At 45.5% G+C, this 72,089-nt stretch overlaps 1 protein-coding gene across 2 annotated transcripts; it reads right to left on the minus strand.

Moving 5' to 3' along the window:
* Positions 1–4,661: 4,661 nt before the first annotated feature.
* LOC137561549 (serine protease inhibitor Kazal-type 6-like) lies at positions 4,662–60,634 on the minus strand. 2 transcript variants are annotated; one of them, XR_011030045.1, is made up of 5 exons: positions 60,562–60,634; positions 60,434–60,462; positions 47,162–47,283; positions 30,959–31,074; positions 4,662–4,840 (listed from the first exon to the last, which is right to left on the minus strand). XR_011030045.1 is itself a non-coding variant. In XM_068272865.1 (4 exons), the coding sequence occupies exons 1-4, from the start codon at positions 60,617–60,619 to the stop codon at positions 4,795–4,797; spliced, it is 249 nt and encodes an 82-aa protein (XP_068128966.1). In that variant the 5' UTR covers positions 60,620–60,634; the 3' UTR covers positions 4,662–4,794. The 2 variants fall into 2 exon arrangements, 1 of the variants encoding a protein (XP_068128966.1); XM_068272865.1 differs by lacking the exon at positions 47,162–47,283.
* Between the last annotated feature and the right edge of the window lie 11,455 nt (positions 60,635–72,089).

The following is a 72,089-nucleotide window of genomic DNA, read 5'->3' on the forward strand; positions in this document are numbered from 1 at the left end:
GTAAAAAAGATCTCCCATGATGGTCTACAAACTTCATATAAACATTGTAAAACATATTTATGTGATTAACAGACTAAAAATGGCAACAGCTGCTTTATGCAACATTTTTGTATTTAGTCTGGGAATGTGTTTGGGCCACTTTAACGCTACCACTTGACCCATACAGGTTGTTTTCCATATGTGGACCAAAGCAATTTTTATATTTCAGCACTCCGCCCATTCATTTGCCAAAAACATTATCATATTTAAATATTATTGTATTATAAATATTATATTATTTTTTAAGACAAAGTAAGCTTTTTGTGGGCTATATTTTTCTTTTTTAGCAAATTGCTTTGTTTTCTATGCATTTTAAAGGGGAAAAACAAGGGGAAAAAAAACCCGCACTATTTCCCAGCACCGTTTATTTGTTTGCATAGCCCAAGAGTAAAGGGGCCCATACACCTAACGATTTTCCCGCCAAAATACGGCCGTTTCGATCACAGTGATCGAAACGGCCGTGAAATCGCCGCGCACACCGCTGACAGAACGATGGATTTCCGTCCGAAATCCATCGTTCCCGTCGACTTATGTCGATCCATCCGTGCGGAAGATTTTTCTCGGGTCGGGAGTGCGTCGATAGCGGCGTTTGAATGCCCAACGACCCACGCAATACAGCAGAGATACATTACCTGCTCCGCCGGCGCGAGTCCTCGCTGTCACCTCCCGGGTGGCATCTTTTCCGCATCACGGCATCCGGCATAACTTCCTGTGTCACTGCAGTGACAGCAGAAGTACAAATAGAGGGCGCTCTATTTGAACTTCCGCTGTCACTGGAGTGACAGAAAGTTATATGCAGATGCCGGATGTGGGATGCGGAAGGTGATGGGAGAAGATGCGAGCCGGGAGCCGATGCGGAGAAGATGCCGGGACCAGGCGGAGAAGAAGACAGTGGTGGATCAGGGGACTTGCGCCGGCCGGAACAGGTAATGTATGCAGGAAGGGGGGGGGGGCGGCAGCTCCTCCACAGATTGTGATCGGTTTTAGGCTGAAATCGATTCACAATCTGTTTGCAGAAGGTGGCCATACGATCCCTCTCTGATCAGATTCGATAAGAGAGGGATCTATCTTTTGGCCGAATCTGATGGCAAATCGACCAGTGTATGGCCACCTTAAATGACATCAGAAAAGGGCCTCAAATGTCACCATTATGGAAAGCTAACAATCAGAGCTATTTAAAAGTGGGTGATTTGTAAACTTATGTAGTTTTGCTCAAATATTCCCAAGCTTGATCATAAGATGCCATAGATGGGTTAATACTTCGGAAACCACAATTCCTAATTTAGATATTAAAGAGACTCTGTAACAACATTTTCAGCCTTATTTCTTCTATCCTATAAGTTCCTATACCTGTTCTAATGTGGTCTGTCTTACTGCAGCCTTTCCTAGTTGCACAGTGGCTGTATTATCTCTGTTATCTAATCAAATCTTCTTTCCTTTGTCAGCTTTGTCAGCTGAGGTAGGAATGTGCTGTTCTACTGTGATAGGCAGAAGCTATACACATCCTCTCCATGCCCCCTGCAGGCTCTGTATGAGTCACAGACTGAGCTTCTCTGAACCTGTCACATGCTGGTTAGCAGCCATGTGTTTTGTTTGTAAACACTGCCCAAAACTGGCAATTACAAGCCAGGATCTCAGCAGGGAGTGGCAGAAACCGCACAGAGGGGCCCAGGACAGGGGCGTAACTAGAAATCACTGGGCCCCCCTGCGAATATTTGGATGCCCCCCCCCCCCCCCATAGGTGCCAAATAATCGTAATGGGGCAGCGTTTCACTGTAAATTAATTGTAAAGTGGGCAGCATTTTACCAGACAATCGTAATGTGGGCCAGAAAATCGTAATGTGGGCAGAGTTCACCAGAAAATCGTAATGTGGGCCTTTAGAAAATCATAATGTGGGCAGAGTTCACCAGAAAATCGTAATGTGGGCACCAGTCACCAGAAAATTGTAACGTGGACAGCATTCACCAGACAATCGTAATGTGGGCAGCGTTCACCAGAAAATCATAATGTGGGCAGAGTTCACCAGAAAATCATAATGTGGGCAGAGTTCACCAGAAAATCGTAATGTGGGCACCAGTCACCAGAAAATCGTAACGTGAGCAGCAGTCACCAGAAAATTGTAACGTGGACAGCATTCACCAGACAATTGTAATGTGGGCAGCGTTCACCAGAATATCGTAATGTGGGACAGAAAATCGTAATGTGGGCAGAGTTCACCAGAAAATCGCAATGTGGGCAGCAGTCACCTGAAAATCGCCATGTGGGCAGCAGTCACCAGAAAATCGCCATGTGGGCAGCAGTCACCAGAAAATCGCCATGTGGGCAGCAGACACCAGAAAATCGCAATGTGGGCAGCAGACACCTGAAAATCGTAATGTGGGCAGCAGACACCAGAAAATCGTAATGTGGGCAGCAGACACCAGAAAATCATAATATGGGCAGCAGACACCAGAAAATCATAATATGGGCAGCAGACACCAGAAAATCGTAATGTGGGCAGCAGACACCTGAAAATCGCAATGTGGGCAGCAGTGACCAGAAAATCGTAATGTGGCCAGCAGACACCTGAAAATCGTAATGTGGGCAGCAGACACCTGAAAATCGTAATGTGGGCAGCAGACACCTGAAAATCGTAATGTGGGCAGCAGACACCAGAAAATCGCAATGTGGGCAGCAGACACCTGAAAATCGTAATGTGGGCAGCAGACACCAGAAAATCGCAATGTGGGCAGCAGGCACCAGAGAATCACAATGTGGGCAGCAGACACCTGAAAATCGTAATGTGTGCAGCAGACACCTGAAAATCCCCCTGCAGAATTTCAGAGCGGGCCCCCTCCTCCCCCGGGGCCCGCTCGTGGCCGGTTTTTGGGGGCTGGAGGGGTGGCAGCATGAGGGGAAAGCCTTGCCCACAGTCGGCGGGGAGAGGGGAAGTTCCCCCCTCTCCCTCACCTCGGGGCTCTCCCCTCTGCTCTCCCCTCCAGCTAGTGAACCTGTGTGGGCAGCGGGCAGCAGCGGCGGCGGCGGGATACATACCTTCTTCCTTGCGTTCCATCGCCGCCTTCTCGCTCAAGCGGCTGACGTCACTTCCGCTTCCGGAAGTGACGTCAGCCGCTAGAGCGAGAAGGTGGCGATGGAACGTAAGGAAGAAGGTATGTATCTGCCGCTGCTGCCCGCTGCCCACAGACGGTAACTAGCTGGAGGGGAGCGCAGAGGGGAGAGCCCCGAGGTGAGGGAGAGGGGGGAACTTCCCCTCTCCCCGCCGACTGTGGGCAAGGCTTTCCCCTCATGCTGCCACCCCTCCAGCCCCCAAAAAACGGCCCCGAGCGGGCCCCAGGGGGAAGCCGGGCCCCCCCGCGGGCGCAGGCGCTGCAGGGCCTATTGCTACGCCCCTGGCCCAGGAGAACATAATGAATAGAATGGTATGCTTTTTATTGTAAGAATTTTAGAGTACAGATTCTCTTTAAAGAGACACTGAAGCGAAAAAAAATATACGGTAATGTAATGAATTGGTTGTGTAATACGGATATTTACTAGAACATTAGTAGCAAAGAAAATATTCTCCTATTTTTAATTTCAGTTATATAGTGATTTTTATAACATTGCATCATTCTGTAATAGTTGCAATTTACACACGACTCACCATTCTAAATGATTTTACAGAGCAGGCAAGTGAACTATTGACCTGTCCTCTGCAGAGAAAAAGAAAATACAGTGACCGTTGTGATAACAAGCTTCAGAAGACAGAGCTCTCTGCAACTTTAAAAGTTGTGGAGCTCAATGGCTCTTCTGCATAGATAACAACTGGAGTTTATTAACTCTTCCTGTACTGGAGACAATACTATACTTATGTCTCTGCTCCTAATGTTTTATTTCTTAGCTGTAGTACACATACAAACCATTATATCTTTTATTTACTTATTTGTTTGCTTCAGGGTCTCCTTAATGTAGTAGTACAAAATTTGCAATGATCTAACTGATGTATGATACTGGGATACTTGATCCCAACCTATGTGAGCTGCTACCCAAATGGTTTTGTGTTACTGTCTGTCATGAAGCCTGCTTCTCTTGATAAACATATCTGATGGACATCTGGCCCTGACTCATGTCATCATGTTTGCATTCTCACTGGATTGATGTATGGTTTAATTTTTTTGTTGCTATGTTTTGTTTGTTTCTGTTATTGAAGAAAATCAATAAAAAATCTTGTTAAAAAAGAATTAGGTCACTTCGACCTCATTTACTAACAAACTGGATGCCCAGTAATCCAAATTCAATATTCTTGAGGTGTACCTACTAGTGTTTTTGCACTAATTGTTACAGCACCATTCTTTTTTATTTTTTGCATTGCTGTTCCAGCATTGGGACCCTCTGACCATATTCAAAAATAGCATAGGAGCACTCAGAAGGTGGGACAGAGGACCAGGAGGGGGGCAGTAGGGGGGACAATGGAGGCACAGGGGGACAATGGTTTCCTGGAGGGGGGACAGTAATGACACTGGTGGAACAGATGGGGGCACAGTGGGACAGAGGGGGATACTTTGAGTACAGTGTTTGGACTAACAAACAAATTCAGGTTAAGAAAGAACCCACAGTCCCCATCTTCAACAGTCAACGACCAGTATATTATTTATTAGCTTACATGTGGAGAAATATACTTGAGCATTAGACAAACAAAATGCACAAACTGACTCTCCATATTTCATTGCAAATGACTCAAGATATAGGATGTTCTCTTTCCAAACCTATGCTTAGCTTCAATCCCAACATTTAGTTCTTGCCATGATGTACAATTCTTTGTTCCTACAGAAAAAAACAAAGACAAGAATATTTTAAACTTGTAATACAGATTGTGCGCATATTTTCAAAGGGAATGATTGGTTTCCAGGAGGTGTATTTTTTGTGTAGTCCAGGTAACACTGTTCAGTGCAAACACAAGGGCTCAACACGGAATGCTTTTAGTTTATATTTTAATGGTGCTGTTAAAAATTGAACTATTATGCCTTAAAGAGGAACTGTAAGCTCAAAATAATTTATTGCCAGCAGGTAGCCTATACCCAATTTATAGATGAAAACCCAGTATTTTCTGCTAGAAATCCAGAATTTTGCTGGAATCACACCTTTAAGTAGGAAGCCACGCCCCCTCATGAGGCTGCTCCGCGGCTGTATATTCATTAAGCTTGTGCGCACTGCCTTCTGGGTAGTGACATCATGGGTTGCTAAGGGGGGAAAAAACAGCAGTCCTCACTGTTATCAAGGTGGGACATGTGCACGAGGCAGAAGAAGTTTATCTTGCAGCCTCCGATGGGATGATTGATCATCCCTCTCTGCCCTGTGAAGCTGCCGCTGCCACTATCAGGTCAGCGACATGTGTTTAACTCTCCTCATCCCAGCTGGAATCCCTCTTGTCAGCTCTTCCTACAGCCTCCGATGATCTTATAGCTCTGCCTGCATGTCATGTGCATTCACCCGACATGCAGGCAGAGCTATAAGATCATCGGAGGCTGTAGGAAGAGCTGACAAGAGGGATTCGAGCTGGGATGAGGAGAGTTAAACACATGTCGCTGACCTGATAGTGGCAGCGGCAGCTTCACAGGGCAGAGAGGGATGATCAATCATCCCATCGGAGGCTGCAAGATAAACTTCTTCTGCCTCGTGCACATGTCCCACCTTGATAACAGTGAGGACTGCTGTTTTTTTCCCCCCTTAGCAACCCATGATGTCACTACCCAGAAGGCAGTGCGCACAAGCTTAATGAATATACAGCCGCGGAGCAGCCTCATGAGGGGGCGTGGCTTCCTACTTAAAGGTGTGATTCCAGCAAAATGCTGGATTTCTAGCAGAAAATACTGGGTTTTCATCTATAAATTGGGTATAGGCTACCTGCTGGCAATAAATTATTTTGAGCTTACAGTTCCTCTTTAAAGGTAACCAGAAGCAAAAGGAGTACATTGACTGCTATATTTATTCCCTCATAAACAATGCCAGTTATCCTCAGCATTTTATTTTGTTATTTTTGAGTCACGCACCTATAACAAGCATGCAGCCAGTGGCATCAGACCAGAGTCGAAAAATCTTATCTGTATGCTCATTCTGGGCCAGTGACTTCAAGTATCAAGGGCAGCGCATCACCACAAAGGTCAGACAACTGGCATTATTTATTAGAGAGTAAAGACAGCAGCGTTCGTATTCCTGTCACTCCAAGTCCCCTTTACAATGTATTCCTTACACTTTATATGTTCTATTCAAGTAAAGAACTTTTTTAAAGAATTGTTTAACACTATAAAAATATGTTAAAGCGGAATATAACCCTGCATTTCAACTTTGCTCTAAAACATTATTTACAGCATATTATATGCAAAAAGCATTTTTTTTTTACTAGACCAGCATTGGAAGGGTTAAACACAGAGGTTTTAAGTTCCGTGGAGAGATATGCAGAAGTTCAGATAGTTACATTCTATTTAGTTATATGTATATATTTAGAAATGTTACACACTCTTTGGCTGTCCTCCAACTCCTTCTCAGTGAGAGAGATGAGTCACATTCAACACTTAGATACATTTATGTAAACAAAATGTATGTCTCTCAAGTTCGGATGGTCTGCAGAAAAGAACTTTAACCTCCTTGCCGGTCTAAAAAATCCGGCAAGGAGGCAGCGCCGCACATTTTTTTTTTTTTTTAAATCATGTAGCGAGCCAAGGGCTCGCTACATGATAGCCGCTAAGCGGCGGCATCCCCCCACCCACTCCGATCGCCTTCGGCGATCAGAGTATGCAGGGAATCCCGTTGAGAACGGGATTTCCTGCAGGGCTTCCCCGGTCGCCATGGCGACCGGGCGGGATGACGTCACCGACGTCATGGACGTCGGGACGTCATAGGGAATCCCGATCCGCCCCTCAACGCTGCCTGGCACTGATTGGCCAGGCAGCGCAGGGCTCTGGGGCGGGGGGGAGCGACTCGGCGCGGCGGATTGCGGCGGATCGGCGGCGAGCGGCGGCGATCAGAAGTTACAAGCAGCTAGCAAAGTGCTAGCTGCTTGTAACAAAAAAAAAAATTATGCAAATCGGCCCAGCGGGGCCTGAGATATCCTCCTGCGCAGGTTACCCCGAGCTGAGCTTGGGATAACCGGCAAGGAGGTTAAAGCCCCGTGTAACCCTTCCAATGCTGATCTAGTAAAAAAAAATGCTGGTTGCATATAATATACTGTAAATAATGTTTTAGAGCAAAGTTGAAATGCAGGGTTATATTCCGCTTTAAGTAAATTTATAATATATAAAAAAATAATTTCATGGAACTGTGCCTAACTCTTCAGGTTAATAACTTGTTATTTTTATTTCATAAATTTCTTGGTGACTATTCAAACAATTACTTATAGGAGCATATTTATAAAGATGGCAGACAAAGTAAATGATCACAGAACAGCCAAGTTAAACAAGGCTCTGGTCCTTATGGGGCCAGAGCAGCGTGGTCCGTAATCAGTTAAAGTGTAGCTGAGATGGGGCCCCTTTAAAAATGTACACATACCTGGGGCTTCCTCCAGACCCTCCTGACCTGATTACTCCCTCGTCGTCCTCAGTCGCCTTCTCCTTCGCCCACAACTGGCCCCGGAAAAAACTCAATTCGGTGCAAGCACAATCCGGCAAGGCGCGCTGTTCTGCGCCTGCGTAGTAGTACTGCAGGCAATGTGAATGTGGCGGGAGCACAAACGCAGATGTGCAGATGGCCCTAGGCTGGAGGTCTTTCCAGGGCCAATTGCAGATGAATGGGGAGTCGGAAGAGGACAGTGTGAGGACGAGCAGGATGGAGAAGGCTGGAGGAAGCCCCAGGTATGTATATTTTGTCTTTATATACCCATCTCAGGTTCCTTTTAAATGGTCATTGCTTTTATAAGGTTTCTTTAATAAATATCCTGTGGTTAAGTAGGATTTTTAAATTTGCTCACCCTGCAGGAGGGTTAACAAATAACACGCTAAGGATGTTTTGCAGAAGCTACTGTCAAGCAACACTGACAACATGCCCCTCAACCCTACTTCCAGTGCTGGACAACCTGGACTTTGTACTGGGATGTGATAAGCGTGCATATAGTCAGTGGAGAGTACTGGGATTGGTCAGGGTGCAAGCTATGACTTGTGGAGGAGTATGGAGGCCCTTGGAAGAGGTGGCCACCCTGCTGCAAAAAGAGGCAATAATCAGTGGAGTTTGATACTATTTAGATCATTCCTATCGACTAAGGGAGATAAGTGAAATATGTCTAGAGAAAACATCCCCTTTGAGGAATTGTGTGATGGAAAAGGAAGTTTCAAGGGGGCATTACCACAAATATATAGCATAATAAACTCTAGGCTGGATTATACTTTGCATATAAGAAATAAATGGCAGAACTATCTAAAATAAAATGTCACAGATTTTCAGTGGTGAAAGATCGTGACCCTTACATAGAAATCCTCCATCTCTACCAGAATACAGGAATCAGAATTCAAAACATTAAGTAAATGGTTTTATACTCCAAGTAGAGGAGTGCTGGAGGTACCAAAAGGTGGAGGAACCCCTTATGCATGTTATCAGGCACTGCCAAAATATTGGTGACTTTATAAGGTTAAAGGATAATGTCCATGTTTCCCTATGACTCAATTGGGCGATATTACAGTTTAGGTGCTGACCAGGAAGCTGTTATGGGGTAATGGCCATTTTATAAATGGAGGATGGAGAATTCCATTGATCGCAGTGGAGAAATGGGACGCAGGAGAGGAGAGAGAGATTGAGGAGTAGACTACATGGGAGGTAAGTATGACCTGTGTATCGTTATTTTGACTTTTTATTTTCAGTACAGGTTCTTTTTAACCACTTAAGGACTGCAGTCATAAAACCCCTTAAAGAAAACCTGAACTGAAAATTAAAAGTGAAAATCAACATACACAAGTCATACGTACCTCCCATATAGTCTACTCCTCAATCTCTTTTTCCTCTCCTGCGTCCTGTTTGTTCACTGTGATCAAGGGAATTCTCTGTCCTCCATTTTGAAAATGGCCATTACACCGTAACAGCTTCCTGGTCAGCACACAGTTAAACTGTAACAACGCCCACTTGAGCCATAGGGAAACATGGACACATCAGCTCTCCTCTCAGCTGTAACTGACAGCAACTGATATATAACTGACAGCAACTGATATATTTCAGTTCTGACAAAATGTTGTCAGAACTGGAATGGATCACTGTAAGAAGAAAATGGTGAACTTCTGAGAGGAACGGATGGCAAGGTAACTATGTAATGTTCATTTGAAGTTACCTCATGTGTTTATTTAAAATAATTTTATTCAGTACAGGTTCTCTTTAAGGACCAGAGCCTTTTTTTCCATTCAGACCACTGCAGCTTTAACGGTTTATTGCTCGGTCATACAACCTACCATCTAAATGAATTTTACCTCCTTTTCTTGTCACTAATACAGCTTTCTTTTGGTGCTATTTGATTGCTGCTGCGATTTTTACTTTTTATTACATTAATCAAAAAAGACATGAATTTTGTCAAAAAAATGACTTTTTTTACTTTCTGTGCTGACATTTTTCAAATAAAGTAAAATTTCCCATACATTTGAGCGCGAAAGTTATTCTGCTACATGTCTTTGATTAAAAAAAAAAACATTCAGTGTATATTTATTGGTTTGGGTAAAAGTTATAGCGTTTACAAACTATGGTGCAAAAAGTGAATTTTCCCATTTTGAAGCATCTCCGACTTTTCTGACCACCTGTCATGTTTCATGAGGTGCTAAAATTCCAGGATAGTATAAATACCCCCTAAATGACCCCATTTTGGAAAGAAGACACCCCAAAGTATTCACTGAGAGGCATGGTGAGTTCATAGAAGATTTTATTTTTTGTCACAAGTTAGCTGAAAATGACACTTTGTGACAAAAAAAAAATGGAAAAAAAAGTTTCCATTACTTCTAACTAGGGATGGGACGAATCCACAATTTCTTCGAATCCGAATCCGGATCCGAATCTAAAAAGGTTCTCGAATATCTCGAACCTTTCGAATCCCGAATCTAACGAATCCTGCACATAAGAATTGTGCGATCCATGCAATAGTTGCCCGCACTATAGGTAGCTAGGTAAAGGTGTCTTCAATATAGCTAGCAAGGTATAGGGGCCTTCACTATAGGTTGCAAGGTATAGTGGCCTTCAGTATAGGCAGCAGGGTATAGTGGCCTTCATTATAGGCAGCCAGGTATAGTGGCCTTCAGTATAGGCAGCAGGGTATAGGGGTCTTCAGTATAGACAGCAGGGTATAGGGGTCTTCAGTATAGGCAGCAGGGTATAGGGGGCCTCAGTATAGGTAGCAGGGTATAGGGGCCTTCAGTATAGGCAGCAGGGTATAGGGGCCTTCAGTATAGGTAGCAGAGTATAGGGGGCTTCAGTATAGGTAGCAGGGTATAGGGGCCTTCAGTATAGGCAGCAGGGTATAGGGGCCTAGCCTTCAGTATAGGTAGCAGAGTATAGGGGCCTTCAGTATAGGTAGCAGGGTATAGGGGCCTTCAGTATAGGTAGCAGGGTATAGGGGCCTTCAGTATAGGTAGCAGGCTATGGGGGTGCTTCAGTATAGGTAACAGGCTATGGGGGGCTTCAGTATAGGTAGCAGGCTATGGGGGTGCTTCAGTATAGGTAACAGGCTATGGGGGGCTTCAGTATAGGTAGCAGGCTATGGGGGTGCTTCAGTATAGGTAACAGGCTATGGGGGGCTTCAGTATAGGTAGCAGGCTATGGGGGGCTTCAGTATAGGTAGCAGGCTATGGGGGGCTTCAGTATAGTTAGCAGGCTATGGGGGTGCTTCAGTATAGGTAACAGGCTACGGGGGGCTTCAGTATAGGTAGTAGGCTATGGGGGGGCTTCAGTATAGGTAGCAGGCTATGGGGGGGCTTCAGTATAGGTAACAGGCTATGGGGGGCTTCAGTATAGGTAGCAGGCTATGGGGGTGCTTCAGTATAGGTAACAGGCTATGGGGGGCTTCAGTATAGGTAGCAGGCTATGGGGGTGCTTCAGTATAGGTAACAGGCTATGGGGGGCTTCAGTATAGGTAGCAGGCTATGGGGGGCTTCAGTATAGTTAGCAGGCTATGGGGGTGCTTCAGTATAGGTAACAGGCTATGGGGGGCTTCAGTATAGGTAGCAGGCTATGGGGGGCTTCAGTATAGGTAGCAGGCTATGGGGGGCTTCAGTATAGTTAGCAGGCTATGGGGGTGCTTCAGTATAGGTAACAGGCTACGGGGGGCTTCAGTATAGGTAGCAGGCTATGGGGGGGCTTCAGTATAGGTAGCAGGCTATGGGGGGGCTTCAGTATAGGTAACAGACTATGGGGGGGCTTCAGTATAGGTAGCAGGCTATGGGGGTGCTTCAGTATAGGTAACAGGCTATGGGGGGCTTCAGTATAGGTAGCAGGCTATGGGGGTGCTTCAGTATAGGTAACAGGCTATGGGGGGCTTCAGTATAGGTAGCAGGCTATGGGGGGCTTCAGTATAGTTAGCAGGCTATGGGGGGCTTTAGTATAGGTAGCAGGCTATGGGGGGCTTCAGTATAGATAGCAGGCTATGAGGGGCTGCAGTATAGGTAGCTGGGTAATCCTCCTCCCTCCCCCCGCAGCCTCCTCCACTCGTCCCCCTGCATACATAAGGAGAAGCAGCCTCTCACCTCCAGCATCAGCGTGGAGCCCGGAGCAGCAGCCTTCTCCCTTCACTTCCTAGTTCCCCCTAGTGGCCACCTGACCGGCTCTTACTGATGACGCGTAGTAAGAGCCGGTCACTAGGGGGAATAAGGAAGTGTGCAGGAGGTCTGCCGCTCCGGGCTCCACGCTGGAGGTGAGAGGCTGCTTCATCTTTTTTATGCGGCGGGCGAGCGGAGGCGGCTGCGGGGAGCGGGAGGAGGACAATTGCGAGCGGGGGAAGCGGCGGATGCGCGGCGATGCAGAGTCGGGATTCGGCGAACGGAAAATGGCGTCGGGATTCGAGTCCACGAATCTCGAATATTTCCTAATATTCGAGGGATTCGTGGATTCGCCGGATTCGTCGTCCCATCCCTACTTCTAACTTGCGACAAAAATAATGAAATCTGCCACGGACTCACTATGCTCCTCTCTGAATACCTTGAAGTGTCTACTTTCCAAAATGGGGTCATTTGTGGGGTGCGTTTACTGTCCTGGCATTTTGGGGGGTGCTAAATTGTAAGCACCCCTGTAAAGCCTAAAGGTGCTCATTGGACTTAGGGCCCCTTAGCGCAGTTAGGCTGCAAAAAAGTGCCACACGTGGTATTGCCGTACTCAAGAGAAGTAGTATAATGTGTTTTGGGGTGTATTTTTACACATACCCATGCTGGGTGGGAGAAATATCTCTGTAAATGACAATTTTTTGTTTTTTTTTTACACACAATTTTCCATTTACAGAGATATTTCTACCACTCAGCATGGGTATGTGTAAAAATACACCCCAAAACACATTATACTACTTCTCCCGAGTACGGCAATACCACATGTGTGGCACTTTTTTGCACCCTAACTGCGCTAAGGGGCCCAAAGTCCAATGAGTACCTTTAGGATTTCACAGGTCATTTTGCGACATTTGGTTTCAAGACTCCTCCTCATGGTTTAGGGCCCCAAAAATGCCAGGGCAGTATAGGAACCCCACAAATGACCCCATTTTAGAAAGAAGACACCCTAAGGTATTCCGTTAGGAGTATGGTGAGTTCATAGAAGATTTTATTTTTTGTCACAAGTAAGCGGAAATTGATTTTTTTTTTTTTTTTCACAAAGTGTCATTTTCCGCTAACTTGTGACAAAAAATAAATTCTATGAACTCACCATACTCCTAACGGAATACCTTGTGGTGTCTTCTTTCTAAAATGGGGTCATTTGTGGGGGTTCCTATACTGCCCTGGCATTCTAGGGGCCCTAAACCATGAGGAGTAGTCTTGAAACCAAATGTCACAAAATGACCTGTGAAATCCTAAAGGTACTCATTGGACTTTAGGCCCCTTAGCGCAGTTAGGGTTCAAAAAAGTGCCACACATGTGGTACCGCTGTACTCAGGAGAAGTAGTATAATGTGTTTTGTGGTGTATTTTTACACATACCCATGCTGCGTGGGAGAAATATCTCTGTAAATGACATTTTTTTTTTTTACACACAATTGTCCATTTACAGAGAGATTTCTCCCACCCAGCATGGGTATGTGTAAAAATACACCCCAAAACACATTATACTACTTCTTCTGAGTACGGTAATACCACATGTGTGACACTTTTTTGCAACTTAGGTGCGCTAAGGGGCCTAACGTCCTATTCACAGGTCATTTTGAGGCATTTGGATTCTAGACTACTCCTCACGGTTTAGGGCCCCTAAAATGCCAGGGCAGTATAGGAACCCCACAAGTGACCCCATTTTAGAAAGAAGACACCCCAAGGTATTCTGTTAGAAGTATGGTGAGTTCATAGAATATTTTTTTTGTCACAAGTTAGCGGAAATTGACACTTTGTGAAAAAAAAAACAATACAAATCAATTTCCGCTAACTTGTGACAAAAAATAAAATCTTCTATGAACTCGTCATACACCTAACAGTATACCGTGGGGTGTCTTCTTTCTAAAATGGGGTCACTTGTGGGGTTCCTATACTGCCCTGGCATTTTAGGGGCCCTAAACCCGTAAAGAGTAGTCTTGAACCCAAATGTCGCAAAATGACCTGTGAAATCCTAAAGGTACTCATTGGACTTTGGGCCCCTTAGCCCAGTTAGGCTGCAAAAAAGTGCCACACATGTGGTACTGCCGTGCTCAGAAGAAGTAGTATAATGTGTTTTGCGGTGTATTTTTACATATACCTATGCTGGGTGGGAGAAATATCTCTGTAAATGACAATTTTTTTATTTTTTTTACACACAATTGTCCATTTACAGAGAGATTTCTCCCACCCAGCATGGGTATGTGTAAAAATACACCCCAAAACACATTATACTACTCCTGAGTAAGGCGATACAACATGTGTGACACTTTTATGCAGCCTAGGTGCGCTAAGGGGCCCAAAGTCCTATTCACAGGTCATTTTTAGGCATTTGTTTTCTAGACTACTCCTCACGGTTTAGGGCCCCTATAATGCCAGGGCAGTATAGGAACGCCACAAGTGACCCCATTTCAGAAAGAAGACACCCCAAGGTATTCCGTTAGGTGTATGGTGAGTTCATAGAAAATCTTATTTTTTTTCATTTCCGCTAACTTTTGACAAAAATAAAATCTTCTATGAACGCTTCATACACCTAACAGAATACCTTGGGGTGTCTTTTATTCTAAAAAGGGATCACTTGTGGAGTTCCTATACTGCCCTGGCATTTTACGGGCCCAAAACTGTGAGTAGTCTGGAAACCAAATGTCTCAAAATGACTGTTCAGGGGTATAAGCATCTGCAAATTTTGATGGCAGGTGGTCTATGAGGGGGCGAATTTTGTGGAACCGGTCATAAGCAGGGTGGCCTCTTACATGACAGGTTGTATTGGGCCTGATCTGATGGATAGGAGTGCTAGGGGGGTGACAGGAGGTGATTGATGGGTGTCTCAGGGGGTGGTTAGAGGGGAAAATAGATGCAATCAATGCACTGTGGAGGTGATCGGAAGGGGGTCTGAGGGGGATCTGAGGGTTTGGCCGAGTGATCAGGAGCCCACACGGGGCACATTAGGGCCTGATTTGATGGGTAAGTGTGTTAGGGGGTGACAGGTGGTGACAGGAGGTGATTGATGGGTGTCTCAAGGTGTGATTAGTGGGGGGAATAGATGCAAGCAATGCACTGGCAAGGTGATCAGGGCTGGGGTCTGCGGGCGTTCTGAGGGTGTGGGCGGGTGATTGGGTGCCCTAGGGGCAGATAGGGGTCTAATCTGATGGGTAGCAGTGACAGGTGGTGACAGGGGTTGATTGATGGGTAATTAGTGAATGTTTAGAGGAGAGAACAGATGTAAACAGTGCACTTGGGAGGTGATCTGACGTCGGGTCTGCAGGCGATTTAATGGTGTGGGTGGGTGATCAGATTGCCCGCAAGGGGCAGGTTAGGGGCTGATTGATGGGTGGCAGTGACAGGGGGTGATTGATGGGTGGCAGTGACGGGGGGTGATTGATGGGTGATTGACAGGTGATCAGTGGGTTATTACAGGGAAGAACAGATGTAAATAATGCACTGGCGAATTGATAAGGGGGGGGGGGGTCTGAGGGCAATCTGAGCGTGTGGGCAGATGTTTGGGTGCCCGCAAGGGGCAGATTAGGGTCTAATCTGATGGGTAACAGTGACAGGTGGTGATAGGGGGTGATTGATGGGTAATTAGTGGGTGTTTAGAGGAGAGAACAGATGTAAACAGTGCACTTGGGAGGTGATCTAATGGTGTAAGTGGGTGATCAGATTGCCCGCAAGGGGCAGGTTAGGGTCTGATTGATGGGTGGCAGTGCCAGGGGGTGATTGATGGGTGGCAGTGACAGAGGGTGATTGATAGGTGATTGACAGGTGATCAGTGGGTTATTACAGGGAAGAACAGATGTAAATAATGCACTGGCGAATTGATAAGGGGGGATCTGAGGGAAATCTGAGCGTGTGGGCGGGTGATTGGGTGCCCGCAAGGGGCAGATTAGGGTCTAATCTGATGGGTAACAGTGACAGGTGGTGATAGGGGGTGATTGATGGGTAATTAGTGGGTGTTTAGAGGAGAGAACAGATGTAAACAGTGCACTTGGGAGGTGATCTGACGTCGGGTCTGCAGGCGATCTAATGGTGTGGGTGGGTGATCAGATTGCCCGCAAGGGGCAGGTTAGGGGCTGATTGATGGGTGGCAGTGACAGGGGGTGATTGATGGGTGATTGACAGGTGATTGACAGGTGATCAGGGGGGATAGATGCATACAGTACACGGGGGGGGGGGGTCTGGGGGGGGTCTGTGGAGAATCTGAGGGGTGGGGGGGTGATCAGGAGTCCCCAGGGGGCAGTTTAGGGACTAAAAAAAAATAGCGTTGACAGATAGTGACAGGGAGTGATTGATGGGTGATTAGGGGGGTGATTGGGTGCAAACAGTGGTCTGGGGGGTGGGCAGGGGGGGGTCTGAGGGGTGCTGTGGGCGATCAGGGGGCAGGGGGGGCAGATCAGTGTGTTTGGGTGCAGACTAGGGTGGCTGCAGCCTGCCCTGGTGGTCCCTCGGACACTGGGACCACCAGGACAGGAGGCAGCCTGTATAATACACTTTGTAAACATTACAAAGCGTATTATACGCTTCCTATGCGGCCATCGTCGGGTTAACAACCCGCCGGCGCTTCCGATTGGCCGGTGGGTTGACGTCGCGGGTGGGCGGAGCCTATTGCCGGCGGATGTGCGCGCATCCCAGCGTGCGATCCCCGGCAAAACAGTGCCCCAGGACCCGACGCCATTCTGCGTTACGTGGTCCTGGGGCTGCCACTTTGCCGCCGCCAATATGCAGTAGGCGGTCGGCAAGTGGTTAAAGGACACCCGAGGTGAAAAAAACCGATTGAAATAAAAAACCTTATCTATCATCTTTCTCCTAAAGATATTTTTTTAAGATATTCCACAGTTTTATTTTATATTTAAATTTACTTTTTAAGTTTTTACAGTTTTATTGTATTCGCTCAATGACACATTCATTGACGTATGCCAGAGCTAAAATCTATGAACTATTGAACCTTTTTATCTCTTCCCTGCTCTCAGAAGCCATTTTCTGCCAGGAAAGTGTTTTATAGTTGTAATTTCCTATCAGTGAGGGTCACACTGTAGTCTACATACCTGATGTTTAACTCTTTAAGGCAGAGAAAGAAAAAAAGGAACACAGCATAGTTATTTGTGTGCTAGGCATCATGTCACATGTTACCTCGGGTATCATTTAAAAGTAAATAATTATGGCAGCCTCCATCTCCCTCTCACTACAGTTGTCCTTTAAGGGCATATTCACAGTGGGACGTTGCGTTTTAATGCAATGTTAAAGTCGCAACGCATCTACTGTATGTTTAGAGGTAATGCACTGTCTGCAAGCAGTGAGTTACCACAACGCAACATTTTTCAATGCGACATTAACGTTGCACTGTGAACGACCCATAGGATTAGCATTGCAGTGCTGTAAGATGCGTTATAAGGCCTCTTGCACACTGCACGCGTTTCAGATTCAGATTCCGCTTTTTAATCAGTTTTTACATCCGATTCAGATTCTGATTTGCAGTTTGCTCCCTGCACACTGCAAATCGGAATCTGAATCTGATGTAAAAACTGATTAAAAAGCGGAATCTGAATCGGAATCGCGTGCAGTGTGCAAGAGGCCTAAGACTTTATAACACAGCTCCGCAACGTGGCACTGTGAATGCGAGCTCAAGGTTAAAGAATATATAAAGAACTCACAGGGACAAGACCCCCAGAGAAAGATAGTTGCTATCTTTTACATTCAAAAGTATGGAGTATAAAAGCTTATGGGAAGTCCTTGATAAGGTACTTGATAAATGCAGTTACAATGTTAATAGGCAGGTACTGGAAGGCCACACAGACTCCATCTGTTGCAGAGTGCCTTGGAGAGGTAAATATTCAGTGGATGGAGAAATTGACAAGAATCTCAGCATATACAAATATGAGGGAAGTGGCTAGAGTTCACAAATTTGGAAGAATATATGAATATGACAGCAGGGTAGGTTAGAGTATCAGCATAACACGAAGGAGACAGAAGTTGGCACTGCAAGCAATTCGGTTTAATCCACGACTAAAGTGCAACAGCAAAATTCTTATAGTGCAAGCTTGTGCAACAGTTCAAAAAGTAGGTGCACATACCGGTCCCGTTGGCCTGTTAGTGGATGGTGGGTGCAGGGCACCGCTACCTGATGTCCGTTTTGTGCTGTTAGCGCTTCTACAGAGGCTTGAGTTGGTTAGATTATTAAAGGTCCGGGCTACGAAAAGGGGCATCCCGCCTTGATGGGTGAATAGCTGGTCATGGATGGCTTCGGCTGGTTCCCTTTCCCTACATTCTTCCTCTCCGGTAGCCCCCCCCCCCCCCCCACTTCCCCCCAGTACACTTAGCCATGACGTTACCATACAGCCCCTGCCGAGAGTCACTGGTCTCGGGGGGTGGAGGGGCTTCTCCTTTATTTTCACCTTAAGAACATCGCAAATATCAAACACCTCATCCCCCAGAAGATCTACCAACTTTAGTCCATGCCTTCATTACATCCTGACTGGACAACTGCAATGCTCTCTACACTGGCCTTACAAAAAAGGACTTGTACCACCTACAGCTGATACAGAATCCTGCTGCCAGACTGCTAACCAAGCAACCCTGTCACTGCCACATAACGCCAGTCCTGCACTCCCTTCACTGGCTACCTATAGAATGGAGTGTCCTATTCAAGATTGGCCTACTGACATTTAAATCCCTGAATAATCTAGGCCCTGGATACATGAAAGAAATGTTGCTGTGCTGCCACGCAGCCTCTTATTTTCTAGCAGTTGTGATTTCATGTTATGTTACAGTTATTTAGTATCTTCCTTACACCCCTGCTGTTTCTTGCTAGTTGGTAGCTCCCACCCCTTCTCTTCCTGCTGTAACTCCATTTTGCATATTTGTTATGTAGAGACTGCAGAGTTAGGGAGCTGTGTAACTTAATTGGAAATTTAGCTATGAGAAAGACTATGAAAAAGCCTGATGTTTGTACCCTTTGTTACCTTGAAGCATAAAGAAGCATTGGAAAACCCCTCAGGAGTCTTTATTCATTGAGTAAGCTGCCTGTTAAAGCGTTATTAACCTGCTGCACACATCCATACAGACTGGGTCTACAGGAGCTTGTGGCAGGTACAACAGATGCTGAGACAGAACAGTAAATTTCCAGAAGAATCCAATCGCATGGCTATCTCTGCAGCTTCAGAACCGTGAGTAACCATTGCCTGTGTGAAGAACAAAGGCCCTAAGACAGGAATTCTTCATACTGTGCACTGAAAGACACTTGCCTGTGTGTTACAAGCCATCAGAAGCATTGCACTGCATTAGAATACAGCTACCTACTGAATATTCCCCTACAGTGCCAACCTATCACTACCAGGGATTGCTGCTCTGTGCTATGGGCTCATCTCTCTAGGACTACCAGCTTACACAAGTTTGCTTTCTTGGTGAGCCATAAGCTCCTTCTCAACTGTGCAAAGATTGTGTATCATTGCTGTACAAGTCACAAGGATTCATTACTATACAAGTCACAAGGATTCATTATTGTCAAGCTGTTTGGACTGTGAATTTAATGCCTGCATTTATTGAAAGAGCTGTATTTCTGCCTTCTATAGTGATTTTGAACTGTTTCTGTGTGCATTGCTGAGAAATCCAGCTAAAACCAGTCTGTAGCCTTAGGCCCGGTTCACATTAGCGGTTGTTTGCCAAACGGACCGGATGCCCTGACCGGATCCGGACCGGATCCGGATCGGAACCGTACGGTTCTGTTCCGGATCCGATCCGGATCCGGTCAGGTTGCATCAGGTGGTAATCAGGATGCGATCCGGATCCGTTTGGCAAAGTTAACGTAAAAAAAAAAAAAAATGTTGGGGTCTGGGAGGTCAGCAGAAGGGGGACCTGTGGAATCAGGCCCTCTGCTGTTAGCACTCACCTCCACCTCCGACATGCTGCCAACATCCTGCCAACACCTCCAGCTCGTGCTGCTCCACTCCAAAATGCTTGCCCATGTGTCCCCAGCCAATATCGCCGCAAAAATCCGCATAGGAAGTGGGGTAGAACATCCGGATTTCTCAGCCAGTGTGTTGTGCGGCCTCTGGTTCCCATTTGTTTGTATTGGCCGGATGGTGCAGTCCGGCTCCGCCCCGGATACGGCTGCCGGAGGGGCCGGATGAAAAAATAGCGCATGTTGGAACGGAGGCCGGAGTCCGGATCCGGCCCGGATCCGGTCCGGCTCCGGTTCTGCAGAACGGACCCATGTGAACGGACGCATAGGCTTTAATTGCTATGCCGTGTGTCCGTTCCGTCCGTTCTGCAGGCGGTGCGGCTCCGGCACAGCGATTCCGGAGGGCCACCGCAAGTGTGAACCGGGCCTTAGCTGGCTCATTGTAACAAACATTCAGCTCCACCCAGCCCAGCTCAGCTTGTTTGTAAACAAAAAGTATCAATTCACACAGCACTGAGCCTTGGCAGACTTCCAACAAGACTCTGAAACTACAGCACTTGTCATTATGTCTGACAGAGATTCCACCTATGAGTTGCCTGCATTTAATCCAGATGAAGCAGACACCTTGCTTCATTCTGCCCGTCCAGTTAGAGCTCCTCATCCATCCTTAAAGGCAAGAGAAGCTTATGAGTCAAGTAAAGAAGAAACGTCTAGCAGCTTGAATGCATTATGGGAGAAAACTTTAAGTTGTATAACAGCCGCTAATGAAACCAGCAATAATACTGAGCAATTGAACACTGCTCTTTCAAGGGTTAAGAAGGCATTTGAGAACTATAAAAGACTTTCTGAAAAATACTTTTCCCTTTTGTCACGTTCCAGCACAGAGGAAGCTTCACTAGAATTAAAGGACTTTTCTTCTACTGACCAGCAAAGATATAGCACATATCTTGAAGCAAAGACACAGATAGAGGGTAGATTAGCACAGCTACATGAAACTGCATCCTGTATATCTGCTTCTTCCAGACACTCAGGAAAATCATCTAGATCTGCCCGATCGCATCATAAAGCATCTTCTAAGTCATTGCGATCCTGCTCTGTTAGGTCAACACTGAGCGACCAGATACTCAAAGCTCGCCAAAAGGTTGCAGTAGCCCAGGTTCAAGCCACCTGTTCTGAAAGAGAAGCAGCCTTTAAGGCAGAAGCTAAACTCATGGAAGCTGAAGCACAGGCAGAAGCTAAACGCAAGGAAGCTGAAGCACAGGCAGAAGCTAAATGCATGGAAGCTGAAGCTAAACGCATTCAAGCAAGAATACAAGCTGAAACAGAGGCCCAGCTAAAAATCCTTCAGAAGAAAAGAGAGAAGGAAGTAGCCTTAGCAGAGCTATCTGTCTTAGAACAAGCTCTATTGGAAGAGGAAGGAGCGTCTTTTCCTAGCTTGGCTGCCCATCAAGACCCTGTTGAAAGGACTCTACAGTTTGTCTTGACCCAGAACCATGAAGATACAGTCCCACCTACAGTTGGAGATTCTTTTCATAATCATTCAGCAAGTCAAGCAAACGACAACACATCACCGAAGCAACCTGAACTAGACGCACCATCCAACAGAGACACTCCACAACTACCGCGTGCCACAAGATCAAGTGTACCACCCTATCCACCTCATGTGCCACCACAACCCTCTGTGGACAGAGATTACAAGGGCACAGCAGAAGACGACCGAGTGAACTCTATACTTCCTGTAATACAGCGCAATTCAACTTCAAATGCACAGAGATCTTCTGATGCCAGACCCATACCTGGATTGAACCCATCTGCAACACCTTTCTCTCCACCTTCCAGCCAGCATCAGATACCAACTGTGATCCAAGATGGTGCACCATCACTATCACCTGCGCATGTAAAAACTGAAACTGTTGACATCGCAGAGTTCAGCAAGTATATGATTCGACGAGAGTTGATTACTACTGGACTGTCTAGATTTGACGACCGCCCAGAGAACTATAGGAGTTGGAGATCTACATTTAAGGTGGTAACCAAGAACTTGGACATTGAACCTCAAGCAGAATTGACTTACTAATAAGGTGGTTGGGGCATCAATCTTCAGAACAAGTAAAGAGACTTAAATCTGTCTACATTTATAACTTTGAAGCAGGCCTTCAGGCTGCCTGGGAACGTCTGGAACAAGACTATGGGAGCCCTGAAGTCATTGAATCTGCCTTACTTCAGAAACTAAAAGACTTTCCTAAGATCTCTGTTAAGGACAATCATAAGCTTAGAGAGTTAGGTGACCTTCTTCATGAACTTGAATTTGCTAAGTCAGATCCTAGTTTGCCAGGCCTTAGCTATTTAGACACTGCTCAGGGCGTAAATCCTATTGTTGCAAAGTTGCCTATTCATCTCCAAGGAAAGTGGACTAGTATAGGATCAAAGTATAAATATGAACACCATGTTTCCTTCCCCTCATTTTCTTATTTTTCTGAGTTTATAAGGAAGATCGCAAGATCCAAGAATGACCCAAGCTTCTTGTATCCAGAAACAACCACCCTTCCTTCTACTACTTCAAAGGGGTTTGCCCCCAACAATAAATTGAAGGACTTAAGGCATCCTACTGCCGTGAGGAAAACTGCGATCACATCCAATGTCTTGGCCACAGACACTAAATTAGAAGATACCAAGGCAAGCAATCTTGATCAACGGTGTCCCATTCATAATGCACCACATTCCCTCGCCATATGTCGTGCATTTAAGGACAAGCCTATTGAAGAACGCAAGACATTTCTTAAGGAACATAATATCTGTTTCAAGTGTTGTGCATCCTCCAACCATTTAGCTAGAGACTGTAAGATCGCCATCAGATGTTCCCTATGTAACAGTGCCAAACACATGGATGCTCTTCATTCAGACCTGTTCAAAAATAAATCTTCACCCGACAGCAAACCCAAGACTACATCAGATGATGGCGGGGAGAAGACTGAGCAACATACCAACACCGTAACTACAAGGTGTACAGAGGTGTGTGGAGAAGGCCGTTATATCAAGTCTTGCAGCAAGATATGTCTTGTAAGAGTTTTTCCTGAAGGATGTCCACAAAATGCCATAAAAATGTATGCCATACTTGACGATCAGAGCAATCGCTCATTGGCAAGTACAGAGTTCTTTGACTTATTCAACATTCATGGAGAGACTTGGCCCTATACCTTGCAGACATGCGCAGGACAAATCGATACTTCTGGAAGAATAGCCCACGGTTTCATAGTGGCATCAGAATATGAGAACATAGAGTTTCCTCTTCCAACTCTAATTGAATGTGATCAGCTACCGAACAACAGAGAAGAGATACCCACACCTGAGGTTGCACGATATCACTCTCATTTGAACTTCATTGCTGACTGCATACCACCACTTAACAAGGATGCGAAGATCTTGATTCTTCTTGGGAGAGACATTCCCAGAGTTCATAAAATAAGAGAGTTGTGCAACGGTCCAGATGATGCTCCTCATGCTCAAAAACTTGATCTTGGATGGGTGATAATAGGAGAAGTCTGTTTAGATAAATCGCACAAGCTCTTGGACGTAGCTTCCTACAAAACGAATGTGGAGGAATTCTGTACCTATCAGTCGATGAAATGTAAATTGCACTATCATGTGAAAGAAAGACTGGATTTCAAATCTGAAGTTCCATATCAAGCCCTCCAAAGTATTACTTGCAAGCTTACTTCTCACAAGGACCTTGGTGATTCAGTGTACCGGACTACCTGTGATGACAACAAGATTGCCCCTTCAATTGAAGAAAAGGAGTTCATCAAGATTATGAATGAAAAGTTCTTCAAGGACAACTCCAACAGTTGGGTAGCTCCATTACCCTTCCGTTAACAAGGCTTACTCTCCCTAACAATCGAGAACAAGCTTTAGCTAGATTTGCTGCACTTAAGAGAACTCTCCGTAGCAAGCCTGAGATGCAAGAGCACTTTCTAGCATTCATGCAGAAGATTCTAGATAACCATCATGCTGAGCCAGCACCAGACCTTAAGGAAGGTGAAGAATGCTGGTACCTTCCATCCTTTGGAGTCTACCATCCTCGTAAACCAGGACAAATCAGAATTGTCTTTGACTCAAGTGCTCAATTCAAGGGAACCTCCTTAAATAATGTTCTTCTAACAGGCCCAAATTTAACAAACAACCTTGTAGGAGTGTTGATGCGGTTCAGGAAGGAACCCATTGCCGTGACAGCTGACATCCAACAAATGTTCCACTGTTTCATTGTCAGAGAGGACCACAGAGATTATCTCCGATTCTTGTGGCACCGCAACAATGACATCAAGGATCAGGTGATAGATTATCGCATGAGAGTCCATGTCTTTGGAAATAGTCCATCTCCTGCAGTGGCAACTTACGGCCTGAGAAGAACAGCACAGGAAGGAGAAAGGGAATTCGGATCTGACACCAGGCAGTTCATTGAGAGAGATTTCTATGTAGATGATGGCCTCAAATCCTTCTCAAAACCTGAAGAAGCTGTAAGTCTCATAAAACGAACTCAACAGCTCTTGTTGACTGCTAATTTAAGGCTTCACAAGATTGCATCTAATAGCAATGAAGTAATGAAGGCTTTCAATCCAGAAGATCATGCTAAGGATTTGAAAGATTTGGACTTGGGAGTAGATGCCCTACCCACACAAAGGAGTCTCGGTCTTCTTTGGAATGTAACTTCAGACACATTCACCTTTCAGGTCTCTGATACAGAGAAGCCATTCACCAGACGAGGAGTCCTGTCAACTGTCAATAGCCTTTACGATCCCCTAGGCTTTGTGACACCAGTTACTGTCCAAGGGAGATCCATACTTCGTCAGCTTACTGAGAGAGTCACAGATTGGGATGCCCCTTTGCCAGCAGACCTACTGCCTAAATGGGAGAAATGGAGAAACTCCTTGAAGGCTTTGGAAGAACTTAATATTCCACGCTGCTATTCACCCACTTCACTTTCAAAAGGTCAGAGGAAAGAGATTCACATCTTCTGTAATGCATCCACTGAAGCTATAGCGGCTGTGGCTTATCTCAAGATCATAGATCCCTCTGGAAGATCCCATGTTGGTTTCCTACTAGGAAAAGCTAAGTTAGCTCCGAAACCTGTTCATACTATTCCAAGATTGGAATTGTGTGGTGCAACCCTAGCAGTCGAAGTTGCAGAATTCCTGCAAAATGAAATGGACACTGAAATTGATCAGATTAAGTACTACACTGACAGCAAGATTGTACTTGGCTACATATGCAACAGTGTAAGAAGATTCTACGTGTATGTGGCTAACAGGGTGGAACAGATAAGAAGAATCAGTAGACTTAAACAATGGAACTATGTCCCGACTGATTTGAATCCCGCAGACATCGCCACAAGGTCAGTGCCAGCAGCTGCCCTCACGCGAACCATTTGGTTTTCAGGGCCCAAGTTTTTAACAGATCAGTCTTCCACAAATTCAGAAGAAGATATTGATTTCCACTTGGTGGATCGAGATACTGATCCAGAAATCCGCCCTGAAGTTATAACATTGAGTTCCAACATCTGCTCAAGAAGAGGCTTGGAGGTGAGACGTTTTGAACGTTTCTCTTCCTGGAAAAGATTGGTGAGGACTATAGCAAGATTAAGCCATATTGCACAGTTTCCGCAAGCCCAATCAGACATCATCCTGCCATGGATGGCACACCTGCAAAGAGTTACCCAATGCATTAGAGTATGAGAAGGCAGAGTTATTCATCATACGTCGTGTGCAAGAAGAGGTCTATGCAGACGAGATCAAGTGTTTGAGAGGCAATAGACCAGTCTCAAAGAGTAGTCCGCTATTCACACTGAACCCAGTAATCGACAATGAGGGTATGCTTAGAGTCGGTGGACAGCTGAATAAGTCCAACCTGCTAAGAGGAGAACAGAACCCGTTGATAGTACCAGGAAACCACCATCTGGCAACTTTGATTATCCGGCATTACCATGAGACAGTCAGACACCAAGGAAGACATTACACAGAAGGTGCCATCAGAGTTGCAGGGTTCTGGATAGTTGGAGTGAAAAGACAAATAGCCACGATCATTCACTACTGTGTCAAATGTCAGAAGTTAAGAGGTAGACAGCAGTATCAGCAGATGGCTGACCTACCCGCAGACAGACTGAGTGAAGATGCACCCTTTTCATATGTCGGGATCGATGTATTTGGACCATGGACAGTAACGGCCAGAAGAACACGTGGTGGTCAAGTCAACAGCAAAAGATGGGCTGTAATGTTCACTTGCTTAAGTGTAAGAGCTGTACACATCGAAGTGATCGAGTCTATGGACACTTCAAGTTTCATCAATGCTCTTAGGAGATTTCTTGCACTAAGAGGTCCTGTGAAGATGTTGAGATCGGACTGTGGCACTAACTTCATTGGTGCGTGTAGAGAGTTACAGATAGACCGACAACAAGTTGGAAAGTATTTGAGTGATCAAGGTTGTGTGTGGAAGTTTAACCCACCACACTCTTCACACATGGGCGGAGTATGGGAACGCATGATTGGCATGGCAAGGTGAATACTGGATTCAATGTTGCTTGATGTGAGTTCTTCACGCCTTACCCACGAGGTGCTCACCACATTCCTTGCTGAGGTTGCAGCAATAATAAACTCAAGACCACTGACTGCCGTATCCTCAGATCCAGAATTTCCGACTATCTTAATTCCAGCTACATTGTTGAGCCGGAAAATTGGACAGATTCCAGCACCAAAGGGTATCTTTGATGAAAAGGACATGTATAAACGTCAGTGGAGACACGCTCAATACCTTGCAGATCAGTTCTGGGACAGATGGAGGAAGGAATACCTCACACTTTTGCAAGGACGTAAAAAGTGGCAAACCCAGAAGCCCAACTTAAAGGAAGGGGATTTGGTCCTGCTAAAAGACCAGCAAACTCACCGGATCCAGTGGCCAGTTGGACTTATTACAAAGGCCATTGCCAGTGATGATGGAAGGGTCCGAAGTGTGGAAGTCAGGATCGTGAAGAATGGGGACTCAAAAACTTTCCTCAGACCAGTCCCTGAGACTGTCCTTATTATGCCTGCTTCTAAAGGTTCTGATCCAGTCTTATGTGAGGGAGTCACTCAAGCCCCTAACATAGATAACCAATAGACTTGAGAAGGCTAGGTTTAGAATGCTAGATAGCATTTTACTCCATGCAGTGTTAAAAAGAAAAATAATTGAGTAGTGGTATCTCACGATACCAGGCGGGGAGTGTGCTGCCACGCAGCCTCTTATTTTCTAGCAGTTGTGATTTCATGTTATGTTACAGTTATTTAGTATCTTCCTTACACCCCTGCTGTTTCTTGCTAGTTGGTAGCTCCCACCCCTTCTCTTCCTGCTGTAACTCCATTTTGCATATTTGTTATGTAGAGACTGCAGAGTTAGGGAGCTGTGTAACTTAATTGGAAATTTAGCTATGAGAAAGACTATGAAAAAGCCTGATGTTTGTACCCTTTGTTACCTTGAAGCATAAAGAAGCATTGGAAAACCCCTCAGGAGTCTTTATTCATTGAGTAAGCTGCCTGTTAAAGCGTTATTAACCTGCTGCACACATCCATACAGACTGGGTCTACAGGAGCTTGTGGCAGGTACAACAGATGCTGAGACAGAACAGTTGCAGCTGCGTAGCAATCCCCGTATTCTCAGATCCACAGGTTCTAATAATCTAGTCATACCCAGAGTCCACTTGGAATCTTTTGGTCCCAGAGCCTTCTGTCATGCTGCCCCTACGTTTTGGAAGTCCTTACCTCAACAGATCAGGACAGCTCCATCCCTGGACGTGTTTAAATCCAGACTGAAAACCCACCTGTTCAGTTTGGCATTTGCAGAAATATAACTTTTGTTGTGTGAATACTTCATCCTACTACCAATTACTGAATCTGAGAGAGCCTAAGCGCATTGAGTCCTATGGGAGAAAAGCGCTGTAGAAATGTTATTGTATTGTATTGTATTGCTTTGCTTTATTTATTTTTATTTTTTTCTTCCTTTTTAGTTTCTTTCTCTTCTTTTCTCCATTTGTTCTTCCTGAGCCACGACAATATATAAGTTAAGTATTATGGCAGGGAGTAACAGGTTATTGAACACGGAGTACAACTGACTGCTCTACAGCTAGCAGCTGACATCTAAAGAATGAGGAGGGCTAGAATGCGCTTTACATAGAGGGATTAATGGGATATTTAATTGGAGTTAATTAATAAGTAAAAATGTCTGAGGAAAACATTCCCTGTAACTGGAAATGATTCATTTTTTTTCAGCATATAAGACGTACCTAGGTGTAGGTGCTGCATAGTGTACATGTTAAGGGCTCTGCCTCTGACACAGGATGAGATCTGGGTTAGATTCTCAGCTCTTCCTGTTCAGTAAACCAGCACCTAGTCAGTATTTCCTTGGGCAAGACTCCCTAACTATGCTACTGCCTATAGAGTGCATCCTAGTGGCTGCAGCTCTGGCGCTTTGTTATTTATCTTTTCTAGGTTTTGAGGGCAAAAACCAGGGAAGGATAAATATACTAAAAATGGGGCGTCCATCGTCCAGGAGTGTCTTGTAGATGTTCGCCCCAATTATTGTGTGCCCCTTGTACCTCATGTGTCCTCCTGTGTCCCCTACACTCCCACCTGGTGTCCTCCTTCACCCCCCCCCCCCCCCTGAATAAATGCAAGCAGTGGCAGCTCAGCTCACCTAATCCATCACAGCCCGTGGCGATTAGTGTTCTCTCCCTCCCTCACTGATCCCCTCATGCCAGCTTCTTCTGCTGATGATGCGATTAGCAGACGCTGGCACTGAGGGAACAGTGAGAGAGGAGAAGTCTCTGATCCCCGCTATCTCTGATGGATTAGGTGCTGCTGCCTGCATTTATTCGGGGGGAGCAAGGAGGATATGAGGGGGGAGTGGGGCAGAGGAAACATGGGGACAGGACAAGGAGTCCCCAACATTGTGGCCGATCGTTAATAGATATCGGTGGGCGTTCTTAAGTCAGGGACTCCCTGTATTTGGCATATATTTGGCAGATGCAGTGACTTTTTCTCCCCATTTTTGGTGGAGAAAAATGAGATCTTACACGCTGAAAAATATGGTATGTATCGTATTCTAGTCCTTTGTTGATATTTCCTTTTTCGGTATATAGCTCCTTGTACTGTGAAAAAATGTATGTATTTATATACTTTTTTTACTTATATAATATGAAAAATAGAGTCTTAAAAAATAATAATTCTGTTCAGGTTTGCTGGATCATATAAAGCTCAGTTACCACTTCGGTACCAGCAGTCCCCTATGCTGGGTACACACGTTGCGATTTTCCCGCTCGATTCGCTGGATCGAATGGATCGATTCGATTATTTCAAACATGCTCGATTGGATTTCGATAATTCCTGCCGTTGATTTTGCATGCTTAACATGTAAAATCAATGGCAGGAACTATCGAAATCCAATCCAGCATGTTTGACATAATCGAATCGATCCGTTCGATCCCGCAAATCGAGCAGGAAATCTCAACGTGTGTACCCAGCATTAAAGAAACTCTGTAACAAAATTTTCAGCCTTATTTCTTCTATCCTATAAGTTCCTATACCTGTTCTAATGTGGTCTGTCTTACTGCAGCCTTTCCTAGTTGCACAGTAGCTGTATTATCTCTGTTATATAATCTAATCTTCTTTCCTTTGATAGCTTTGTCAGGCTCAGGCACTCAAGCAGGAATGTGCTGCTTTGCTTGTGATATTTAGAAGTTATACCAGGCATGGGCAAACTTGGCCCTCCAGCTATTAAGGAACTACAAGTCTAACAATGCATTGCAGGAGTCTGACAGCCACAGTCAAGACTCATAAAGACAAATGCATTGTGGGACTAGTAGTTCCGTAACAGCTGGAGGGGCGAGTTTGCCCATGCTTGAGCTATACACACCCTCTCCACGCCCCCTCCAGGCTCTGTATGAACCACAGACTGAGCTTCTATCAGCCTATCACATGCTGGTTAGCAGCCATGTCTTTTGTTTGTAAACACTGTCTAAAACTGGCAATTACAAGCCAGGATTGCAGCAGGGAGTAGCAGAAAAAGCACAGAGGGGCCCAGAAGAACATAATGAATGGAATGGTATGCTTTTAATTGTAAGAATTTTAGAGTACAGATTCTCTTTAAGGACCAAAGATCACTGGTACAAAAAACCGGGATTTCTTATGTAACGCTGCAAGAAATCACCGCTAAAGCCAAACGCACCACTATCCCATTGCTGAAGCTAACTCTGCCGTCGCTATGACAGCAAAGCTCTTTTAGCCAGTTGGGTACCGATTTCATTGGCTCCTGACCTTGTGATCAATGTAAGCCAATAAGATTGGCTCACAGTGATCATGGGGTCAGGAGCCAATGAAATCAGCTCCTGAGTCCTGACCAGGTCACGGAGCTCTGCTGTCATACAGACAGCAGGGCAAATGAGCTGTAGTGGAAACAGAGTGGTGCAATCTTTGGTAGCGGCAGAAGTGTGCGGCGGGAAGTTGAAATCTACGCCCTGGCAGGGATAACAGCTCCCAAACAGGGTGTAGATTTTGACTAGTACGGTCCGGAAGCGGTTAAGCTAAATATTAAACATAGTAAATTCTGTAGGCAATCATGGAAATCAGTGAAAATGATTAACTTTAGAAATAAACTTTTACAATTGAAAGTCCTTTGTTTAGCTGTGTTTTCTGCAACAGGGCACCTAACCCAATGGGTTGTTTTCTGCTTGTTCGTACCCGTTAACAGAATTTGTGTCTTACTATTGCTCAGAACCACTCGCTTTAAAATACTAAGTCAAAACCCCTTATTAGGAAGCATGATTTGTACTCTAATGCAGGCATTCTGGGAAATGCTGTCTGGCATCTACTGTTCTTTCTACTTTATGTGTCACACGGTCACACCTGACTAGCCTGCCCAGCAGCTGAAACCACAGGCACAGGCAGCAAGTTGTACTGCAGGTCCAAGCACACCTGGCCCATGAAACTGGCATTCTGTCCACCGGTTCGCTTCTTTACATGGGTTATATTCACGTGTGCTGACTGCTATGGGAATTTGCCTTGTGCAGTTATGGATTTAGTTGGGCTTTAAATTCCAGTGTTCTCCACTTTTTAAACATCTAGTTTTAGATGACTATATTACATTCAATAGAATAACCATAATATATAATTTCACATGTCAAAACTAAAAGCCACCACTGATACTTTGTAACGCAAAAGGATGCATGTATTCTTCATCATGTCAGTATTGTACTCACGTTGCCCATTTTCTGCAAAACACACAAGAATTTTCATAAGTGACAAAATCAGATCCGCAAACTGGGTTCATGTCCATAGTGCACATTTGATCAAGCTGAGCTCCTTCACATTCATCCTAAAATAAAGAACAGCTAATATCATACATCTAAAATACAAGAAGCATAATTTAAAATACAATGATTAATAGTTTTATCATTAGCCAAATTCATAAAATTATGAACCCCCCCACAAAAAAAAAGAAAACAAAACACAAAACAACAGAGTGTTCTGACACTTCCACCCCACTCTCTCCAGCATCAGCAGAGGTAAACTGCACAATTTCCAGGGGTTAAAGATCCTTTAGGAAACCCAAGTCAAGGATTGGGGACATCACAATTGTACAGTCATTATGGGGGTCACAGCAGACTTTCATTGGCTAAAATGATTGGTTTGAACACTATCAACCAAGATTACCTTGAACCTCAATTCATGCTTATCATCCACAAAGCAACCTAGGGACTTGCCTGGGGCCTATTGGCCTTTAGGGGGCCTATCTCTCACCTCAGATTGCCAAAAGGTCCATCAGGATGAGTCAAAGCTACTACCTGGCCTCGGGCCCCATTTCAGCTTAGTCCATCATTGCTGGCCCAGGTATAACTCACCGGTGAACTTCTCCTGCAGGTACACCACTCATGCAAACCAGAAAATCAGCAATAAAGTAGAAGGCAGTGAACCCATAACATGTAGTGTTTTACGATGCTCAATCAACTACAAATTAAAGTTTGAAGCCTGTAGAGTACCTTCTTCTACATTATTGTGGATTGGTTTGGACAATTGTCAACTTGAGAGCGTAAGTTTCCCCTTCCTCTTTAGAAACCAGTCATGTTGGAAAATTCTCTGCCAATTGTTATTGTAAATTATGAAGACAGCCTCCTTCACACCTCTCTGTTGCTTAGCAAGGAGCTCAGCAGCATGAACATGCAGTAAATAGTCATCTGAAACAATCACAAGAAACTGTTTTGGATGACAGAAATGTCTCATGTGTGTTTGGATGAAGGACCTAACTCAGGTCTGTGTTGTCCAGGCCAGGTTTAGGCAAAGGCCTCATAGGTCAGTGCCTAGGGCACCTGGGGAGCTGGGGCGCTACAGGTTTGGGGTAGCACTGGGTAGTGCCCGCCCACTCATGCACCTGCCCGGATAACCAGCCCTGCTGTCACTGCTCTGCTCCTTCCCTACCACTCTTCTCCTTGCAAACATCCTAAATACCCCCAGACCACCCCCCTCCCCACCCCCTGGTTGTGCTGTCGGCATAGTCCCACCTCACATCAGCGGCGATCCGTAATGTAAAGAGACAGGCAGCAGTGCCCAGTGTCAGCAGCCGCCTTATGCAGAAAGTGAGCTGTGATGTCACTTCCTGAATACGGCGGCCACCGATACTGAGCACCAGTCACTGCCTGTCTCTCTTCATCACTAATTACCGCTGATCTGAGGTTTAACAATGACGACAGCGCAAGCAAGTGGGAGCAGGAAGTTTGGGACGAGGAGAGCGGTGTAGGAGGAATAGAGCAGCACCAGCAGGTCTGATTACAAGCAGAGGGAAGGCAGTGATCATGGGGAGCATACTGGGGGTACAACTACCTATACTGGGGGGCAGCTACCTACACTGATGGGGCAGCTACCTATACTGTGAAAGCTACTTATACAGTTACTTATACTAGTTGTCCCCCTAGTATAAATAACTGTCCCCCAAGTAAAGGTAGCTACCTTTACTTGGGGGGCAGTTACTTATACTAGGGGGACAACTACCTATCCGGGGTAGACAGCTACATTTACTGGGTCAGACAACTACTTATACTGGAGGGCAACTACCTTTACTGGAGGACAGTTACCTATACTGAGGGAACAGCACAGCTACTTATATTTGGAGACGGCTACCTATACTGGGGGGACAATTACCTATACTGGGAGACATCTACCTATACAGGAGGGACAGCTACCTATACGGGGGACAGTACAGCTACCTATACTGGGGGAAAGCTAGCTCTACTGGGGGGGGGGGGGGGACGACAGTTACCTATACTAGGGGGACAGTACAGCTGCATATACTGGGAGGACAGATACCTATACTGGAAAAAAGCAACCTATACTGGGGGGACAGCTAACTATGCTAGGGAAAAACTACCTATACTAAATATACTACCTATACATTTTCTCTTCCTATACTGGGGGACAACTACCTATTGAGGGGGGAAGGCTTCCTGCCCTAAAGAGTGTGTGTGTGTGTCTGTGTCTGTGTCTGTGTGTGTGTGTGTGTGTGTGTGTGTGTGTGTGTGTGTGTGTGTGTGTGTGTGTGTGTGTGTGTGTGTGTGTGTGTAAAGGGGAGGGGGGGTGGTAGAGGAATGCTATCAGTCAGGGCGGCTATAGTTGGCCTTGGGCAGTAAAAAGTACATATCCGGCTCTGATTGTTGTCTGTACCCCTAGTGGACAAATTTCCCCTCCAATCCTATCTCTTTGACAGCTTCTACTTAGACATAAAGGGCTCTACTCATAAAATTATTGCGGAAGAAAAAAATCTTGGAGGGAAAATACTGCATCTGTATTTTAGACTTTCGTGTGCTAATTCATAAAAATGTTTACAGTTGCAATAAAAGGTCGGAGAATTCCCGACCTAAACTGGCGGTGCTGCATAAATTGATACATTTCTCCATGCAGAGACAGAGTTACAATAAACGAGGCAGCCCCAACTTCCCTTTAGATGTGCATTTTTTTAAACCTGCCTCCCCTTGCCCTAAATCTTCTCTGAATCTGTCTAATAGTCTTTCTAAACAATCTATTTAATTGCTGCAGCTTAGAAGAACTTCAAGAAATGTTACACATGCAGGCTTTCTGATGTGAAATTTATCTGAAAACAGGTACCCAAGAGGTTAAAAAACACAGTCTGGGTATTCTGGGATGCCTTTTTTTGTTCTGCTCTCACTGCTGCTGCCTGGGAGGTCTGTATGAATTGACATTTAGTGACATGTGTTGAGATAATCACCACACAAGGCGGCAATTTCCCGCACTGCTCAGGAATTGTAGCTTTTCATGCAGAAACAGCTTTTATGAATTGAGACTTTGCTAAATGGTCAGGAAAGTCAGCTGTTTCCAGCGGTAAGCATGCGGTAAAAGTTTTATGAATAGAGACCATTGTCTCTGCTTCAGGATTTATCTTATAGCTTCCTATCAAAAGGAAACAAGGAGACATGCTACTGCTGAGAGCGTAGATAGCAGTTAAATCCCACTGAGGTTCTTTTCCTTCCCACACTCTATCCAAAATTATCTTTAATGGCTTGACTTCAACTTCAAGCCTCCCGAAATCTCTTCATTCCATTCTAAGTTCCATTACAAGCCAGGTTTGCAGCAAAGAGTGGCAGAAACAGCACAGAGGGGCCCAGGAGAACATAATTAATAGAATGGTATGCTTTTTGTTGTAATAATTTTAGAGTACAGATTCTCTTTAAGTTAGCCAATAAATGGTACCATTCGGTTTTAAAAATTCAAAACTCCCTGCTGACCCATTTTAAGATCTATGCTTCCTTTCCTTGCCTTAAAGGGACTCCGAGCTCTGGCTAAAGTAAACATTTTCACTTACCAGGGGCTTTCTGCAGCCCAGTGCTGGTCGGGACGTCCCACGCCAGCCTCCTGGCTCTTCTCCCCACGGCTGTCCATATAGGGCTGTCCGGCGGCTCCCCGGGCGACACTGCCCGAGTGTCGGGGCTCCTTCTTCCGCAAACCTCATCAATGACGTTGCACGCCGGCCGCCTCGCGTCATCACGACGGCCGGCGTGACAGTACGGCGCATGCACGATTTAATTTAGTCGCGCATGCGCCGTGCTGTCACGCCGGCCGCCGTGATGATGCGAGGCGGCCGGCGTGCGACGTCATTGATGAGGTTTGCGGAAGAAGGAGCCCCGACACTCGGCCAGTGTCGCCCGGGGAGCCGCCGGACAGCCCTATATGGACAGCCGTGGGAAAAAGAGCCAGGAGGCCGGCGTGGGACGTCCCGACCAGCACTGGGCTGCAGAAAGCCGCTGGTAAGTGAACATTTTTATTTTAGCCAGAGCTCGGAGTCCCTTTAAGTGTTAAATTGTTTAAAGCACACCTGAGCTGATACTACATCTATGCCAGCGTGTGTAATTTGGTATCCTTCTACTTACAAGTAGAGATAGCCCGAACCTTCGATTTTCGGTTTGCGAACTTCCGCAAAAGCTGATCAAATTTGGTCTGTCCACAATGAAGCAACGACCTTATTATCTTGGGTGTGCCCCCCCAAGACACTCATATAACCGTCGGTCATTGCTTTATTGTGACACGCAAGCCCCTTCACCGCGGCAAGGTAATGATCACGAAGGGGAATTGGCACATGTACATGCCTTTTGTTTTGTTGTTGCAGCCAGGGCCGGATTTGTACTTTCCAGTGCCCTAGGCCTGCAGTCACCAAGCGTCCCCCCCCCCCCCCGAAAAAAAATTACAAAAAAATTGTCCAACACTGACTAGCGATCATTGGTTTCAATGGACTCATTTCAGTTGTGCTGTTCTGCCCCCCATTCAACAAATAATTCCTGTAATTTGCGCTCCTGCCCGAATGTGCACAGCAGCCGATAGTGTTCAGGACATGCATACTTGAGAAATGACGCTAATGTATGACTGGTACTTGTCAAGAATACATATGAGCGATTTGAGTCCGACAGGAGAAAAGCGCTATACAAATGTTCAGATTATTATAACACTGTACCGGCCTCGGTTGCTGTGCACATCTGGGCAGGAGCGAGAAATTACAGGGAGTGCAAGTGGCCAGAGCATGCGCTGCTTCTTTGTCCTCTGTGCAACTGGCTGCAGTTGGAGCCACAGACAGGTGACAGGGAGCGCGAGTGACCAGAGCATGCGCTGCTTCTTTGTCCTCTGTGCGACTGGCTGCAATCAGAGCCACACACAGGTGACAGGGAGCACGAGTGGCCAGAGCATGCGCTGCTTCTTTGTCCTCTGTGCGACTGGCTGCAGTCAGAGCCACACACAGGTGACAGGGAGCACGAGTGGCCAGAGCATGCGCTGCTTCTTTGTCCTCTGTGCAACTGGCTGCAGTTGGAGCCACAGACAGGTGACAGGGAGAACGAGTGACCAGAGCATGCGCTGCTTCTTTGTCCTCTGTGCGACTGGCTGCAGTCAGAGCCACAAACAGGTGACAGGGAGAACGAGTGACCAGAGCATGCGCTGCTTCTTTGTCCTCTGTGCGACTGGCTGCAGTCAGAGCCACATACAGGTGACAGGGAGAACGAGTGACCAGAGCATGCGCTGCTTCTTTGTCCTCTGTGCGACTGGCTGCAGTCAGAGCCACAAACAGGTGGCAGGGCAGTGCGATGGAGAGAAGCCCATCCAAAACAGAGAACAGGTAAGTAGCAAACATCCTGTCAGGACCCACTTTGGCTGTTCTGTTGTAATTACAGTGGACCTGAACTCAGAACTTCCTCTCTGCTCTAAAAGATACGCAACAACATAACCTTTAAATAAAAACATTTCTTTGTTACAGCTGATACAAATCCTGCAATAAATCTGCAGTGTGTCTACTTCCTGCTTTTATGGAAGCAGACATATTTTTAACATCCTGTGCTTTCAAATGAGCTTAGCTGTTTTGGCAGTCAGGTGACACAGTGTAGAGATTAAATTACAACTTGTGACACAGAGGAGGGGGAATTAGACAGGCTCTCTAAATACATACAGGGTACAGTTCTCTGTTTTCCTTCTGTCCTGTGCAAGAGTTCAGCTTCACTTTAAAGCATCTGAATGACATTTATTTATATTTGCTGAAAAATCTATGCATCTCTTTTGAATACTGAATGTACAAATGGTGGTGTGCTCTAACATATTGACAGTATACGGGAACAAAGTCTGAAGAAGGCTTATTTAAATTGCCTTTAAAACGTTTTTTAGGGTAAATGAGGCATGTAGCATCATGTTTTTTTAATGATGTGGGGACTTAAAATACCTTTCTCTCTCAGATGGGAAATTCGAGTTTGCTCGGATAGTGCTATTCAGATTTTAAAAATATCCGAATTGCTATTCAAAGTTCGGATAGTGGAAAAAGTTCAGATTACCTGGGTAGTTCTGATACCCGAATATTGGATGAGCACCACTGCTCAGGTATCATTTAAAATGACAATTTAGCAATGAAAGGGAAGAAAACAGCATTTTTTATCCTGCAGTCTCATAGATTTTAGGAGCTGGAGCACAGAAAATGAGTCAGGAAAGAGTTAACTAAGGAACAGAAGAGACCACTGCTAGCTAGGAAAAAAAAGTTTTAACAACAGTCATAAATTAGAATTAGATAAATTAACATCTGCTGAGGTCAGTGTCAAAGTTGTAAAAAGAGGAGAAGAAACTGCAAAGCTCACTGATGTTTGGGAATGCCTGCATTAAAACTCAGCGGAACTTAGTTCTATCTGCTTTGTAATGTAAATCTCTGGTATTTCTCACATCGATCTGTAAGTCTATCATACAAAGAAAGAAATGGATTAACAGATGACCGTTATGATTGATCCTGATTGTTTTAACACATCAGGAAGTGAGAGAGAGATGCAGCTGCGCTGCGGGAACAGAGGAGATGATTTACTTTGACATATGACCTCTTCTCTCTCCAAGTCATGCCGCCCTTCTTATCTTATCTAATTTTATCGCCCTAGGCCGTGGCCTTGCTGGCCTTTCCAGAAATCCGGCCCTGGTTGCAGCTGCAGTGCAGCCAGAAAAATTAGGCAGCCATGTACATAGACCAGAAAAATTATTATAGCGGCCGCAATTCAGGAATCCACCTGGAGTCCTGGACCCTGGTGGTGGTGGTGGAAAAGGCAGTCACGCGGCCTGCGGGCAGAGGTGCTGTGTGGGGAGCGACTTAGTCTTGGGGCAGGCAGTCACATGGCGTGCATGCAGAGATGCTGTGTGTGCGGACTGACTTAGTCTTTGGGCAAGCCTGAGTGTGCTTTGCAGACCAGGCATCTGTGGTCAGATGCCTGGTCTGCAAACTGCAATGGGATGACCACCTGAGGAAAAGCAGCACACAAAAGCAAAGCCACACACCACAGTGGAAGATACCAGGCAGCATTTTTTTCTCAAAAAAAGGCAATACCTAAACTGTACCGTGATGTTGAAAGGCAAGTGGTGGGTCCCTTAACCCAACGCTGTGTGCCAGAGATGTCACCACTTGCCTTTCAACATCACGGTACAGTTTAGGTATCGCCTTTTTTTGAGAAAAAAATGCTGCCTGGTATCTTCCACTGTGGTGTGGCTTTGCTTTTGTGTGCTGCTTTTCCTCAGGTGGTCATCCCATTGCAGTTTGTGCTTTATAATCATGTGCCTTCGTGAGGTAGTTGTCCCTACGCGGGTCTTGGTCTTTCCACGGCTCAATTTTCGGTGGCAGAGAGTACAGATGGCATTACTCTCATCTGAGGCAGACACACAAAAAATGTCCACACCGCTGAGCCCTGGGGAGATGGCACTTTGGTAGTGGCGGCCGACTGAGTGTTAAGTGGGGTGCCAGAATGAGAGCAGGAGGAGGAAGATATGTCACGCTTCCATGCGGAAGCTGAGAAAGATGAGGTGTTCTCTGTTAAATAGTCAACTACATCCTGACAATATTGGGGGTTGATGGCACTTTCTTCTGAACACTGTACTTTGGTCAAGAGCCGCACAAAATCATGACAGCGCAACCTCAAACAGACCTGCCAGGTTATACACCTGAGGAAGGATGTAATATCCGTAACATGTAGTGTTATCGTTCCAATACAGCAAAGTTCATTGCAGCCAGTAGTGTGCCGTCTCTTTTGTACAGTGTGGAGACCTGCCAGGTGGCCTGCCTCTGCCTTTTGTTTTGTCCATATTGGGGGGGGAGGGATGAAGTGAAAGGTATGCACTGACTTGACTAATATAATGTGCAATTAGTCCCACAGGTGCAGTTAACAGGTATGCATGGAGTGGTATATCACACTGTGTGCGCTCACGTAGGTAGGTGGGTGCACTGTGAACAACAGGTAGGTATATGCAGTGATGGGTATTACAATGTGCACCTGTCACACAAAAACAGGTACCGGACAGGCACAGTGAAACTGCGTGCACTTACGTAGGTAGGTGGGTGCACTGTGAACAACAGGTAGGTATATGGAGTGATGGGTATTATAATGTGCACCTGTCACACACAGACAGGTACTGGACAGGCACAGTGACACTGCGTGCACTCACGTAGGTAGGTGGGTGGGTGCACTGAAGTAAACAACAGGTAGGTATATGCAGTGATGGGTATTATACAATGTGCACCTGGCACAGTAGTAATTATACCACCAAGGGGCCAAAGGCCAGCTGCGACTGACTGACAGGGCTGTATATAATGTAAGTAGGCCACACACACAAAAAAAAAAAAATAGATCACAAGCACAAAATTAGCTCTCAAAAGAGCTGTTGAGGGGTGCATTTTAAGAATCAGCAAGGTGCAAGCTAACAAGCCTACAAGAGCCTAATTAAGCTTTCCCTATAGGTCTCTGCACAGCAGCTATCCTTTCTCTAATTACTGCAGGCACAAGAGTGAGTGAAAAGCCTGATGCTGCCTGCCTTTTATAAGGGAGGGGGGGGGGCCTCCAGGAGGGAGTGTAGCCTGATTGGCTACAATGTGCCTGCTGACTGTGATGTAGAGGAGGTGAATCGAACCGCCATAAAGTTCGCATTCGCCCCCGAAAACGTGAAACACCGAAGTTCGTTGAGAACCGTTCGCCGGCGAACCGTACGGGCGATCTTGACTTACATGTTCTCTGTTTTGGATGGGCTTCTCTTCATTGTGCTGCACTGTCACCTGTTTGTGGCTCTGACTGCAGCCAGTCATACACAGAACAAAGAAGCTGCTCATGCTCTGTCCACTCACAATCCCAGTAATTTTACGCTCTTATATGGATGTGCACAGCAGCCAAGTCTAGGAGTGTTATGGGTTTGTGTACTTGACAAGTGCTGCTCATACATGAGCGTCATTTCTGAAGTATGGATGCCCAAAATGCTATCGGCTGCTGTGCATCCAGGCAGGAGTGCAAAATTACAGGGAGTGGACACAGCACTGCTTCTTTGTTAAATGGGGGGCAGAGCAGCAAGACATAGGGTATCCCATTCAAACCAGTGATCGCTAGGGTGTTGGACAGAATTGGGTAGTTTGCAGTAGGTAGTGTCCCATATACACTGGGCAGTGTATATATAGAAGACTCCTGTATATACAGGGGAGTATCCTGTAGTGGTGTTGTACAGTGTGTAGGCTGAAGATAAAAATGGTGGTGGTGCCTCTCTCTGGAAGCCACTGGATAGTGGTGCAAGTATCTGTATAGACAAGGGATGGGGAGAATAGGAGGAGAAAGAGGAGAGCGCACTTAGAAGGGTAGCAGTTGTCCCTGGCAAGCCTGCCGGGGAATGATCTCACCTTTAGGACTGACTGACTAGCCCATATGGGTCTGTCAGCAGTCTAGCGTTGTCCCTCTCTATGCCGGGGAAGCAGGCAGCAGTGGTGGTTTCAAACAGGATCGGTCACATCAGCTGATCTCCATAGATGGCCGCTCGCTGGGTCTTGCTGAATAGTGCTTGGAGGCTGTGTGTGCAAGTTTGTTAGCTGCACTCTGAACTCCCACTATGTGTGGGGATAGAGTGTGCTGCTGAAGGTTCCTGGAAGGTGCAGTGCGTGCAGAAAGGATACACGGCAAAGTCCGTGTTTGGTTGAAAAAATAATAAAATGTTTATTACGCAACGCGTTTCTGGAGAGAAGCTTTCTCCTTTCTTCAGGCGAAAAACATTTGTACAAGTGTTCAGTACATTTAAATACAATAAGACAGACTGTGATTGGTTAACAAAGGTAACAAGCTGGCCAATGCATGTGGGTATGCAAATACAAATCCCAAAATCCTTTGCAGTCTTGGAGGGAAAAAAGTCCAAGTTTAACTATGATAAAATCAAGTTAAAAAATAAAACTACTGAAGTTAAAAGGTATTGATAAATAATGGGTGGGAATTGTTATATATATATATATATATATATATATATATATATATATATATATATATATATGTGTGAAAAATTCATAAAATGTAAGAAATTAATTAAAAACGCCATAACTGGCTTCATTGCAGTCTATTAGGGATAAAAAAATATATTGATCAGATTGTTAAGGTGCAATAAGCACACAGGTTCTCCAGGTGGCAGCAAAGCACCCAAACAAAAAACCACTGAGCACCCAAACAAAAAACCACTGAGACTATTATGGATACTCTGTGGTTGGATTAATGAAAGTAACATTAATGGTAAATATGAAAGCATAATGGGGGAAAAAATATAAATAAAAATAAAATAAATAAATAAATAAATTGCAATATAATCATATATATACAGAAAGGCAGGTTATTTCACTGTATTCAACCAGAAAATTATAAAACCATAATACGGATTCTAGTTCACCATATTTTCAATTGCAACATTCAGACCATCTGGTGTTAAAGTTTCTAACTGTAAAATCCAAAAGGTCTCTCTATTACAGAGATTCCTAAAACGGTTGAATTTGTTTCCATCAAAAATTTGTTCTAAGATGGTGATCTTCATTAAAGAAGGGTCTCTATTATGAAATTCAACAAAGTGTTTAGAGACAATGTGTTTTGAATAGCCCTTTCTGATGTTTTCCCTATGCTTATTAATACGTTTATTCAATTTTTGTTTGGTGCGGCCTATATATTGTAAATTGCAAGGGCATTCTAGCAAATAAATTACATAGTCTGATTTACAGGTCAGGCGCTGGTTGATCTGCCAGACTTTGTTGTTGATGGATGATTTATACTCCTTCCGGCCATTTTGCATATTTTTGCAACATAGACATTTATTTCCTCTGCAGCAGAAAGAGCCGTTCTTTGTTGTATTTGTTAGTGTATAGGTCCTCTTCTCCTGCTTCTCCTTCAATCTACTAGGTGCCACTATATTTCGCATGGTTTTTGCTCGTCTATAGGTGATTTTAGGTTTTGGTGGGAGTATTGTTTTGAGTAAGGGATCATTAAAGGGGAACTGAAGAGAGAGGTATATGGAGGCTGTCATGTTTATTTCCTTTTAATTAATACCAGTTGCCTGGCAGCCCTGCTGGTCTATTTCTCTGCAGTAGTATCTGATTAAAACCAGAAACATGCATGCAGCTAGTCTTGTCAGATCAGACATATAAGTCTGAACCACTGAAACACCTGATCTGCTGCATGCTTGTCCAGGGGCTATGGCTAATAGTATTAGAGGCAGAGGATCAGCAGGGCTGCCAGGCAACTGGTATTGTCTAAAAGGAAATAAACATGACAGCCTCCATATACCTCTCTCTTCAGTTCCCCTTTAAGTAGGAGGCCCCAGTGTTTTTCGAGTATTTCTCTGCATTCTTTATGTTGGCTGGAGAAATTCATAACTATATTCCATTTTCTTTCTATATCGGTATTGTTATGTTGTTTCAATTTCGTTTGTAAGCAATCCTGCTGCGATAGGCTGCCTGCTTTTTTCTGTGCATCACAGACAATCTTAGGTGGATATTTTTTATATGTAAAAATCTCTTTCTTATAAGTTCCGATTGTTGGTCAAAATGGTTTTTTTCTGAACAGTTTCTTCTAATGCTCTTAAATTGACCGTACGGGATGTTCTTTAGCCATGGCTTATAGTGTTCACTTTTAAAATTAAGATAATCATTACAATCTGTTTGTTTAAAAAAGGTTTTAGTAAAAATCTTGTCTGGCAATGTATCTGTAAAAATTGTTAAATCTAAAAAATCAATAGTTGTATGATGGATATTGGCTGTAAAAGTAAGCCCAAAATGATTCCCATTTAGATAGTGGATGTAATCATTCAGTTTTTCCAAAGGGCCGTTCCAGATACATATAATATCGTCGATAAAACGTTTATGGAGCACTAGGGGTTCGCGCCGAACGGGTTGCCTGGAGACCAAATTAGCGTGTCCTCCAACCAACCCATATAGAGATTCGCAAAACTCGGCGCGAACCGAGTCCCCATGGCGGTCCCCCTGACCTGTAGGTATATATCGCCTAAAAAACTAAAATAATTAGATTTCAGAATAAAATCGATAGCTTCAAGGATAAAGTCTTTCTGTTTCTCCAGCATAGGAGGATCACCTTCTAGGAAATATGCAATACCCTGGAGGCCTTTTTCCTGTGGGATGTTGCTATATAAGGAGCTCACATCCAGGGTGGCCCATATATATTCATGTTTCCATTTGATTTCCTGTAATGTATTGATGGTATGGGTAGTATCTTTCAGATATGACGGTAGTGCTTGTACAAACTTCTGCAGGTGGAGATCTATAAGATGCGATAGGTGAGATGTGATGGAGTGTATACCAGAAATAATTGGTCGACCAGGTGGGTTGGTTGGGTCTTTATGAATCTTTAACAAATGGTAGAAAAAAGGCGTTTGTGGTGTTTGTATAGTCAAAAAGCCAAACTCATTTTTATTCAAAATGTGGTTTTTGTAGGCCCTAGAGATCATGTCATTATATTTTTCAAGATAGTATTCAGTAGGGTCATTCTTGAGTTTTTTGGAGTATTGGGGGTCATTCAAGATCCGGTACGCTTCCTTGATATATGCTGTTTTGTCCTGTATTATTATACTGCCCACTTTGTCAGCCTCTCTGATTACTATTTTTTAACTTGATTTTATCATAGTTAAACTTGGACTTTTTTCCCTCCAAGACTGCAAAGGATTTTGGGATTTGTATTTGCATACCCACATGCATTGGCCAGCTTGTTACCTTTGTTAACCAATCACAGTCTGTCTTATTGTATTTAAATGTACTGAACACTTGTACAAATGTTTTTCGCCTGAAGAAAGGAGAAAGCTTCTCTCCAGAAACGCGTTGCGTAATAAACATTTTATTATTTTATCAACCAAACACGGACTTTGCCGTGTATCCTTTCTGCACGCACTGCACCTTCCAGGAACCTTCAGCAGCGCACTCTATCCCCACACATAGTGGGAGTTCAGAGTGCAGCTAGCAAACTTGCACACACAGCCTCCAGGCACTATTCAGCAAGACCCAGCGAGCGGCCATCTATGGAGATCAGCTGATGTGACCGATCCTGTTTGAAACCACCACTGCTGCCTGCGTCCCCAGCATAGAGAGGGACAACGCTAGACTGCTGACAGACCCATATGGGCTAGTCAGTCAGTCCTAAAGGTGAGATCATTCCCTGGCAGGCTTGCCAGGGACAACTGCTACCCTTCTGAGTGTGCTCTCCTCTTTCTCCTCCCATTCCCCCCCACCCCTTATCTATACAGATACTTGGACAGAATTGGGGGCACACGGTTGGTGAGATCAGGCATTGGGCTCTGGAAAGTACAAAACCGGCCCTGGTACTGTCATTCTTTACAACTCACAATGATGCACATTTGAAGCTCTCAAAGGCAATATAAAATGGCAAGGAGGGCCTCATTCGGCCCATGGGCCATGTGTTTGACACCTGTGTTTGACCAGCATTATAGTTGTATAATTTTCCTTTCATATATACACATGAAAAATGATACATTTTGCAATTATCCTACCTAATAAAACCTAAGTGTCCTGCGTCCAGCAGTTTTGTCCCTGTGACCCAGGATTTTTGTTACTGCGCATGTGCGCAGTAACTGACAGCTGGGACCAGGGAGCTGGACGAGCGAGCGAGGTGGGCGGGTGTGGGCGAGCGAGGTAGGCGGGTGCAGGCGAGCGAGGTGGGCGGATGCGGCCGTTGACCTAGAGCCCATTTTTAAACGGGCTGGATCTACTAGTAGTAATTAAGCTAATAAAGCTGTACCCCTCTTGCAGAGACCTCATGGGCTTGAGTCACTGCTACTTGTGCGCGATGTAGCTTTGCGCGGCTGTTAGCTACTTTTGGGGCACTAAGTGGTTTTTCACTCCGGCGTTAACACTTAGCGCTGGAGTGAAAAACCACTTAGTGCGCCAAAAGTAGCTTTGCGCACACTAACAGCCACGCAAAGCTACATCGCGCACAGCAGCACGCGCAGTGTGGTGCGCCATAATAGTGCACGTTGGGATGATAACGTTGCACCTGCTGCCCTGTAAACGTTGCACCCGATGCGCCGTTTTCAGCACACCGGGTGCAACGTTCACGGGGCAGCGGGTGCAACGCTATCGTCACAACTCGCACTATTACCGGCGCTGCACTCGCTGCTGCGCGTGATGTGTGGGCGCAAACCACCTAACTACGTGGTTTGCGCCCCCTAGGTATTAAGGCTCACTAACTGGCTTAGCGCCGGTTAGTGAATCAAGCTCCATATAGATCTAGGCCAGGTGCTAAAGGGATGTTGGCCAAATTAAGTACCGTATTTTTCGGACTAGAAGACGCCCCTGACCATAAGATGCACCTAAATTTAGTAGACAAAAAGCAGGGGAAAAAATATATATACTAAACCTGGTGCATCTATGGTGAAGTACATCCATGTTCCTCTTGTGTTTTCCTGTGTCTTCCTCTGTCCCCATTGTGTCCCTCTCTATGCCCCTTTGTGTCCCCCTGTGTCTTCAGTTTGTCCCCGTGTCCTACTCTGCATGGGCATAGTTCAAGGGGATAAGAAAAAAGTGGGGGGAAGGCTGCGTATCCCTAAACACATGCTGCAATTGAGTGGTTAATCGCATAGGCATACACCGCCTCTATTAGACTGAAAAATGCATGCCCTGCATCCAAAACAATGCTAACATTTATTACACTAGGAGGAACTTTAGCTTCCAATATGGTTTGCATGCAAAGTATAAAGTACTAGACACTTGCGCCACGGTGAGGCAAACCTCCGGGCAAGTGACCTAACCTAAATTTAAAACCTTGATTTGCATCTGAATTGAATGCGAAGTGTGCAGAAAGCCTATTTAGGTGCTGCGCACATGAGCTGGTGGTCATTTCAGATGAAGCCTTCGTGGTATGCGCTGGCGTTCTCCTCATAGTTCAAGGGGTCCCCAGCATTGCAGCAGGATGAAGGTTCATATTGGCAAGTGTTCACAAGTCAGGAACTCCCTGTGTTTGGACTATAAGACGCAGTGAATTTTTCCCCCACTTTTGGGGTAGAAAAAGTGAGTCTTATAGTCCAAAAAATACAGTACATGCCAATATCAATATTTTACACTAAAAAGTACATATACATAGCAAACTGGAACACAGACAGCTATAAATCCACTATTAAAAAATATGATGATATTAGTTACAAAAATCAATTTAGCTGAGTATTTGCATTAAGTCAGTTTATACTAACAGAGCAGTTTTTGTAGGTGGCGGCAACTATTTTCTGTTTGCTGCTTAATGGTCAAATCACAGAGAGAGAAATGAGAATTGATGGAGCGGACTTGAGTTCCATTACCCACACCAGCAGCCCTTGCCTTGTTTAGAAGGGGGAGAAGCTCCACAAGACGCCCCTGCACCATGGACACACCAGGTTTATACATTTTTTTCCCTTGGTTTTTGACCTCTAAACCTAGGTGCATCTTATAGTTTGGAGCATTTTATAATTGAAAAATACGGTGCACAAATAAAGAAAAATCCCTGTCTGAGCAAGGAAAAAGTATAGTGAAGCCACTCAATGAGTAATTTTAAGACAGCAACATGTAGAACGTTATCACATACTGTATTTGTTAGACTATAAGACTCACTTTTTCTCCCCCAAAAGTGGGGGGTCAGGAAAGTCACTGCTTCTTATAGTCCAAAAGCAGGGCAGAGAGTCCCTAACTTATGAATGCCTGCCAATATGAACCTCCAACACTCCACAATGTCGGGGCCTCCCTGTACTGTGCCCACGCAGAGGAGGACACAGGGGGACACAAAGGGGCATAGAGGAGGACACAAGGTGAGCATAGAGTAGGACACAAGGGGGACAGAGGAGGACACAGGAGGACACAAGGGGGACAGAAGAGGACACAAGGGGGATAGAGGAGGACACAAGGGAGACACAAGAGGTACAAGGGGGCATGAGGTACAAAGGGGGCATAATCCCTTCACCAATGGAAGCACCAAGTTTAGTATATATTTTTTCCCCTGGTTTTTGTCCTCTAAACCTAGGTGAATTGATGATCGGTTAATGGTCGCTTATGGTCCGAAAAATACAGTAATTGCTTTACATTGCAAGATTTCAAAGATTAGATTTAAAGTTAAATCCTATAGTGTACTTACAGTTTGGCACTGCAAAGTTCACATTCATTAGAATAGGTAATGTCATCAGTCCCACATACTGCACGATAGATTTCAAAACAGGCATAACGATCATTTGAAACTTTTTTGTAGGGACATTCAGGCTGTGAAAAGAACAAAGCAGCTGTTATTATTTATCTGTTATCTGACATGTCCAATGTGGTCCAGTTATAGTAGTTATTTGGATTACTTCTAAAATGTTACAAATTCAGAAACATAAGACCGTAGCACATCAAGAAATGGCACTGCATATTCAGTGGTCTCTGTGAACATAAGGTTTTAGTAAAATAGTACAATTTTAATTACGTAAATTAATTTAAATTTAATGTAAACATAAAGAACACCAAAAAGATATTAATTCTTATGCACAACAATATAATAGCACATTGCATCTCTGCAAAGAAAAGCACCACAAAACCGTGGCAGAGTTACACAATACTACAAAAACTCTCCCTTGTGGATGCACGGCTTATTAACAGTACCCTCCTTAAAGGATACCACAACTGAAATGTGACATAATGAGATAGACATGTGTATGTACAGTGCCTAGCACACAGATAACTATGCTGTGTTCCTTTTTTTCTTTCTCTGCCTGAAAGAGTTAAATATCAGGTATGTAAGTGGCTGACTCAGTCCTGACTCAGACAGGAAATGACTACAGTGTGACCCTCACTGATAAGAAATTCCCCTTTTTTACCTCTTTCTTGCTCTCAGAAGCCATTTTCTGCTAGGAAAGTGTTTTATAGTTGGAATCAGTGAGGGTCACACTGTAGTCACTTCCTGTCTGAGTCAGGACTGAGTCAGCCACTTACATACCTGATATTTAACTCTTTCAGGCAGAGAAAGAAAAAAAGGAACACAGCATAGTTATCTGTGTGCTAGGCACTGTACATACACATGTCTTTCTCATTATGTCACATTTCAGTTGTGGTATCCTTTAAGAGATCTGAGCAGTATTTCATAAAAACGAATGAACCTCCAGCCTAAGGAAGGTTCATAAACTGTGGGGGTTAAAACAGGCATTTACTTATCTAGGGAGACTTCTCCGTACCCCCAACTCCCCGCACCCCTGCCGCCTCCCCTTGACCATACGGAAGCCTCCATTTCTTCTCTTCCTGGCAAGATGATACCCACTGATTATTTTATGTTACCAGCCGAGCAATGTATGCTGGGGATGCTCGATGCATTCCGTGGCCTGGGACATAATCAGCGCTATTCAGCGGCATGCTCTGCTATAATATGGTGCCCATACGTCCCGCTTTACCCGGGACATGTCCCGCCTTCGGGGGGGGGGGGGGGGGGCGCTGTCCCAGGCTGCATGAGGTCCCGGGAAATGTCACGCTTTTAGCAGCGGGACGTCCCGGCCTTGGGACTCTGGCCACCGTACTGAATTAACTAGCCGCAGCGTCTCATAGACGCTGCGCTAGTTCATTCCCCGCAGCACCGCTCCAGCAGCCTGCATTGTCCTCCAGCAGGCACAGGCAGAGCAGGGCTACGGGAAGATGGCATCCGGAGGCGGAGCCCTGTACTGGAGACTATTTGTGTCTCCAGTACAGGGCTCCGCCTCTGGACACCATCTTGCCGTAGCCCTGCTCTGCCTGAGTGCCTGTGAGCCCAGGGAACTGCACACACACCAGAGGCCGGCTGCGTGAGGGGACTTCTGTCAGGTGAGTAAATGTTTTTTTTTCCAGGTGAAATGTGCCCACATTGCGTTTATTTGTGCTGACATGTTTGCCCCCATCGGCGTTTATTTTGTGTTGATGTGTTTGCCCCCATTGCGTTTAATTTGTGCTGACATGTTTGCCCCCATTGCGTTTATTTTGTGCTGATATGTTGCCCGCAATGTGTTTATTGTGTGCTGAAATGTTGCCCCATTGCGTTTATTTTGTACTGACATGTTTGCCCTCATTGCGTTTATTTTGTTCTGAAATGTTGCCCGCAATGCGTTCATTTTGTGCTGACATGTTTGCCCCCATTGTGTTTATTTTGTGCTGAAATGTTGCCCGCAATGCATTTATTTTGTGCTGACATGTTGCCCGCAATGCAATTATTTTGTTCTGACATGTTGCCCGCAATGAGTTTTTTTGTGCTGACATGTTGCCCGCAATGCGTTTATTTTGTGCTGACATGTTGCCCACATGCCCACAATGCGTTTATTTTGTGCTGAAATGTTGCCCGCAATATGTTTATTTTGTGCTGACATGTTGCTAGCAATACGTTAATTTTGTGCTGAAATGTTGCCTGCCATGCGTTTATTTTGTGCTGACATGTTGCCCGCAATATGTTTATTTTGTGCTGACATGTTGCCAGCAATACATTTATTTTGTGCTGACATGTTGCCCATTGTGTTTATTTTGTGGTTTCCGGGGTAACTGTTGCTGCATTTATTATTCAATGGTCATAGCTGGCTATGTTTGCTGCTTTGGGGTTACGGTATACTATTAAATAGCATCACACAGTTTCTGCACACCCATGATGCGAATCCGCGTTTGACCACATCATGGAGTAAACACTGCTTTCTTATGCCTCGCTGTTACATCATTACGTTAGCTCCGCCCATAGAATGTCATGGCCACGCCCATTTTTCAGCACGGCAAATTTTTAGCACGGCACGCTGCGCGCACCGCAGCCACCACATTTTCCGGCGCGCCGCAGCCCCCCATTTTACTGTGCGCCGTGCTTTGCGCGCCACCCCCCTCCGCACCCCCCGCCACCCTGTCCCAGGTTGAGCCTACAAAAACCTGGTCACTGTAGCTATAACAGCCTTCCCCTGCAGGCAAACATCATCACAACCTTCTACGTTCTGCCATATGCTATAACAATGCTATATGCTATGAGAATAACTTTTCTTTAGTTTTCTCCCACCAGCACAAGTCATAACAGGTTTCCTTTATCATTTTGACAATGAATGGGTCACCTTTCCATCCTCTTGTTGCCACAAATCCCCAGACTGGCAGCTGCTCTGTGTTCATCCAGCTCCAGCAGTAAATCCAGTAGGCACTACACAACACAACTCTTCAATCCTTTATATTTGCATTCTTGCAGGGGCATAACTAGAAATCACTGGGGCCCCCTGACAAACTTTGGATGCCCCCCCTGCTTTCTGCACAGGTAAACTGAGAACCAACGTTATTAAATTGGCTATTGCACACATGAATGTGTTTTCCCCATGCAGATAAAAACTGACAGTAGTAAAGCACTGCATGCATTTTCTCTATCAATTACATTAGCTTCTGTGATAAGCCCAGTTGCAAGGTGAACACCGCCACCCGTTCGCTCTACCGCACATGCACAATCCTTTGTTAGAAGTGAATGATTGTTGCAAACAACAATCATTCAATACAGGTAAAGTGGCACTACAGCGAAAAACTGTAAAATTTAAAATAAGTGCAAACCTTTACAAATAAGAAGTACCTTTTTTCCAGAGTAAAATGAGCCATAAATGACTTTTCTCCTATAATGCTGTCACTTACAGTACGCAGTAGAAATCTGACAGAAGTGACAGGCTTTGGACTAGTCCATCTCTTCATAGGGGATTCTCAGCAAGGCTTTTATTCTTTATAAAGATATTCCCAAAAAAGGATTTAAACAATGATGCTGGCCAGCTTCCCTGCGTGCTACACAGTTTTTTGGCAGTTGGACAGAGCAACTGCCATTCATTAAGTGCTTTTGAAAATAAATATATCCCTGAGAATCCCCTATAAAGAGATGGACTAGTCCAAAACCTGTCACTTCTGTCGGATTTCTACAACCTAAGTGACAGCAACATAGGAGACAAGTAATGTATGGCTCATTTTACTCTGTAAAAAAATGTACTTCTTATTTGTATATGTTTGCAAATATTTTACATTTTACAGTTTTTCGCTGTAGTGCCCCCATTTAATTTTTAACCCCAGCCTAGCCTATTAACCCATTGTTAACCCCTGCAATACCTATACCTGTTTATAAACTTTTAATGACTGCCTCCTGTAGCAATCGGATGCGATTGTTAGGGCAAAGGTTTGGGGCCGCAATGCTCTACAGATGAATTGCTCTTCTGTTGCCTAGCGATGCACCTGTACAGCACTATGGCCCCCAAACTGTCACCCTAGCGAACGCATCCTATCCCCACAGACATGCAGGCTGGGGATAACGGTTTGCCATGTGCTGAGCTATTAATAAAATACGGCATTTGAGGTATCATGTTACCCTGGAAGGGCCACAGAATTCATTTTCATGTGTTTTTTTATAACTGTGGCATGTGCCATGTGAAAATTAGGAAGGGTGAAAAATGAAAAAAGTGTGTATTTTCTGCATTTATGCCTAATTTTCCCCCCAAAAAATGACTTCAAAATAAAATAGTTTGTTGAAAAAATATTACCCAAAGTAAGCCTAGATACTACTGAAAAAAAAAAACAAGATATACAGTATATCACTAAGATGGCATAAGTAATTAAAAAGTTACTGTTGTAATATAGCTAAAGTGTCAAAAATGTCAGGGTTAAAAACCGTGGAACGCAAACCAGTTAAGAGGAAATAAGTATGGCAGCCTCAGGTGTAATTTAACCCTTTAGCAGCCAAATAAAGTACAACTTTATTTGGCTGCAGTTCCGAATTTTTCCTGCTGCTGGGAAAGTGTGCCCTCGCTCAACAGGGTAGAGTGGCGGCCGGGAGCTCTCATACAGACCTGTCCAGACCCCTGAATTAGCTTCTTATTCCTCCACCACGTCAGGGACGTACTCCCGACATGCCCTCTCGCTTCCAATAACATGATATGACATGTGATTGGGATATAGGAGACCATAGCGTTACAGCGCCACCTGGTGCTGGAAGAAGGGTGTTCATCACCCCTCTTCCACCACTGCATAGTGCTGTAATGCTGACAAGATCTCTTGGAACCAGATCACATGTCAATATTATGTGATCGGGACCCAGAAGACCTGCCGCAGAAATATAACTGCTTACTGGCACGCACTCGTTTGGTTGCACTAGGCAGCCAAATGAGATATGCCGACAGAGGCACAAGCAGTTTTCAAATGAAACATTTTGTTTGAAACTGCTAATGATAAGTTAATGATTAAACTGCAGCAAAAGTTTGGATGTTGCAAATGAAAACCTGCAACCATTGATGTATGGCTTTGAACTGCAAGTGAGGTCTGGGTTCACTAGCAGCACTTTTCAGAACTCGCAAAAGTTCACGATTCCCAAATGGCAGAAGTCACGCAATTTTAAATGCAATTCCCGGAGCAGTCTCAATTTGGAGCCATTGAATGCGATTGCTCCACGATTGCAAAGCTGAAAGTGGAAACACTCACATAGAGTTCTACTGTTGCAGCGCTTTGACAATCACCAGTGATCAGCAAGCGCTGCCAGTAAGCTCCAGGCCTAAAACATAGCTAGCAACAAATACTAGGTTAGATTCTAGCTGGAAGCTGAGGTAACATAGAGTGGTGATCAGGGCCGGGCCGAGGCAGAGGCGAAAGAGGCTCCAGCTTTAGGGCGCAGTGTAGAAGGGGGCACACAACTCACTCAGCTATCATTCCCCTATTGTGTTTGAAGCAGATAGAAATAAGAAAAGGGGATACCTGGCAGTGATTGAAAGCCAGATAACTAGAGATTAAGGTGTTAGTGGGGTTTTGGGACCCTGGGGCACCTCTTAGTCTAATAGCCATCAGTGTGTGACGGTTGGGGTGGCAGGGATGGAGGGGCGAACTTTGGTGTCTCAGCCTTGGGTGCTGGAGGACCTTGACCCAGCTCTGGTGTTGATGCTTATGTATGTAATTGTGCTAAAAAGGGGTTTGCAGGGACAGGAGAATTGCCTACTAATTGTGTACATTAAAAACTTTCATGCTTCCAAAACTTCTAATTTTTTTCCCACATAGACTTTTATCCCTAAAGGACAACTTTTTAGAGAACAATTGTAAAATTTCTCCCTCCGTAAATGCACCATAAATGACTTTGCTACTATGTTGCTGCAGCTTACAGCATACCATAAAAATCTGACAGGTTTTAGACTAGTTCTTCTCCTTGTTAGAGATTCTCCATATTTCCTTTATTCTTTATAAAAGCAATCCCTGGTAGGCATCATACAAAAATGCTGGCCAGCATCTTTTTGCTTGCACATTGTTTTGACCGTCAATTGAGCAAATGCCATTCAGTAAGTGCTTTTGAAAATAAAGAAAGCCCTGAGACTTTCCCATGAGGAGATGGTCTAGTCCAAAACTTGTTAGATCTGTCAGATGTTTACAACCAACTGAAAGTGGCATAGGAAAAATACATTTATAGTGCATTTTATTCTGGAACAAACATCCATTTTAAACATATGGATGATATACATGCATTTTAAATGTTATAATTATTCACAGTAATGGTCGTTTAAGTATGAGTTCCCACTGTGTCGCATTGTGCTGTGTGCAATTGTTATGGGCATGCACATATTTTTGCATTGTAACGGACCACATTTTCCAAACACAATTTGTGCAGTGCATTTATGTAATAATTTGCCTGATAAGCTCCATTCAGTACTTTGTTATTGTTTCTGGAAAAGTGTGCAGTGTTTTTGCATGCTGCAAATCAAATTTAAAAAAAGAGTTTTTAAAACATGAACAAGAAAAAAATTTTCATCTTATGTCTGAGTTGCATCCTAGAAACCTCCAAGCAAATAATATTTGTGTAAGATTAAGTTCTACTAAATCTTTAAACTTTTATTAAATATTTAACAGAATTCTCAAGTATTCTCCAAGTGTAAAATTGTTTATTTCCACTGCTGAGAGCAGTAGAGGCTTGCTGATCTCTGGTCACTGGCAATGGCAAGTATCTCTTGGCTTGTTTCTTCACTCTGACCCCGTTCTTTCCTGCTAAGTGACTTAGCTGTTGTCAGGGCGGTGTGTCTATTCAGCAGAGGGAGAGGGCAGAGTGAAGACACTTGCAGAGAGCTTCAGCCAAAAATGTTTGCCTTTGCCAATGACCAGAGATGAGCAAGCTTCTACTGCTCTCTGCAGTGAAAATAAACAATTTTGTACACAGGGAATGCTTTCAAATGCTCTTTTATGTAACTAAGAGAAGTTACTGAAATTTTAATTTTGGGAGTATAATCCCACTTTAAAATTAACCTGTGACTTCTAAAAATGAAAAAAATGGATACTTATCTTGGAAGAGGAAACCTCTGGATACGAAAGAGGCTTCCCCATTCTCATACATCAGCCGTTCAAGTGCTGGGACCCCTGAAGAGTGCATGAGCACTAGCCCCTTCCTACTTGGGCACTGGCCAAAATAGCCAAGCCTGATTGGGTCCATGCTACTGTGTATGTCGCCATGTGTTTAACTTTAAAGGGAACCTGAAGTGAGAGAGATATGCCCATGGCCGGATTTCCGCACAGGCCGAATAGGCCCGTCCCTAGGGCGGAAGAAAAGTAGCAAGAGAGCTGGGGCGGCTGTCACATACCGGCAGCAGATCAGCCGATGTTCGGCAATCAGCTGCCTGCTCCAGCTGCGCTGTAGTCTCTCCTGTGCATACACGCAGCACGAGAGCGCCCTCCCTTCCTCTCCACTCTGATGACACTGATGGGAGGAGGGGCTAAGCACTCTGCTTCCTAGCCAGATAGCCGAGCCGGGAGATTCAAGAGAGGAAGAAAACTGGCACTGTAAGCAGCATGGAGAGGGCTGCGGTGAGGGGAAACAACATGCATAGTAAGTGTGAAGTGTGTCTCTCAGAGTAAATGTATTGCTGCTAACTCATGCAGTCACTCAGCCCCTATGGACTATGGAGTGAGTGTCCAGCTGGGAGCTCTCTGTCTCTCTCCCCCTCCTTCCAAGCCAGTGACTTGTAGAAAGTGAGGCTGCTGCGTGTTTGTGTGTGGGGCGAGCCCAGCAATCACTGCAGCCTCATCTATCATCAATGACGAGATAAGGAATCAGTCAGAGCTGCCTGGCTTTATGTGTGAAGAGGAGAGCACACAGGAAGTAATGAGAGCAAAGTCAGGCTGTGGTAATCCTTCAATGACTGAAACCTGTGTGACTGACAGTAGAAATGATTTTACATCTCTCTGCTCATTGACAGAATCCTGCTAGCCTGGCCATAATCTGCAGTGCTTCCTTCCTTTACTCCCAGCATGCTGTATTTCATGCCACCTCAACACTCATTATGCTGTCCTCTCCCATCTCCTGTCACTCTCACTGCTTCTCCCCTTTACCCCCCCCCCCCCCCTCTCCTTCCAGTCCTTAAACTTCATACTCTCTCATCCTATCTGTCTTTCCCTCTTTACATCTCCAAAAGCATCCCACCACTGTGGCATGTAATGCTTTTAACCCCTGCTATGGGACCACAGAAGTGCAGGGCAGATGATGGGAAAAATCTGGTTCCAAACGTGGGGTTTGTATAAACAATGGCACCGCTGCTGCCCATGTAAACCAGCTCTAAGTTTAATATAGTGCTCATGTCCTCCATACCACATTACAGAGTAAATTGTCATGTCAATGATTATCCTCAGAGGAGCTCACAATCCTACCATAGTCACAGTATAATGACCTACTTATTTATTTACATACTAAATTATTGTGTATTTATATAGCATTCGCATCTTCTGCAGCACTTAGTCATGTCACTGACTGTCCTAAGAGGAGATCACAATCCAATCTTACCATAGTCATAGTATGTCCTGCTATATTATTATTATGTATTTATATAGTAGTGACATCTTCTGCAGCGCTGCCTGGACAGAGTACATAGTAATGTCACTGACTGTCCCCAGAGGAGCTCACACTCTAATCCTACCATAGTCATAGTTTAATGTCCTACCATATTATTATTATTATGTATTTATATAGCACTGACATCTCCTGCAGCACATTACAGAGTACATAGTTATGTCACTCACTGCCCTCAGAGGAGCTCACAATCTAATCCTACCATGGTCATAGTCTACAGCAAAGAAAAACACTGCGCTGTCTACACAAAGTGATGGACTGGAAGTGAATGATGGGTGCTGCTCCAATAACTGGGTGGCTCCAGTAAATCTATGTAAAAAAGGCAACCTGACGAAGGCGTGGTCTACGCCGAAACGCGTCGTGACGTCAGACGGCATCCCCGCGACCTGACTCCGCCCACCGCATCCAGCTCCACGCCATCCACATCGGCTCCCGCAGCTCTGGCCAAGCGCGGCTGACAGGAGAGGACTGCTGGCAGGCCAAACAGGCGCTCTGATTTCATCATACACTGTGAGTGTATTTTTATGCGTGTCATTTTTTAAGTAAAAAATTTTATTGCACCAGCGGTGCGCTCCTTTCTTCTTGCCTTTTTTACATGGTCATAGTCTAACGTCCTACCATACTATTATTATTATTATGTATTTATATAGCACTGGCATATTCAGCAGCACATTACAGAGTACATATTCATGTCACTGACTGTCCTCAGAGGAGCTCACAATCTAATCCTGCCATAGTCATAGCCTAATGTCCTACCATATTATTATTATGTATTTATATAGCACTGATATCTCCTGCAGCACATTACAGAGTACATATTCATGTCACTGACTGTCCTCAGAGGAGCTCACACTCTAATCCTACCATAGTCATAGTTTAATGTCCTACCATATTATTATTATTATGTATTTATATAGCACTGACATCTCCTGCAGCACATTACAGAGTACATAGTTATGTCACTCACTGCCCTCAGAGGAGCTCACAATCTAATCCTACCATGGTCATAGTCTACAGCAAAGAAAAACACTGCGCTGTCTACACAAAGTGATGGACTGGAAGTGAATGATGGGTGCTGCTCCAATAACTGGGTGGCTCCAGTAAATCTATGTAAAAAAGGCAACCTGACGAAGGCGTGGTCTACGCCGAAACGCGTCGTGGCGTCAGACGGCATCCCCGCGACCTGACTCCGCCCACCGCATCCAGCTCCACGCCATCCACATCGGCTCCCGCAGCTCTGGCCAAGCGCGGCTGACAGGAGAGGACTGCTGGCAGGCCAAACAGGCGCTCTGATTTCATCATACACTGTGAGTGTATTTTTATGCGTGTCATTTTTTAAGTAAAAAATTTTATTGCACCAGCGGTGCGCTCCTTTCTTCTTGCCTTTTTTACATGGTCATAGTCTAACGTCCTACCATACTATTATTATTATTATGTATTTATATAGCACTGGCATATTCAGCAGCACATTACAGAGTACATATTCATGTCACTGACTGTCCTCAGAGGAGCTCACAATCTAATCCTGCCATAGTCATAGCCTAATGTCCTACCATATTATTATTATGTATTTATATAGCACTGACATCTCCTGCAGCACATTACAGAGTACATATTCATGTCACTGACTGTCCTCAGAGGAGCTCACAATCTAATCCTACCATAGTCATAGTCTAATGTCCTACCATATTATTATGTATTTATATAGCACTGACCTCTCCTGCAGCACATTACAGAGTACATAGTCATGTCACTGACTGTCCTCAGAGGAGCTCACACTCTAATCCTACCATAGTCATAGTCTAATGTCCTACCATATTATTATTATGTATTTATATAGCACTGACATCTACTGCAGCACATTACAGAGTACATATTCATGTCACTGACTGTCCTCAGAGGAGCTCACAATCTAATCCTACCATAGCCATAGGCTAATGTCCTACCATATTATTATTATTATTATTATTATGTATGTATATAGTACTGACATCTTCTGCAGCACATTACAGAGTACATATTCATGTCACTGACTTTCCTCAGAGGAGCTCACAATCTAATCCTACCATAGTCATAGTCTAATGTCCTACCATATTACTATGTATTTATATAGCACTGACATCTTCTGCAGCACATTACAGAGTACATAGTAATGTCACTGACTGTCCTCAGAGGCGATCACAATCTAATCCTGCCATAGTCATAGTCTAATGTCCTACCATATTATTATTATGTATTTATATAGCACTGACATCTTCTGCAGCACATTACAGAGTACATAGTCATGTCACTGACTTCCTCAGAGGAGCTCACACTCTAATCCTACCATGGTCTAATGTCCTACCATATTATTATTATTATTATTATTATGTATTCGTATAGCACTGACATCTGCAGCAGCACTATATGCCTAGCCTCACCCTAAATTGACAAATTGCCTAACCACCTTTTTTTTTTTTTTTGTAAATTCCCAACCCTGACCTGATATCCTGATCTATCAGTATCCCTAACCCCCCTCCATCCAATAACACTATCCTAACCCTGCCAATGTCATGGGGCAGCTGGTGATAGTGGGCCTAGGGCGGTAAAAAGTACAAATCCGGCCCTGGATATGCCTGTTCCCTGGCAGCACTGCTGATCCTCTGCCTAATACTTTTAACCATGGAGCCTGAACAAGCATGCAGATCAGATGTTTCTGACAAAAATCTGACAAGATTAGCTGCATGCTTGTTTTCGGTCTGTGATTCAGACACTACTGATGCAGGACTGCCCTTCAACTGGTATTGTTTAAAAGGAAAAAAATATGGCAGTCTTCATATACCTCTCTCTTCAGGTTTCCTTCAGCCTCCTTGGCGGTATTTCCGAGCTAGGGTCGGGGCGAAAAACGGCAGCTAAGAGCGGTAATCCCGACCTCTGCTCGGGGTAGCCCCCGGAGGCTGTGTAGAGAGTATAGCGCGCAGCGGGCAGTTTTACATACCTCCCAGGGGAACCCGCCGTCGGCTGCCATTCTTCTTCCTCTCCTCCGGGGCTCTGCTTCCTGCTGGTGAGATCGCCGGCTGTCGTCATGACAGAAGCCAGAAATTTCACTTTAGAGTTGCAGCGCCACCTGGAGGATGGAGGCTTAACTGCAGCGCTGGAGCCAGGGAGGTGAGTGGTTGTAGAAATGCTGCAGATCTCCCTGGCACCATGATTTTATACAGGTTTTAGAGTCTGAAAGGGTGCAAAAAATTGCACCGCTTTTAGACCCTAAAATCCGGAAAGAATCAGAACACCAAGGGGGTTAAAGGACAGCTGTAACGAGAGGAAAATGGAGGCTGCCATGTGTATTTCCTTTTAAGCAATACCAGTTGCCTGGCAGTCCTACTAATCCTCTGCTTCTAACACTTTTAGCCATAGACCCTGAACAAGCATGCAGCAGATCAGAGGTTTCTGACAAGATTAGCAAGATCTGACAACATTAGCAACATGCTTGTTTCTGGTGTGGGATTCAGACACTACTGCAGCAAAATAGATCAGCAGGGCTACCAGGCAAATGGTATTGTTTAAAAGGAAATAAATGTGGCAGCTTCCATATCCCTCTTGTCACAGTTCTCCTTTAAAGGGACACTTAAGTCAAATGAAAAAAAAATGAGTTTTACTCACCTGGGGCTTCCAATAGCCCGCTGCAGCTGTCCGGTGCCCTTGCCGTGTCCCTCCGATCCTCGTGTCCCCGCCGGCAGCCACTTCCTGTTTCGGTGACAGGAGCTGACAGGCTGGGGACGCGAGTGATTCTTCGCGTTCCTGGCCACAATAGCGCCATCTATGCTGCTATAGCATATATCATATACCATATAGCAGCATAGAGGGTGCTAATGTGTCTGGGAATGCGAAGAATCACTCGCGTCCCCAGCCTGTCAGCTCCTGTCACCGAAACAGGAAGTGGCTGCTGGCGGGGCCAGGAGGATCGGAGGGAGACAGCGAGGGCACCGGACAGCTGCAGGGGGCTATTAGAAGCCCTAGGTGAGTAAAACTCTTTTTTTTTTGTTTGAGTTAAGTGTCCCTTTAAGTGTGCTATCAGTGCACAACAAAGTTTAGTGTATCAAGGCCCATGAGTGTTCCACAGATATGATTTGAATCCTTAGGGTCTGCACACACTGGCTGCGTTGCGCTGGGATTTAAAATCGCATGAAATTTTTTAATCGCAATGCCTTCATAAAAATAAAAAAATCACATCGCACCATTGTATACAGTGCCTCGCGATTTGCTTTGTTTTCATAAATTCTTTGTGATTAAACATCTCAGGCATTCTAAAATCACAGCACAACACAGCCAGTGTGTACAGCCAGGCCCTAAGTATGATTTATGGAAGTAAATGGTAGATCCTTCCTGTAGTTATTCAACTGTCCCTCCCAACACAGGTCTCATTACAGATTAATGTGAACATAAAGTCTAAAAAAGTACAGCTAGCTACATCAGTGCATTGTCAGTGTTTGCCTAACCCCTATTAGGTAAAATCATCTGACATTACAAAGAAATGCCTTGAAAGAGAGCATACAATTTCCATGTCACTGGTTGTGGGATTGCACTTACCTCCCTTTCTGCAGCAACATAATTCACATCTGGAAATGAATAGAAACAAAATAAAAAAAATTGTATTCTAAAGCACAATAAGCAACTAAACGTGTTGCTGAATAAGCAGATGAGTAACTAAAACAGACCTGAGAAGCTGAACAGTGCAATGAGCACAATAGTGAGCACTCCTCCAGTAATCTTCATGGTGAAAGGATTATTCTGTGCTGTTCTGCTTCACAAGGCAGTGGCACTGTGGAGCTTTTATACAGTCTTCACAGAGGCTGACCTTAGAGGCACACATCCTGATTCTGAGAAAAGTGCATAAATTAGGTCATGCCATGTGATCATATGTTACAACATAATTAGCTTCTAAATATTTCTTGAACATTTGGGCTGTTCCTGATGTGTTAGTCATTCATTTACAGGAAAATATTGTTGGCAATTTTAATTAAAACCTGCAACATTATGGGAGGGAAAAGGGAGATGCTTACCTTGGTACAGGGAAGCCTTTGAATCTGTCTGGGACTCTGTGAAAACCCACCAGCACAGCCGCACTGCGCAGACGCATGACGACCCATGGCTAGGCAGTAGCACAGAGCAACTTGTGATCAGCGGAGAATGCAGAGCCTGAGTGGCTCAGTGCTACTGCACAAGCATCGTGTCCTGCGCAGTCGGGCTGAGCTCAGTCGACAAGCCATTGTTGAGTAGATTCAGGTGTTCACAAATGCTGGAATGACAAAAGTGGAGGTGGGACAGGAGAAGTCGGGAGCAGAAAACTTTGGCACAGAAGGCACTGCAAAAGTTTGGGTGGCTCTATAAAAATAAAAAACACATGGCAAATACAAATGTGTGGCTAATATAGACACCGGGGCCACTGGCTATGCAAACTGCAACTACAAATGGCAGGTGCTTTACCTCTTTCCCAGATTTGCAGATACCTTACTTCTATGGGTGCCTAAGGTGGGACCCAAACCTCCAAGGCAGTCAATATTTTTAATTTTCCGGTGGATTTTTGGCACAGGTTGGGGACAGTTAAGGTTAGAAATAAGGAGGGGGGGGGTTAAGGTTAGATGTCAGGAAGGAGGGGTTAAGGTTAGGCGTGGGGGTGATTTAAAGAGGAATTTAAGCCTAAACAAATATACTGTCATTAAGTTACATTAGTTATGTTAATTAAAATAGATACTGTAGGTAATATAATCTCTTACCCACCCTGTTTTAAAAGAACAGGCAAATGTTTGCTTTCATGAGGGCAGCCATCTTTTTGGTTGAAAGGAGGTGACACGGAGCATGAGACACAGTTCCAACTGTCCTGTGTCCTGATCACCCCTCCCAGTTGCTAGGCAACGTGAATAACAACATAGGAATATGTAAAAGAGAGAACCGAGAGCCCAATGTAAGTATTGATTAAATTAGTTTATGAGACGAGTACAACTTTTATACTCACAAACCAGGGTTACCTCCAGGCAACTACTGAATAAGATGGTGAGGAGATTATCCTGTCCCCACTCAGAATTAAGAAGTCGCTCTCTGTAGACAGGAAAAAGAAAGGGGTATCCCCCCCCCCACCCCCACCAGGGGTGGATATCAAATATAATGTAATGAAAAACAGGTGCCAAAAGTATAAAATCAACTATTAAAAAGTTTAAAAATGCTTAGGAGGCAGTGGTGGACTTACCTCCTACAAACAGACACAAGAAGCTGTGTATTCAAAACAAGTAAATTTCATTGGTACACTCCAAGGGGATATTCGCAACGCGGTTCGCAGGCCTAGACCCGCTTCATCAGGCAGTAGATTGTTGGAGCACACAACTGGGGACAGAGGCACAGACAGATGTGTATTAGAACCAAACGCATGAATACATATAGTGTATGACTTTAGTTTTATAGTGTGTTTGTAATTAAACGGAAGTGGTTGCAAAAATGGTTACAAAAATGGTTATCAAATTGGTAATAGTGCTAATTTGGAGCAGTGGGTGGAGTAATCTGCTTGCTAGGGGGTGAAAAATGGAATAGGCAGAAGAGGGAAGGGTCCCATAAGTAGTGTTGGAGACAAGTACACTATAATGCATTATACTATAATGTATCACAACTGGGGAGCAGGGAATGAGGTGTTGTAAGGCTGTATTACTAGCCAAAGGTACTGCAGGGGTATGTGGGTAGTGTATAAATATAAGAGCAAAGGGGTCCCATTAGAAATGTTGGAGACAGATGCATACAAAATACATTATATTACTCAAAAAGGACGGAGGGCGCTTGTTAGGGGTACCTTATTATATTTAGTTGACCCGCAGCTAACCTATAAGGTGTGAGTTCCCACTTACTCACACACAAGAAAATTCCAAAACATATAAAACAAAACTAGGTTGCGCTGGGTAAAGATGTGTATACGAAACAGTATTATAATCAATATTGGATATGCTTAAAAACAAACGAAGTTTATTCCACACAAACATCAACGTTTCAATAATTCAATAATTGGCAGAATTCTTAACATAAAATCAATTAATATCAATTAATATATTCCCGTGACAATCAGCATCAGTTTCGTATCACTTTCAGTTCATATATATCCCTTATTATAAAGGATCACTCATGCATAACCCTCAAACATACATGGATTACCCAATGTGTGCTTTAAAAAGGTTCCACATATATACATATGTACCGAGGCCAAAATATCGACGTAAAAATTGTATATATATCTCAATTGGATTGGTATATATATATATATATATATATATATATATAAATGTAGAACTGATAAAAAAATCTAGCTGAAAAATGGAAGGTCTTATACAAGGTTTATAAAACTATATTAGTTGTTAAGAGGTAGATAGTACTTTTCAGTGACTTCCTAATTGGATATGGTTCTGATTTGGTTATTTTAGTTCAATGCAAGACAAGGGTCCTTTGATGGTGTTGCGTCTTGCCAGTTGTATAATCAGTACAGTGCTGGATATGTACTACGTTCAAAGTAACAGTTCCTCATGTAGAAAGTGCTAATGATGTAGGTATACGCTTATGGTTGAGTTCACAATTCTTCATGCAGATAATGCTAGTAATTATGTACAGTTCCTTTAGAGCAGTCGTTTGTAGTTCGCTTACGATAGTTACTTACTACTGTGGTATGAAGTTCTGCTGGCTTTGAGAAAGGCGGCCGAGACCGCTGAAACGCGTAAGCATATCTTCTTACTGCTCACTAAATAGTTGCCAGAACAAGAACGCTTATTTCGCCTGGAGAAACTCTGAATACAAGCGGAATTGCAACCATAACGGTAACCTGGCAACAAGGACGTGAGCCTCAGGTGACGTCACCAGGAAGTGAATCAGCCGGCACCCGGAAGCACTACACCTCACTGGGACAGTGCGGGGAAAGCTGAGACGAGTCATTGAGCAGACGGCCGGAGCTCTGACTCAGAAATCTGAAGGGGAACCTACTACTGTACGGAATTAGCAGCTGGGAGCGTGAGTATGATACAAAACTACACGCACAGCAGAACTTCATACCACAGTAGTAAGTAACTATCGTAAGCGAACTACAAACGACTGCTCTAAAGGAACTGTACATAATTACTAGCATTATCTGCATGAAGAATTGTGAACTCAACCATAAGCGTATACCTACATCATTAGCACTTTCTACATGAGGAACTGCGACTTTGAACGTAGTACATATCCAGCACTGTACTGATTATACAACTGGCAAGACGCAACACCATCAAAGGACCCTTGTCTTGCATTGAACTAAAATAACCAAATCAGAACCATATCCAATTAGGAAGTCACTGAAAAGTACTATCTACCTCTTAACAACTAATATAGTTTTATAAACCTTGTATAAGACCTTCCATTTTTCAGCTAGATTTTTTTATCAGTTCTACATATATATATATATATATATATATATATATATATATATACCAATCCAATTGAGATATATATACAATTTTTACGTCGATATTTTGGCCTCGGTACATATGTATATATGTGGAACCTTTTTAAAGCACACATTGGGTAATCCATGTATGTTTGAGGGTTATGCATGAGTGATCCTTTATAATAAGGGATATATATGAACTGAAAGTGATATGAAACTGATGCTGATTGTCACGGGAATATATTAATTGATATTAATTGATTTTATGTTAAGAATTCTGCCAATTATTGAATTATTGAAACGTTGATGTTTGTGTGGAATAAACTTCGTTTGTTTTTAAGCATATCCAATATTGATTATAATACTGTTTCGTATACACATCTTTACCCAGCGCAACCTAGTTTTGTTTTATATGTTTTAAAATACATTATATTATATTATACTACAAAGCATCATAAATGGGGAGCAGGAATTGAGGTGTTGTTAGGCTGTATTACTGGCCAAAGGTACTGCGGAGGTATGGTGGGTAATGAATAACAAACATAACTGCACAGGATTGAACTAAACAGTAAAAATTCATAAGAACAAAAAACAAAAACAACCAGCCAACTCACCAGCATTTGGTCCGGGTAACACCTGGCACCTCAGTGCTGAGGTGTTCCCGTACCGTTGTTTAAATGAGGAAGTGATTCCGCCCGCTGACCAATCAGGAGGCAGGGCGGGTTGGAAGTTTCCCGCCAGGCAGAGACGCGACCTTTTGATCGCGTCATCCTAATGCGTCAGCATGCGATCTTTAAGTCGCACCTGTTACTATAGGAAAAGGGCATAGTAGTGCGACCATAACATCGCACTATGGGCAAGACGTACTTCCAGTTGGGAGTGGAAGTTAATATGTGGTGCGCACGTATTGCGCATGTGCCAGAAGCAACGTCCGCCATTGTAGATGTGGGCAGCAGTGGTGCTCACCGCCAGGTCGTGATCACGCTTACGCGTGGATTCACGACCATTTTGACGCATTCCGCCTCGGACACGCTAAGCCGTGAATAGATTTTCAACCACGAAAATCGGCTTCGGCTACGCGTGAATGCGGACAGAAATCCGCATTCACGCTCGTGAAACCCGGCGCTGAAGTCGTGGTTTGCGGAAATGCGTCAAACTATGCGGAAGTGACACATTGCAGGCCAATCAGAGTGCCCCAGCCAGGCCCTAGCAACCAATCACAGGAGGGGAGCTATGCCCTCCCCTCCTGAATATAAAGCGGCGGCCATGATGGAAAAGCTCTGTCCTTGCTAGACTGTGGTGCTGAGAGGATTATCTCCAGGCCATTGTTGTTTAAGCAAGTGCATTTATTGTGTTAAAAACAAAGCGTTTTTTTTTTGCTAACACTGCTCTTATACTGTACACAGTTAGCTAGTCAGTGAGTGATTGCTGTAGTTAGTTGTAGTCAGTGTAGTGTAGTGGGAGTGTGGGAGTCTAGTGATTATTTAACTGTGTGTAGTGCAGGCAGGTTCAGTGCTGCAGTGTAGTCAGTGTAGTGGGAGTGGGGATTATCTGTGTGTAGTGCAGGCAGGCAGGTTAGTGCAACTGCAGTGTTCACTTGCATATTCCAGTGACAGTTATACACTTGTACTATTTGCAGGCAGCCAGTCACACCGCCGGGCCGGCGCCGCCACTCTCTGCCAGCGCTGTTCATTCATTCTGTCAGTGACCTTGTGCCGTACCCAGTGCCTAGTGATGCTCGGATGTGCCTCATCCACGAATTCGGAAATCCGCGTGGTTGAAAAAAAAAATCCGCATTCGGCCCCGCGCCATGCGGATTTGCGGTCTCGTCCACGCAACCACGCGGATTTTTTCCCGTGAATGGCGTAATCACGCGTGGATTCACGCCCGGAGGCGGATTTTCTTTTAATGTTAATAACAAAGCCCCCATACATGCTACAGTCCCCCATATAGCATGGATTATCGAGGTGATAAGGGGCAACATAACTTCAACATAAAAAATTCCCCCCAAAAAATTTTTTCTAGAGAAAATGGATTTTAAAGTGAAATCAACACTTTAAATGGGGCTATTAATTGGTAATAAGTGGTTTTAAAAAGGGATATACGCGTTAAGCAGTCAAAGAGGTGAAGGTGAGTTCCAATGGCACTTGGCGGCGAAGGTACCGCTGGAGGAGGATGAGTGGCTGACGGCAAAAAGGCTCCAGAGAGGTTTTTGTAATTTTTTTTTTGTTTTTTTTTGCAGCAATTAGCAATGACATCGCAGCAGAGTTGTCAGTGGACACGGGCAGTGTGAACGCAGAGTGCAGTGGTGGTAGCGACTGAGTCAGGAGAAGGACTATGCGGGCGGTCAGTTCAGCAGCACAGAAGGACCACGGCAACATACTGGTGGTAGTAGTAGCAGCACAGCGTCATAGTGCTGGCCAAAAAATTAAATGCACCGGGTGACCCGGGCAGTGTGAACGCAGAGTGTAGTAGCGACTGAGTCAGGAGGACAAAGCGGGCGGTCAGTTCAGCAGCAGCAGCACAGTAGTAGTAGCACAGCGTCATAGTGCTGGCCAAAAAATTAAATGCACCCGGTGACCCGGGCAGTGTGAACGCAGAATGTAGTAGCGACTGAGTCAGGAGGACAAAGCGGGCGGTCAGTTCAGCAGCAGCAGCACAGTAGTAGTAGCACAGCGTCATAGTGCTGGCCAAAAAATTAAATGCACCCGGTGACCCGGGCAGTGTGAACGCAGAGTGTAGTAGCGACTGAATCAGGAGGACAAAGCGGGCGGTCAGTTCAGCAGCAGCAGCACAGTAGTAGTAGCACAGCGTCATAGTGCTGGCCAAAAAATTAAATGAACCCGGTGACCCGGGCAGTGTGAACGCAGAATGTAGTAGCGACTGAGTCAGGAGGAAAAAGCGGGCGGTCAGTTCAGCAGCAGCAGCACAGTAGTAGTAGCACAGCGTCATAGTGCTAGCCAAAAAATTAAATGCACCCGGTGACCCGGGCAGTGTGAACGCAGAATGTAGTAGCGACTGAGTCAGGAGGAAAAAGCGGGCGGTCAGTTCAGCAGCAGCAGCACAGTAGTAGTAGCACAGCGTCATAGTGCTGGCCAAAAAATTAAATGCACCCGGTGACCCGGGCAGTGTGAACGCAGAGTGTAGTAGCGACTGAGTCAGGAGGACAAAGCGGGCGGTCAGTTCAGCAGCAGCAGCACAGTAGTAGTAGCACAACGTCATAGTGCTGGCCAAAAAATTAAATGCACCCGGTGACCCGGGCAGTGTGAACGCAGAGTGTAGTAGCTACTGAGTCACTAGGACAAAGCGGGCGGTCAGTTCAGCAGCAGCAGCACAGTAGTAGTAGCACAGCGTCATAGTGCTGGCCAAAAAATTAAATGCACCGGGTGACCCGGGCAGTGTGAACGCAGAGTGTAGTAGCGACTGAGTCAGGAGGACAAAGCGGGCGGTCAGTTCAGCAGCAGCAGCACAGTAGTAGTAGCACAGCGTCATAGTGCTGGCCAAAAAATTAAATGCACCCGGTGACCCGGGCAGTGTGAACGCAGAGTGTAGTAGCGACTGAGTCAGGAGGACAAAGCGGGCGGTCAGTTCAGCAGCAGCAGCACAGTAGTAGTAGCACAGCGTCATAGTGCTGGCCAAAAAATTAAATGCACCCGGTGACCCGGGCAGTGTGAACGCAGAATGTAGTAGCGACTGAGTCAGGAGGACAAAGCGGGCGGTCAGTTCAGCAGCAGCAGCACAGTAGTAGTAGCACAGCGTTATAGTGCTGGCCCAAAAATTAAATGCACCCGGTGACCCGGGCAGTGTGAACGCAGAGTGTAGTAGCGACTGAGTAAGGAGGACAAAGCGGGCGGTCAGTTCAGCAGCAGCAGCACAGTAGTAGTAGCACAGCGTCATAGTGCTGGCCAAAAAATTAAATGCACCCGGTGACCCGGGCAGTGTGAACGCAGAGTGTAGTAGCGACTGAGTCAGGAGGACAAAGCGGGCGGTCAGTTCAGCAGCAGCAGCACAGTAGTAGTAGCACAGCGTCATAGTGCTGGCCAAAAAATTAAATGCACCGGGTGACCCGGGCAGTGTGAACGCAGAGTGTAGTAGCGACTGAGTCAGGAGGACAAAGCGGGCAGTCAGTTCAGCAGCAGCAGCACAGTAGTAGTAGCACAGCGTCATAGTGCTGGCCAAAAAATTAAATGCACCCGGTGACCCGGGCAGTGTGAACGCAGAGTGTAGTAGCGACTGAGTCAGGAGGACAAAGCGGGCGGTCAGTTCAGCAGCAGCAGCACAGTAGTAGTAGCACAGCGTTATAGTGCTGGCCAAAAAATTAAATGCACCCGGTGACCCCGGCAGTGTGAACGCAGAGTGTAGTAGCGACTGAGTCAGGAGGACAAAGCGGGCGGTCAGTTCAGCAGCAGCAGCACAGTAGTAGTAGCACAGCGTCATAGTGCTGGCCAAAAAATTAAATGCACCCGGTGACCCCGGCAGTGTGAACGCAGAGTGTAGTAGCGACTGAGTCAGGAGGACAAAGCGGGCGGTCAGTTCAGCAGCAGCAGCACAGTAGTAGTAGCACAGCGTCATAGTGCTGGCCAAAAAATTAAATGCACCGGGTGACCCGGGCAGTGTGAACGCAGAGTGTAGTAGCGACTGAGTCAGGAGGACAAAGCGGGTGGTCATTTCAGCAGCAGCAGCACAGTAGTAGTAGCACAGCGTCATAGTGCTGGCCAAAAAATTAAATGCACCCGGTGACCCGGGCAGTGTGAACGCAGAGTGTAGTAGCGACTGAGTCAGGAGGACAAAGCGGGCGGTCAGTTCAGCAGCTCAGAAGGAGGACCATGGCAACTTACTGGTAGTAGTACCATAACACCAAAAAATTAACCAAGGCAGGCACTAGGCAGGTAGTAAATGTCTTTATAAAGGCAGGCATAGTTAACAACAGCACATGCAGCAGCCACTTCATGTCCCCCTGTGTCCGACAATAGGGGCCAGGAACTCACCTTCCACCCAAGCCTGGTTGATTTTCAGGAAGGTGAGTTTGTCCACAGAGGCGTGGGAGAGCCGAGAGCGCTTCTCTGTGACCACTCCACCGGCCGCACTAAAGCATCTCTCTGATAGGACACTGGAAGGAGGGCAGGATAGGAGTTCCAGGGCGTACTGGGAAAGCTCGCTCCAGATGTCCAGTCTCTTGACCCAGTACTCCAAGGGGTCCACGGGGCTGTCAGTGTCATTGAGCCCGCTGGATGACCCCATATAGTCAGACACCATGGTGGTCAGTCGTTGCTTGTGCTGGTTGGTGGTGGATGCTGTGGCGGGCACCTCTGTTCTGGGCTGCTGCACTGCATACAGGCTCTTGCTTAGGCTCTTCAGGTCTCCGGGGCGCCAGTTGCTGCTGCTGCTGCTGGTGGTGGTTGTTGTGCTGCTAGTGGCAATGGCAGGCACCTCTTGCTGGCTTGGCAGAGCAGTTACAGTGGGGGTGGAAGGCTGGGGGAATGCTTCCAGTAGTCTGCGCACAAGGGCCTCCTTCAACTCCCTTGTGCGTTGCTCGGTGGTGGATGGCGTCATTAAGTCTCCCAGCTTCCCCTTCAGACGGGGATCAAGCATCAAGGTAATCCAGATGTCCTCCCTTGAACGCATCTGGATCACCCGGGGGTCCCTGCGAAGGCAGCGCAACATGTGCACAGCCATGGGAAACAAGTGGGCCCTGCCAGCAAGATCTTCCTCGTCCTCGCCATTGTCCCATAACGCATGCCTGTCCTCTTCCTGTGCCATGTCGTTGTCCTCCTCAAACCGCCATCCACGTACAACGCCTGCTGCACTCTGCTCCTCCTCCTCCTCCTCATTCAGGTTAGGGACCTCCAACTCTTCCACTACCTGCTGTGAGCCCTCCTCTGAGCTGGACTGTGCTGCCATCTGCTCCTGTTCTTCCAACTGCCTCAGGGCTTCATCCCCACGCTCAATTAAATTGTCCATTGCCTGCTCCAGTAGACAAACCAAGGGCACCCACTGGCACACAGAGGCCCGCTCCTCACTGACCATCTTGGTTGCCTCCAGGAAGGGACTCAGCACCAGGCATACTTGCTGCATCAGTGTCCACTGAGTGGCAGTAATCATGGGGACTTTCTGGTTGCTGGGGACACTTGGGTCTAGCATGTAGGCCCTAAGAGCCAGCCTGTGCTGACACAGCCGCTCCAACATGGCCAGAGTCGAATTCCAGCGAACTGGCATGTCGATGATCATCCGGTGTTGTGGCCTTCCATACTGCTGCTGTAAGGTGGACAAGAGTGCAGAGGCAGTGGCTGACAGGCGGAAAAAGCGTACCACCGCCCGGGCATCCTGCAGCAGCTCGCTCATCCCCTGGTAGGTGCGCAAGAAGCGCTGCACCACAAGATTGAGCACGTGGGCCAAGCAGGGGATGTGCTGGAGGTTTCCCTGCTGCACTGCTGCCACCAGGTTGGCCCCGTTATTGGCTGCCACATACCCCACTTCCAGGCCTCTGGGGGTCAGCCACCTCCGCTCCTGCTTCCTGAGGGCGGCCAGGACGTTGGTGGCCGTAAGCCTCTCCTTCCCCAGGGTCACCAATTTTAAAAGGGCTTGGCAGTGCCGAGGCTTGGCGCTGCTGCTGCCGAGGCGGGCTTGCTTTCCGGGTGCTGAGGGAGTGTCGTGACAGGACCCTTCTGCATCCCCCCTGATCCCGCGTGGTGGCACCACTAGCTGGGCTGATGCGCTCTTGTCCTCCCTCCCTTCCATCAGTGTCACCCAGTGGGCCGTAAAGGACAGGTAGCGACCTGTCCCAAATCTGCTACTCCACGAGTCCATGGTCACGTGGACCCGCTTGCCCACAGAGTAGTCCAGGGAACGGGCCACGTTTTCCACCGCAAACTTGTGGAGTGCTGGGATCGCGCTCCTGCTGAAATAGTGGCGACTGGGGACTTGCCACTCGGGGATGCCAAATTGGAGCAGCGTCCGCATGGCGCTCCCCTCCTGCACTAGGGAGTAGGGAAGCAGCTGTGATGCCATGGCCCGGGCCAGCAAGCCATTTAGTTTGCGGATCCGCCTGTGGCTTGGAGGCAGAGGCTTGGTCAGACCCTGAAAGGTGTCGCTCAGCAGGGTCTGACGACGCTGGGATGCAGGGGAGACAGAGGAGAGAGACGAACACTGGCTGCCAGCCTCAATGTCTGTGTCCTGAGCAGCCGAGGTGGAAGAGCGCTTGCGTGCTACTACTGCTGCTGCTGTGGGGGATTCACGACCCTGAGGGAGGGAGGATGCTGCTGCGCTGGTGGGCCTTCTGCTCTCAGGAACCCCTGCCAGCAGTGCCTGCTTCCTCTTAAAGTCTGCATACTCGCAGCAGTGGCGGCTTCTCAGGTGGCCCTGGAGGGATGAGGTACCCATCTTGCTCAGACTTTTCCCACGGCTCAATCTTTTGCTGCATAACCTGCACACCGCATACCTTTTGTCATCAGTACATTCCTCAAAGCAATCCCACACTGGTGACTTTAATTTACTGCGGCCCCCACTAGCAGAGGGTGCAGAGGAGCAATGTGTGGTAGTAGTTGCCGGGGGTTGCATGGTGGTGGTGCCGGCTGAAGCAGTGTCCTGTCTACTTCCTCCACGCCCACTGCTGCCGATGCCCCTGCCCCTGCCTGACATATGGCGATATCCTTGCCTAGGCCGAGGTGACTCGTCATCCTGCTCTGACCATTCTTCCACGGACTCAGCAGGCTGCACATAGTTAGGGTCCACAACGTCGTCATCATCAGCAGCATCATCATAATCCAGCTCTTCCTCTGACTCCCCCGCCTCCTCTTC

This window comes from Hyperolius riggenbachi, chromosome 3, assembly GCF_040937935.1.
Source record: "Hyperolius riggenbachi isolate aHypRig1 chromosome 3, aHypRig1.pri, whole genome shotgun sequence".
NCBI lineage: Eukaryota > Metazoa > Chordata > Amphibia > Anura > Hyperoliidae > Hyperolius > Hyperolius riggenbachi.

Excerpts from the sequence above, each read along its gene's own strand:
- LOC137561549 (XM_068272865.1), bottom strand. The coding sequence starts at position 60,619 with ATGAAGATTACTGGAGGAGTGCTCACTATTGTGCTCATTGCACTGTTC. Across the intron at positions 31,075-60,433 it reads ATGTTGCTGCAGAAAGGGAG|GATGAATGTGAAGGAGCTCA; the intron begins GTAAGTGCAATC and ends TCTTTATTTTAG. Across the intron at positions 4,841-30,958 it reads TTTTGCAGAAAATGGGCAAC|GAACAAAGAATTGTACATCA; the intron begins GTGAGTACAATA and ends TTTTTTCTGTAG.